Source organism: Nicotiana tomentosiformis, chromosome 8 (assembly GCF_000390325.3).
Source record: "Nicotiana tomentosiformis chromosome 8, ASM39032v3, whole genome shotgun sequence".
Taxonomy (NCBI): Eukaryota; Viridiplantae; Streptophyta; class Magnoliopsida; order Solanales; family Solanaceae; genus Nicotiana; species Nicotiana tomentosiformis.
In genome coordinates, this window is record NC_090819.1 from 10,505,903 (window position 1) to 10,577,991 (window position 72,089).

The 72,089-nt window shown below is 38.8% G+C and overlaps 2 protein-coding genes across 3 annotated transcripts; one reads left to right on the forward strand and one right to left on the reverse strand.

The window, feature by feature from the left end:
- The first annotated feature begins 22,731 nt into the window (after positions 1-22,731).
- Positions 22,732-26,254, forward strand: LOC104090426 (prohibitin-1, mitochondrial). The gene is made up of 6 exons (XM_033654604.2): positions 22,732-22,861; positions 23,691-23,877; positions 24,280-24,396; positions 24,728-24,898; positions 25,165-25,377; positions 25,829-26,254. Exons 2-6 carry the CDS (start codon positions 23,701-23,703, stop codon positions 26,018-26,020), a joined length of 870 nt encoding a protein of 289 aa, XP_033510495.1. The 5' UTR covers positions 22,732-22,861; positions 23,691-23,700; the 3' UTR covers positions 26,021-26,254.
- Positions 26,255-27,546: 1,292 nt separating this feature from the next.
- LOC104090425 (uncharacterized protein At4g17910-like) lies at positions 27,547-39,914 on the reverse strand. Of its 2 annotated transcripts, XM_018768866.3 has the most exons (17): positions 39,797-39,914; positions 39,656-39,719; positions 39,522-39,564; positions 38,020-38,189; positions 37,685-37,758; positions 37,493-37,568; positions 37,304-37,393; positions 36,141-36,214; positions 34,724-34,811; positions 33,776-33,902; positions 33,600-33,704; positions 32,289-32,408; positions 31,483-31,612; positions 31,319-31,370; positions 31,184-31,228; positions 27,932-28,030; positions 27,547-27,825 (listed from the first exon to the last, which is right to left on the reverse strand). In XM_018768866.3, exons 1-17 carry the CDS (start codon positions 39,850-39,852, stop codon positions 27,673-27,675), a joined length of 1,566 nt encoding a protein of 521 aa, XP_018624382.1. In that variant the 5' UTR covers positions 39,853-39,914; the 3' UTR covers positions 27,547-27,672. The 2 variants fall into 2 exon arrangements, with proteins under 2 accessions (XP_018624382.1, XP_009593812.1); XM_009595517.4 differs by lacking the exon at positions 32,289-32,408.
- Between the last annotated feature and the right edge of the window lie 32,175 nt (positions 39,915-72,089).

The window sequence follows — 72,089 nt, forward strand, 5'->3', positions numbered from 1 at the left end:
TATATTTTTATTTCTTACAGTATTTGGAGTTTTGTATAATCTACTAGATGCTCATACACTTGTGACATCGCATCTTGGCACACACATTGGTAGAATTTGGAATTGTATTGTTTTCTTGGATTTAAGTTAATCAGTATCTTTTCAAATTTCTTTAATATTTCTAAAAAAATAATAAAATTACGTAGAAAATTATTCTGGAAATAATTGATATATGTTTAATTTATTTATTGGCTTGCCTAGCTGTAGTGTTGGGCGTCATCACGACCTATAGGTGAAATTGGGTTGTGACAGCTATACTGCAATAGTATACTGTTATAGTATACAATATATTGCAACGGTATATTATAATAATCGAAGAAGAACACGGTTACCTAACAGTACATCGCTATAGTATACAATATACTGTAGGAGTATATAGCTATACTACAACAGTATACTATTATTGTATACAATATACTATAACGATATATTGTAATTATCACAACCCAAAACTGAGCTTGTCGTGATGGTGCCTAACGTGGTACTAGGTAAGCCGACACTTTAAAATATTTCCAACACTTTTAAATGAAAAATAAGAATAACACATGTATAAATCATCAAAACCCTCAAAAGTGGATAGAAAGTCAAAACTCAATACGAAAATTTCCAATCCAGCCCAGGGAAGATTGATCTCGTCCAAGTTCACACCTCAATTCGAGGTTATGAAAATGGTCGATGCAATAATAATACCTAACAAGAGTTGGGGTCGAATTCTGTAGGGAGCTAGTAGTATGTATCGTAGTGTGTGAGTTTGTATATCTAAATTTGCACTTCCACAAAATTGGGTTGTTTTAAAGTCTAATTTAAACTACGATTGCAAGTTGAGAAATAAAACTAGGAGATTGTTTTGTTGTTTTTCAAATATTGTAAAAAGGCCTAGGGCTATGACCTTCACCTAAGTGTTTGCCTAATGAGATATAAACTTTAAAGCTTGTTTTATTGGTCAGGGTGTATTATAGCCATCAACACCCAATTACCCACTCAATACCTCTCGGTCAGAGAGTGATTTTGTCCAATTTGGCTTTCTCAAGTCCAAATGGGTATTGAACAAAATATTTGATAAAAAACTCAAGTCGGGTTGTTACTATCTCTAGGTTCAACCCTTTAATTAGGATTGTCAATCTCTAGATTGACCCAATTTCTTGTTAGCCAAGTTTTCCTAGACTAAGTCTCTCTTTCTCAAGTAGAGACCAAGTCAAATAGGCATGAACTAATATTTGCAACCATTAATTCCACAAATAAAACCAAGAACAAGGCTGAATAATAAACACCCAACCATAAACAAACATTAAATTAAACACCCATTAAGTTTACACACTAAGGTTGTGTCACAACCCTAGTGAAAATCTAGCTACTCATGCTTGAAATGGAAGAAAAAGAAGAAGAAATGATAATTAAATTCATATTGCTAATTAAAATAATAAAATCTATGTTCAAATAGCTCAAAATATGAAAAACTACTAAAAAGAGTAAAAGGAAAAATCTACTGTAGCAGCTGATATCAAAAGTTGACCTAAAAATGTGAAACAGGCTGGAAATTTCGGACAAAAATGCCCTTTCGGAGGTTCTGCGGTCGTACAATTTCATGTATGGCCCGCACTTTACTTCAGCTTGACAGGATTGGAAAACTACGGCCGCATAATTCTGAACTGCGGCCGTAATGTACTCCTTCTGCAGTCCGTAGAATTGTAACTGCGGCCGCACCTTACTCTTCTACGGTCCGCACAATTGTATCTGCGACCGCATAGCCCTTCTTCTGCGGCCGCACAATTGTTGTGTGGTCCGCACTTCTGGGAGACTTGGAATGCATCTTCTCTAAACTTTGCTTTTGGCTCAGCTTTTACGGCCACACAATTCATGTGCAGACCGCACTTTGCCCCAATCTATAATGGAACTTCCTTTATAACCTGCGACCACAGATGGAATTCTGCGATCCGCACGTCTGAGTTTTTGTGTCTTTTATGTCTTTAAGTTTAGATTACTCCTTCTTGAGTTGGATTTCATCTCGGGAGTTCATCTTCCAATATTCCTGCAATTAAGCACATTTCATTAGTTTTCGGGAATACAATTAAATGCTTTTGGGCTAAAACGAAAGCTAAAAGGCGCTAATAAGTAGTCAAAATCTCCACTTTTCAACTCCCCCAAACTTAAGCTTGCTTGTCCTCAAGCAAATAAAGTGGTTCCCACCTTTACAAGTAAAGAGCCATTCCAGCAATTCAAAGTGAGTCACTCACACATCAATTGGGACCAACAATTACCCACACCACTTATGAATTATCAACAAGGCAACAAGTTAAAACTTTTAAGCACAAATAGTTCTAATGTGACACTTGAGCATCGAGAGTTAACTTTATTCATCAAGGAAGCTCGCTCTTTTATGTAGGTCATTGTGGATCCCAAACTCCTCCTCTTCTACTCTTCGTTTGCCTATCTCACTTAAGAATTTAACACTCAATCAGAAGATTTGCGAAAGGTTCACTCATCTCTCTCAAAAGAATGTCGCAAGTACGACTTTAAGTACCATAGGCTTGCCCCTCATGTAGATCACCACTAATGTAAGCTCACTCAGCTTGAAATCACGTAGGGCTTTTTATGAATGCAATGAAGGCTTTTAGACTAAGGTTGGATATGCTATGATAGAACGGGTTCATCTTTCCTTAAGTACTCCATTTTCTTTTCTTGGCCCATGCTTTGCCAATTCTTTGAGGCATTTTCTTTTTCTTAGGGGAACTAGAGAGACCTAACAACATTCTTTCTTGATTTCTCGATGTGTGAGAGACTTTTCTTGATTTCTCCTTAGGAAAAGCATCGAGAAATCAAAGAAGGAGAAATCAACTTAATGTTATCAAGAAGGAGAAATGGGTTAACTAGGGATAACAACACATTGGTGGGCAATGAAAAACTTCAAGCGGGTCAAGGAGAGCCTACAATCACTTCTCAAGCCAAGCAAAACTTTAAATTTCACCTAGAAACACATTCAGGGCAAGTTCTAGACCATTAGCACGGGTGCTTGGACTTGAAACAACAACATCTCACCTCTCACACAGCTGGAATGTTAAAGATGATAGAGTCGAGGGGCCACAACGACCATATTCAAGATTGAAAATCACTATGGTTCGATTGAACCACTTGATGATTGTCTAAGTCAACACAAGAGTCACAAGGTTACTAACTAGAGCTATTTCTTTCCAAAAACCTTGTTTTAAATCATAAGCACGTAGTTAAGTGTGTTGGTACCAAGTGAAGCATGTTTGACTCTTCGAGCATGACTCAATTAGGTCTTTTTATTCATTACCACTACTATTATTATCCAAACACCAAAAACAGACTCAATCCCTTAAGAAGGTTGTCACGCCATCCATCATTGGGAAGAGTCACCTGGTTCACGCAAAAACTACCTTTGGAAAGAACCATGGCATTATGAAAACCAAAGGCTCTTTATCCCCTAAAACATAGAAAGAAGTTATTAAATCAACAAGATGCTACTAATTCAAAAAGAAAACAAACATAAAGATAAAGAAGCTACAAAGCAAAAGAAAAACTATTGAAGGCTTAATGAATATATACATAATGAGAGATAAGAGAGAATATATATACTAATGAGAAAGAAGAATAAAATAGTAATAAGTTAATTACGTGCCAAATGTCTTATAGTTATCAAAATACATAATCATCAAAATGAGTCAAAGAAACTCCACCCCCTCCCCCCCAAATAAAACTAAGCATTATCCCCAATGCTTAACAACATTAGAGTAAAAGAGGGGTGAGAGTGAAGAAAACTCTCTATGGCTCTGTGGCCATCTGTATCCCCAGCAGTGGCACCGACCCCAGCCTCATCCAATTGGATCTCATCATCCTCAAGTTGGGGAGTGGCTGGGTTGGTGAACATCTGACGGACTGACTCAGTAATGTCTGGCTCCTCAGTCTGGCCAGCAAGTGTTGTAGGTGTTGTAGGATCAGGGTGGTGCGGGTCTATCAACATATCAAATGGAATGTCTCCGGTTGCTACAATCTTGGTAACCTCGCTCTGAAGCTCGTCCACTGACTTCTTAGAGGACTGTCGCTTTCTCATCTTCTTTACCTCTTTACCCAACTCTTAGATCACTGCCCCATGTTGTACCAGAGTGGCCATAATAGTGTTCTGATTTTCCAGAAGCTTCTTCAAGGTTTCTTCAATTGTGGGGGGAATCTAGAGTGTCAGAATAGATGACTATGCTGCAACAAGATCGGATATGTCAGACAACTTTGCAGTAGCTGTCTGCATCCAGTTGTTAAGGCTCACTAGTGTCTGGGAGACTCGCAGCACAGAGTGGAGCAGAGGGCATAGGCACCGGCTTCAAAACCGAGGTGGAAGGCACTGAGGCTGAAGGTGGAGGCATGGCAGTTGCACTGGCTGAAGGCTCTGTTAGAGTGGATGGAATATCGGTTATCTCTACAGCTACCATCGATGGCTTGCTAGCCTGGCCTATTATGGTAATCGGCTGACCCTTTCTCTTCGAGTTGTATGCATCCATCAGAGAATACCATGAGAAGGGCTTCTTAGCCCTAACCTTCGTGTAAAAATCTCAGGGCTCTACCCGTGCATCCGTAAGGTACTCAGTGATTGTGTTGGGATATGGGTAGGAGGTATCCGCTTGCCTGGCGACCACTGACATGTTGGCCGATATCACGACACCCATATTAATCGGGTACCCGGCCATAATAGAGGCGACTAGAATTGCCCATGGAATAGGTAGGTTGGTTTCATTCTGGCACGGGTCTAGTCTGTTGCATACGAAGGTTTGCCACCCCTTCGCCTTGAAGTTTAGGGTATTTCGCTGAATAGGAACCCCTACTGTGATCCATGGTGGAGATGGCCCCGGGGCTGCAAGAATCTCAACTAGCCATGGGCGAGCTGCATCACCCATCGCCAGCTTCTCCAAGTATTGTGCTGGCTCAACATCCTCAAACCCCAAATAGGTGTTCAATGTGTGTTGGTCAAATCTCACCTTCAGATTCCTCAATTTTGTCACTTTGGTCCCTTTCTTGATGTGTGCCATATTGTCATAGAACTCCCGGACCAAATACTCTTTGGCCTCCACAACTATCTGGGTGAACCACATCCATCCCTTCCTCTCTCAAACTGTCTCAACACGGCTGGATTATACTTCTCAAGAGTGAGTGATCTAACCGGCCACCACCCACGGAAGCTGGTGAAGGCAGCTAGACTCACAAAACGGTCCTCCCAGACCTCTTTCTTCTTCGACCTCTCAAGTCCATCAATAGTAGTATCACCCCCTCGGCCATCATCTAGACTATCATCATCAGTGGCTATTGGTGCCTCGGGGACAGGTGTAGAAGAGGGCTCCAAAGCCTGACTGGCACTCCGAATCCGCGGAGGTTCTATGCGAGGAGGAAGGTTTGTCCCGGAGTTGATACCATCCTTGTGGTTGTGCTTGGACAGTAGGCTGCTCTTGCATTGAGTCGCCCTCCGATGCTTCCCGACATGGGGCATATGAACTAGATTCTGAGGGCTCTGTATTTCTTCCTCGGCCAACTGTAGTTTTCTTAGTGATTATCTTTTGGAGGGTGAGGGGTAAAGTGCTTTTGCCTCGACCTCTGGAAGGTTCATCCCTCCCCTTTGAAGTATCATTGCGGCCAAGAGATCTAACCATTTTTTGTAATAAGCAACAGCAGCAGTCAGTTGTAATTCAAATGCACACAAACAGTATCACACAATGTAGAACATGAGTGTAGGGTGGGGAAGTGCGGCCACATGCTGTGTTGTGCGGACCACACAATTTGAACTTGCGAGTGCAAAAATGGAACTGCGGTCTACATAATTTTGAGTGCGACCGCAGATTTGAAGTGCGATTTGCACAATTATCATTGCGGCCGCATATTGGACATCCTAAAATATCAACTCTCTGAAGACAGATAATAGGCTGTTTTGCGGCCGCACACACTTTTCTGTGGCTGCGGTGGGATTTCTGCGATCCGCACAATTTTAAGTGCAGCCGCAGAATTTACTTGACGAAAGACCCTAAATCTCAACTTCTGCGGGTCACACAATTTCTTGTGCAAGCACAGATTTCATACCTAAATCGATCAGACTTCCTAGGGTTTTTAATTTTTGCACAAATTCAACATGGTATTAATAAGTAAGTATGCAAATCAGTATACCCAGTCCCTATAAAGCAATTAGCAATTGACCCATTACAGATTAAACCCCGCATGGTAGTAAAATTGAAATCTATTAACAAATGGCCTAAACTACCTAAAAATAATTGTAAATCAAACTAAAAAAATAAAGATATTCTATGTATAATTGAAGCATATGTGGATGTGGATGGAGTGTGGCAGATGATTGAACAGATGATTTCAAAGTGTTAGAGTTTAAAGTGCTCAGAGCGGGAAAAACAATGTACAGTAGCCCTAAGGCTACTATTTATACTGACGGGATGGCTTGAGGAACAAAGGAAGAGTGCAGCCGCAGAATTCTTTATGTGGTCCCCATTTTGTTACCTGGGGGCTCAAATGCCCACGATGATTTGCGGTTCGCACAATTTGGGGTGTGACCGCAGATTTTGGCTGCAGACTGCAGAATTTGATATGCGGCCGCAGATTGGCCATTTCTCTGACAGATCAAACTTCAGAGAGTTTGCATTTTCTATTTCCATGTTGTGCGGTCCGCGCGGAAATTGTGTTGCCGCAGTTGCCTTCTGCCGTAGCACTCACAATTGTGCGGTCCGCACAATACATGTGTTGTCCGCACTTTTTCTACAGTTAGCCAATTTTCTGAGCATAGTTCCTGTAAAGCATACCCATTCCTGCAACACACTTCAAATCCAGCTAGCACAAAAATAACACATATCTACAAAAGAAGAAAAGAAAAAGAAAAAGAAAAAAAACATGGGTTGCTTCCTAAGAAGCGCCTGATTTAACATCGCAGCACGACGCACATTACCATCACTTCAAATGAATAAGTGCCACCACGTGTCCAACATCAGCTTGACCCAAATAATACTTCACCTGGTGACCATTGACTCGGAATACCTCATCATTTTTGTTCTTCAAGTCCAATGCACCAAAAAGTGTCATACCCACAATTTTAAAGGGACCAATCCATTTAGATTTCAGCTTTCCAGGAAATATCTTCAATCATGAGTTGAACAACAATACAAGATCTCCTACCTTGAACTCCTTGTTTCGTATGTATTTGTCATGAAGGTACTTCATCTTCTCTTTTTACAAGGACGAACTTGCATATGCATGGTACCGGAACTTATCCAATTCATTTAAATGTGCAACCCGTAAGTTAGCGGCTGCATCCCAATCAAGATTTAATTTCTTTAAAGCCCACATGGCTTTGTGCTCAAGTTCCACCGGAAGATGACAAGCCTTTACAAAAACCATCGGTATGGAGACATCCCGATAGGAGTTTTGAACATTGTCCGATAATCCCATAGTGTATCATCAAGTTTCTTTGACCAATCCGTCCGGTTAGCATTCACTGTTTTGGACAAGATACTCTTTATCTCCCGGCTGGAGACTTCCACTTGACCGCTAGCTTGTGGATGATAGGGAGTCGTAACTTTATGAGTGACAACATACTTGCTAAGCAAAGTGTCAAAAGCCTTGTTGCAAAAATGCGACCCTCATCGCTTATGATAGCCCGCGGAGTACCAAATCTTGTGAAAATATTCATCTACAAGAACGCCACCACACTTCTCACTTCATTGTTGGGTAGAGTAACGGCCTCCACCCATTTAGACACAACCGCGACCAAGATGTAGGTGTTTCCACAAGAACTCACAAAAGGACCCATGAATTCAATACCCCACACATCAAAAACATCAATCTCCAAAATGGTAGTGAGAGGAATTCCATTCTTCTTCAAGATTCCACCGGCCCGTTGGCATTCATCATATCTTTTCACCATATCACTTGCATCTTTGTAGAGAGTGGGCCAAGAGAAATCACAACTTAGCACTTTGGTCGTTGTTCTTGCCCCACCATGGTGACCACCATAAAGTGAAGAATGGCAAGCCTCAAGAATAATATTTTGCTCTTCGTCCGGTACACATCTTCTAATTACCCCATCCATGCAAATCCGGAAAAGGTATGGCTCGTCCCAATAATAATCTTGACAATCCCGTTTGAGCTTCTTCCTTTGATTTGAAGAGAGCTCATCCGGGATGATTCCACATATAAGGAAGTTTCCTAGATCCGCGAACCATGTCACCTCCTTAATTGAAATAGCCAAGAGTTGCTCGTCGGGGAAGGAGTCATTGATTTCAAGGCCATCATGCGGCCTCCCCTCCTCTTCCAAACGAGACAAGCGGTCTGCTACTTGATTTTCACCCCCTTTTCGATCTTGGATGTCAATATCAAACTCTTGCAGCAATAGCACCCATATCATCAACCTAGATTTTGAATCTTTCTTGCTCATAAGATAGTGATGCCGCATGATCCGTATGAACAATAACCTTTGCACCCATTAAGTATGGGCGGAACTTCTCAATTGCAAACACAATGGCAAGAAGCTCTTTTTTGTAACGGTGTAATTAACTTGGGCATCATTCATGGTCTTACTAGCATAGTAGACCGAATGAAAAATCTTGTTGATGTGTTGCCCCAAAACTGCTCCAACTGCTACATCACTAGCATCGCACATGAGCTCAAAATGAATACTCCAATTATCAGTGGTGATAATGGGAGTGGTTGTCAACTTGAACTTTAGCAATTCAAAGGTTCTCATGCAATCATCATTGCAGTGAAACTTAGGATCTTTATCTAAGAGCTTGCACAACGGGTTCACCACATTAGAGAACTCCTTTATGAAACGCCGGTAGAACCCCGCATGACCCAAGAAACTTCTCACACCTTTCACTGAGGTTAGAGGTGGAAGTTTAGAAATCACCTCTATCTTTGCCTTGTCGACCTCTATGACCTTATTTGAAATTTTGTGGCCAAGGACAATGCCTTCCTCGACCATGAAATGGCATTTCTCCAAATTTAGCATCAAGTTTGTTTCTTCATACCTTGCCAATACTCTATCCAAATTTGCCAAGCAGTCATCAAAGGAATCTCCGACTGCCGAGAAATCATGGTAGAAGACTTCAAGGTGGTCTTCTACCATATTCGTAAAGAACGCAATCATACACCGTTAAAAAGTCATTGGCGCATTGCATAAGCCAAATGGCATTTGCTTGAAAGCGAAAGTGATAGTTGTTTTATCTTGATCTTTTGGGGCTATAAGAATTTGGTTGTAGCCCGAATATCCATCTAGAAAGCAATAGAAATCACGACCGGCCAATCTATCAAGCATTTGCTCAAGGAAGGGGAGTAAAAAATGGTCTTTCCTTGTGACTTTGTTTAGCTTCCGATAGTCCATACACACTCTCCACCCGATCACCGTTCTTGTGGGACTCAACTCGTTCTTATCATTGGTGACCACTGTTATGCCCCCCTTTTTCGGGACACATTGCACCAAAGAAGTCCACGAACTGTTTGAAATAGGGTAGACCACCCCAGCATCCAACCATTTGACAATATCCTTTTTGACCACGTCTTGCATGGCTTCATTGAGTCTCCTTTGATGTTCAACAGAGGGTTTGGCATCTTCCTCCAAGTTAATATTGTGCATGCAAAATGCGGGGATTATTCCCCGAATATCCGCCAAAGTCCACCCAATAGCTTTCTTCCTCTTGTGGAGCACCACCAATGTAGAGTCAACCTGCATGTTAGTCAAGCGAAAGAAAGAATAACCGGTAAAGTAGAACAATGGCCAAGGAATTCATACCTGAGATGTGGAGACAATGGCTTCAACTCCAAGATAGGAGGCTCTTCAATCGAAGGCTTTGTAGGAGGAGTTTTCCCATTCTCAAGATCCAAGGAAAGTTTCCGGGGTGCATAGTTGTACAACCCCATTCCTTGAAAAGAATTAACATATTCCATGAAGCCATCCATCTCATCATCATCAAAATTAAGCAAGACGGACTCCAGCATATCACCCACACTAATCATGGCACTTGTATCATCAATAATCACATTGGTCACTAAGTCCACGAATGAACACACTTCATTGCTATTCGGTTGCCTCATAGATTTATCATGTAGAATACCACATTTTCATCGCCCACTCGTAAAGTGAGTTCTCCGGCTTTCACATCAATAAGAGCCCTCCCCGTAGCAAGGAAAGGACTTCCAAGAATAATCGGCGCCTCATAGTCCACTTCACAATCAAGAATAACAAAATCCGCTGAGAGAATGAACTTATCGACACAAACCAATACATCTTCAATCACCCCTAACGGACTCCTCATTGTACGATCGGCCATTTATAATATAATAGATGTGGGTCTTGGTTGCCCAATTCCCAAGGTCTTGAAAACCAAATAAGGCATCAAATTAATACTCACCCCAATATCACAAAGTGCTTTGGCAAACTCGTCACTTCCAATGGTGCAAGGGATTGTGAAAGCACCGGGATCATCTAAGTTAGGAGCCATTGAATGCACAATTTCACTCACTTGGTGAGTGACTTTGATTGTTTCAAAATTCATCGACTGCTTCTTTTTCACCAAGTCCTTCATAAACTTTGCGTATCCGGGCATTTTCTCCAAGGCTTCAACTAATGGCACATTTATCGAGATACTCTTCATCATATCAATGAACTTTTTGAATTGATTCTCGCCATTTTGCTTGGCGAGCCTTTGAGGATATGGAGGAGGTGGCTTAGGCAATGGTGCCTTAGCCTTTTGCACTACCGATTTCGGTATGTTAATCACATGATCCCTAGATGGGTTCACTTCCTCTTGAGTCTCTTCCATCGTGTCATCAATATCAATCCGCACTTCATAATTTTCTTGCACTACATTGGATGGGATCTCCTCTTCTTCTACCACATGCTCATCATCCACAAGTTGTATTTGACTTGAGGTGGGTGCATTCCCACCTCTTCCACTTCTTGTAGTAACGGCCATGGCATGCCCCGTATTGTTCCCACCCTTCGGGTTCACCACCGTATCACTTGGTAGTGCCCCCTTAGGACGAGAATTTAAAGCTTGAGAGATTTGAACCATTTGGTATTGTGTGAAGCAAGTTGAGCATCGGAATCGGTGTTCTTCTCCATCATTTGCTTGAACATGTTCTCAATACATCCCATGTCATTGTTGGAAGAACTAGGACCATGTGAAGGATAAGGAGGTGGGTTGCTCGGTTGTTGATACATTGGGGGCCTTTGAAAACCCGACCCCTGATTTCCTTGATTGTTATTCCACCCGCCTTGATTGTTACCTCCCTCACTGCCTTGGTTATTGTTGTTATGCCAATTCCCTTGATTATTGCTTCCACTCCAATTGCCTTGACTGTTGTTTTTATTCCAATTGTTTTGATTGTTTTCACCACTCCAATTACCTTGGTTGTGAGAATTCCAATTGCCTTGATTATTTTGAGGTCTCCATTGTTGTTGACTAGGGCCTTGGTAGTTGTTTCTTTTCCCTTGAAAGTTGTTCACATATTGGATCTCCTCTTCTTGGTCATTGTAAGATTCATCTTGATCAAATCCACTATCATCTTGCACAAAATTGTCCATTGTTTGTTACACTTGTGGACTTCTTATTCTTCACTTCTTCACCATCATATTTACTCCCTCTATTGCATTGACTTGCCTCAGATTTTGCACTTGTTGAAGTTGAGCCTTTGCCAATTGGTTCATGGTAGTAGTCAACTCGGCTATGGCTTGTCTATGATCATGCAACTCTTTATGAAGGTGAATCACATTAGGGTCACCTTGTGGAACATTAGCCCGAGATTTCCACGCCGAAAAAGTATCTGCCATCTCATCCAAGATATCGCACGCCTCCGCATAAGGCATAGTCATGAAGTTCCCACTGGCAAGTTGATTCACTACACATTAGTTATTAGTATTGATCCCCCGATAGAAAGCTTGTTAAATCATGTTCTCCGTCATATCGTTGTTAGGGCACTCTTTCACCATTGTTCTATACCTTTCCCATATCTCGTGTAGTGGTTCATTGGGCTCTTGCTTGAATGCTAGAATTTCATCCCGAAGAATAGCCATGTTCCTGGGAGAGAAGTACTTAAAAATAAATTTCTCCACTGGTTCATCCCAAGTATGAATGGAATAATTTGGCAAACATTCCAACCAATCTTAAGCTTTCCCCCGTAAAGAGAAGGGAAAAAGCCTTAGCCTCAAAGCATTCTCGAAGACATTAGTTTGTTTACTCCCCCAACATGTATCTATGAACCCCTTCAAGTGTTTATATGCATTTTGACACGGTGCACCGGTGAAGTGAGCATCACGTTGGTTATTTGGAAGTTGCCCGCCCTAATACGGTGAGGGATTATAGTACTTGCATACTCTTCATTTGGAAACACCCGATGTAGAGCCGCTCGTGGTGGAGGTGGGGGTGGAACGAGCGCATTTTCATGAGGCGGTCAGCCTCGTCTATTAGTTTAAGGTTCAAGAGGGACCTCATCCATTTGATCATCCTCAACGTCCACATCCCCAAAGGTAAGTTTCCGAGCTCATTGTTTGCCATGATTGCACCTACAATTTCTGAACACGTTAGTAACAAGGAAAGAAAAAAAGATATCCCCAAAACACACCTAAATATATAGATAACATCGTTTTTAGATCCCCGACAACGGGGCCAAAAATTGATCTCGTCCAAGTTCACATCTCAATTCGAGGTTATGAAAATAGTCGATGCAATTATAATACCCAACAAGAGTCGGGGTCGAATTTTGCATGGAGCTATATGTATGGGAGTTAGTAGTATGTATCGTAGCCCGTGAATTTGTATATATAAATTTGCACTTCCACAAAATTGGGTTGTTTTAAAGTCTAATTTAAACTACGATTGCAAGTTGAGAAATAAAACTAGGAGATTGTTTTTGTAGTTTTTCAAATGTTGTAAAAAGGCCTAGAGCTATGACCTTCACCTAGGTGTTTGCCTAATGGGATATAAATTTTAAAGCTTGTTTTATTGGTCGAGGTGTATTATATCCATCAACACTCAATTACCAACTCAATACCTCTCGGTCAGAGAGTGATTTTGCCCAATTTTGCTTTCTCAAGTCCAAATGGGCATTGAACAAAATGGTCGATAAAAAGCTCAAGTCGGGTTGTTACTATCTCTAGGTTCAACCATTTAATTGGGATTGTCAATCTACCGATTGACCCAATTTCTTGTTAGCCAAGTTTTCCTAGACTAAGTTTCTCTTTCTCAAGTAGATACCAAGTCAAATAGGCATGAACTAATATTTGCAACCATTAATTCCACAAATAAAAGTAAGAACAAGGCTAAATAATAAATACCCAACCATAAACTAGCATTAAATTAAACACCCATTAAGTTTACACACTAGGGTTTGGGTCACAACCCTAGTGAAAATCTAGCTACTCATGCTTGAAATAGAAGAAAAGGAAGATGAAATGATAATTAAACTCATATTGCTAATTAAAATGATAAAATCTATGTTCAAATAGCTCAAAATATGAAAAACTACTAAAAAGAGTAAAGGGAAACGTCTACTGTAGTAGCTTATGTCAAAAGTTGACCTAAAAATGTGAAACTTATTTATTTATACAAGGCTAGAAATTTCGGACAAAAATGCCCTTTCGGAAGTTCTGCTGCCGCACAATATCATGTGCGGTCCGCACTTTACTTCAGCTTGACAGGATTGGAAAACTGCAGCCGCATAATCCTAAACCGCGGCCGCAATGCACTTCTTCTGGGTCCGCAGAATTGTAATTGCGGCCGCACCTTGCTCTTCTGCGGTCCGCACAATTGTATATGCGGCCGCATAGCTCTTCTTCTGCGGCCGTACAATTGTTGTGCGGTCCGCACTTCTGGGAGACTTGGAATGCATCTTCTATGAACTTTGCTTCTGGCTCAGCTTTTGCGGCCGCACGATTCATGTGCGGACCGCACTTTGCACCAATCTCTGATGGAATTTCCTTTATAACCTGCGACCGAAGATGGAATTTTACGGTCCGCACTTATGAGTTTTTGTGCCTTTTATGTCTTTAAGTTCATATTACTCCTTCTTGAGTTGGATTTCATCTCTAGAGTTCATCTTCCAATATTCCTGCAATTAAGCACATTTCATTAGTTTTCGGGAACACAATTAAATGCTTTTGGACTAAAACGAAAGCTAAAAGGTGCTAATAAGTAGTCAAAATACCCACTTATCAAAGATCCATCCCATATATATCGACTGACATTAAGGCCAATTCAGCCCAGAGAAAATCTATCCCTAAATATAAATGATTCGGGCAAGATCCATGCCTAGGAAAGATCATATATATATATATATATATATATATATATATATATATCGACTGACATTAAGGCCAATTCAGCCCAGGGAAAATCTATCCCTAAATATAAATGATTCGGGCAAGATCCATGCCTAGGAAAGATCCATCCCTCATTATAAATCAATTGCACTCACTGTGGGTGTGCAGACTCCGGAGGAAATCCTTTAACCCAAGAGCTATAACAAGCCAATCATGGCATAAATCAATAAAATATGTATGTGGCGTGTAGCCCGATCCCACAAATATCCTCACAATCAAGCCCTCGATCTCACTCAGTCATCAACATCTCCAGTCTATCGGCCTCTCAGTAATCACGATAATCATCCCAAACAGCAATGATATAATGTATCAATAATGAACAATAGAGATTGAGATGTAATATACAAGTAAAAATATGACTGAGTACAAAACAACAATTAACAGATAATTCAACGTGTACACAACCTTTGTGGGTCCCTACAATGCCAACACATAGTCTAAACATGATTTCTAACATGATTTGTAGTTTAATTTCTATAACACATGGAGAATATACAGATAACAATATTTTTTTTTTCAACTATTTAGTTCCATGGAATTCACCAAGTCATAATTCCTACGGTGCACGCCCACACGCTAGTCACCTAGCATGTGCGTCACCTCAAAATCAATCACATGACACATATTACAGGGTTTTATACCCTCGGGACCAATTTTAGAACTGTTACTTACCTTAAACCGTGCAAATCTCCAACACGCTATTGCCTCGTGAATCGGCCTCCAAATGCCTCGAATCTAGCCACAAAAAGTTCGATACAATCAACACGAGCTAAAGGATTTAATTCCATAAGAAAAATACTAAGTTATTGATCAAAAGTCAAAAGTCGACTCAAAAGACCCCCACCCCCCGGACCCCGGGCTCACATCTTGAAATCCGATTAAAGTCACAAAACCCGAAAGCCCATCCAACCACGAGTCCAATTATACCAATTTTATCGAAATCCAACACTTAATCCCCACTCAAAACTCCAAATCAAACTCTCCAAATTTCTAGCCTCAAATTCCCAAATTTCACCTTAAATACATATAATCTAGGTGGAAATTCAATAGGGAAATAAGATTATTGATTAAAAATGAACACAAGTGACTTACCTTAAGAAACCTCTCAAAAATCCTCTCAAAAATCACCTTAGACCGAGTTTGAAATGTCCAAAATAAAGAAACATCGCGAACCCTTGAATTTAAATGTTCTGTCCAGCCTTTTCACTCCTATGGACACTTAACCGCATATGCAATTCCGCTTTTGCGGAAAACCCACCGTTTCTGTGATTTTTCCAAGGTTGCACTACCTCTGCTTCTGCTATCGTTCTTCCACTTCTGCGAGTAACAGTCCACTTTTGCGGACACCAGTGTATTTGCGACCCCTGTCCGCATCTGCGATCATGCAGCTGCGGAATTTCTCTCGCGCATGCGGCCACTGCCCCACTCTCCCTTTTTCCGCTTCTACACTGCCATGCTCATTTCTGTAAGCTCGCACCTAGGACTGTGCATGGATCGAATTAGATCAGATCACATATAGCATATTTCGAATTCGGATTTCGGATTTTATATTCTGGAAAAGGCAATCCGAATCCAATCCAAATTAACATTGGATTGGATCGGATAATATTTCGAATTGTCGGATTGGATTGTCACTCAATTAAGTCATACTCACCATTCACCAAAGACATTTTAAAAGTTGTTGAATTAAGTCATACTCACAAAGTCATACCCAGATTACTGGTTAGGACTTAAGTTCGGAGAAAACATCTTGTTTCTGAACCATTTTGATTAAGTTAGGAGAAAACACCTTGTTGCTGAACCATTCAATCGTAATAATAAAAATTGAGTGAATATAATGAAAACACCATTCTTCTCCTAAAAAAGTTCAACGGCTTCTTCTTGGAATAAACAAACCACAATCTGAAATATTACATAATGCAACAATTGTCTTTCAAACCAAACCAAACTAAAGTCCCCAAACAAAACACAGTCTCCATACTGTCATAGCAAAATAAAACAAACCAAACTACTAAAGTTCCCAACAGTTACCAAATAAACTGAATTCTTTAACAGATTACACAAAAGAGTTCCAAGTTCCAACCTTTGGGAAGCCGTAGATATATTGTTAATACAACAGTCAACACAACCAGCAACCAGGCCTAATATAGCTCTCAATCTCAGATTCTACTTATCATCATATTTTTCTCGCAATCAGATTATGTTCGACCTCGCTCGAACTAATGCCCACCGGCCTTCAGCCATAATTAAATTCAGGTTATGTTCGACCCTACTCGAACTAACACCTACCGTTCCTCGGCCATAATTAAACTTAGGTTATGTTTGACCTCACTCGAACTAACACCCACCGGCCCTCAGCCATAATTAAACTCAGGTTATGTTCGACCTCGCTCGAACTAACACCTACCGGCCCTCGGCCGCAACATTATGTTTGACCTTGCTCGAACTAAAACCTAACGTACCTCGGCCGCATCATTATATTCGACCTTGATCGAACTAACAGCTACCGGCCCTCAGCCACAATATTATGTTCGACCTCGCTCGAACAAAAACATATCGGCCATCGGCTTAATATAACGAAAAGTCACGACCAAACAAGTCGACGACCTCGGCCATATTTCAACGCACAAAGAAAGATCAAAGGAAACTAAGCAAATGAATCAAAAACATACAAGTTCAGAAAATAAACAACAGGAAAAGAAGCAGATGCAGAGAACAACTTTGGCGTTTCATACTTAAAACATATTTTACAAAGGCTCGTGGAGACGCCGCCAAAAATACACAAGAGTTTACAAAAATGGAAGAAGAAAAACTACTGATCACGGCCATCATGATCTTTTGCGCCTTTACCGCCTTGATCATAAATATCCTCATCACCTTGATTACCCCCACCTTCGTTGTCCTCACCCTTAGGATAAGCAGTGTCGTACCAAGCGTCCTCTTCAAGTCGATTTACGCCTTCATCATCGCCCTCATCGCCCTTAGGTGTGGAGGGATCATACCCGCAAGCAACTCGAGCTTCACGAGCCTTGACCTGAACTTCCTCGAGGGAAACCTCAAAAATGAACCTCGCCTTATGAAAATCTCGATACACATCCAACTGAGCCTCGACATGAATCCATTCCTCATACAATTCTCAAGGAACGCTGGGAAAGTAAGAAGTATGAGAAGTAGAGGGCTGCAGGAGCAGTTGATCCTTCTCAGCTTCCAATGCGATCATACGATCATGAAGGAGGGCTTATCCTTCTCCATCCCTTCGACCCTCCCATCTAGTCTATCCTACTTAGTTTTTCGCCGTGGACTGGTCATTCTCCCGCTCGGCTCGGAGGGTGCTATTCGCTAGCTCAAGCATCTCCAACCTCCTCTAAGCGTCGAATTAGAAAGATTCTGCCTTCTCAAGCTCGCTCTTCTTCTTAACAACTTCACCATTGAGGCTCTCCAGTTGAACCCGACTTTCTTCTAATTGCCTCCGTAGTTCGACCACTTGCGCTTGAAGGTCACTACATTAGGCCTCCACGCTCCTACTAACCTCAAGCTCCTCTTCACGACACCTCAATGTCCCTTCGAGGATGCTGCGCTTATTAATGGCCTTTACCAGCTTGTCATCGTTCTCCTTCAACTCGTCCCGAAGGGCCTGCATGTCGCCACCCTCCTCAAGCCGCCGACAAAATTCCCGGTACTTGCGTCGATATTCAAAGTACTTATTTTTCAACCTTACAAAAAAATTTCGACGCCTCTCCTCCCTTCAGGCGCTCTCGATCTGCAAAATCACCATATGCGACCAGAAAAAGAAAAGAAGTAAGTAAGAAACAAAAACACCTCGAAACACAAAGGCAAAAGGAAGAGAAGAACAAAACATTAAACACTCACTCTAAGGTCAAGACCAGCAATGCTCCTCGACAGAGTAACGTGCCCAACTCTTTAAGGGTCTTACCCTCTATCTTGGAACAAAGGGGGCCGAGGATGGGGACAACGTCCTCCGTATTCTTCAGAAAATCACGATTCACAGGGATCGCAATGGTCCTTGTAGACCCATCCAGCCTTACCTCGAGTTGGGTAAACCCTTCCTCCATCATCTTCAGGTTGCCAGCATCAAGTTCTCACAAAGTCTCTAAATCCATCTTTTTCAACATAAATAAAGGGAAGTTCATCTTTAATAATCATACGAGCTAAGCCCTCCTTCATGCCTCTTGATTAAATTTCCAAGGGATAAGTGAAACATCGCTTGTTTGACCTTTCTGTTAAAAAGCTAATGTTGTCTGGCTTGTTTCCGCCTTGTTGGGATTGCTCGAATATTTAGGAATATGTGATAACAAATTGCTTGTGCTTCTATTCTTGGTATTAACTACGTATTCTTTTGAACAATACTTGCATTTCGCTTTTTTCACACCCTCGGCATCAGTGAACTTGGTGAAGTAGTGCCAAGCAACTGATCTTTCTTTAACCATTGTTCTTTTCTTTGAACCAGATTGAGATTCACTGTTGTTGGTTGTGGAATCATTTGAAGCATCACTTTCACCAAAATTTTCAATAATTTGAAGTTCATTCGGTGTCTCTGCCTCATTTTTCATCTACCAAAACAAAAAAAATCAAAGTAAAATCAGAAGTAGAAGAATAGAACATGAAAGAGACATAAAAGACAGAACATAAAGCCAAATCGATACATACATACAAAAATTGGAAAAAGACAACATGAAAATTCAAAAAAAAGATCCTGTAATCTCTCTCTAACTCACACAACAAAAAGACACAAAACACACACACAAAAATACCTCTATTTGATTTCTACCGTAAAATAAAAGGTGAAAAACACCACCTTTGAGCTCTAAGAAAGAGGGGAAAAGCAACCATGAAACCAATAATAACTAATAGTTAGAGAGAGATGCCAGTCTTACCGTCGATTAGGATTTTGCGTCGTTTGCTCTTGATCAGATTGAAAATCGAACAGGGATTTGGAGTTTTGGACTCTTCTGGTTGAGACTTGAGAGGATATAGATTTGGAGTTCTGGTTCAGACTCTTCACTGAAGAGTGAAGACTGAAGAGAGGCGGAAGTTGGAGAGAAAAATATGTGAGAGAGAATTAGATTTCGATATAACCTAAGTGAGGGGCTCGCTTAAAAATGAATAGGCCTAACCCTAAAATTTTAGTGTAGTATTTATATGGGTCCGTATAATTTCGAATTTCGGATAGGATCGGATTAAAATCATACCAATCTGAATCAAATCCGAATATCCGAAATTTTATAAAACATAATCTGTATCCAATCCAACTATCCGAAATCCGAAATATAGTGGATCGGTTCGGATTTCGGATATCCGATCCAAATGCATAGACCTACTCGCATCTGCAATCAAAAATCCGCAGGTGTAATTGCACTAGCACTCTACTTCCTTTAGCAATACACTAAGTCTCGTTTTTTATCCGTTAACCATCCGAAATTAACCCAAGGCCCACAGGACCTCAATCAAACATACATACAAGTCCTAAAATATGATACGAACTTAGTCGAGCCCTCAAATTATCTCAAACAATATCAAAAATACAAATCGCGCCCCAATTCAAGCCTATTGAAACTAAGAAAATTCCAACTTCTACAAACGACACTTAAACCTATCAAATCACGTCCGATTGACCCCAAATTTTGCACACAAGTCTCAAATGACACCACGGACCTACTTCAACTCCCGAAACTCTAAGCCGAGCCCATTAACCACAAAGTCCACTCTCGGTCAAGCTTTCAAATTTTTAACTTTCGCAATTTCAAGCCTAATTCAACTATAGACCTCCAAATCACAATCCGGACACGCTACTAAGTCCAAAATCACCCAACGGAGCTAACGAAATGATCAAAACTCCATTCCGGAGTCCTTTACACATAAGTCAACATGAGGTCAACTTTTTCAACTTAAGCTTCCAACCTTGAGACTGCATGTCTCATTTCATTCTGAAATCCCTCCAGACCTGAACCAACTACCCCTGCAAGTCACATAACAACTGTAAAGCATAAAATGAGCAGTAAATGAGGGAACATGACTACAACTCTCGAAACAACTGGTCTGGTCGTTACAGTAATAATATGCAATATACTGCAACAACTGTAATAGTATACAATATACCATAATAGTACACTTTGACTGCTATTTATTGAATCATCTAGGTGCTATTGTGCAAAGCTAAAGTGATGGTTATAGTAATATTATATTGTTATAGTAAACAATATAATATAACAGTATACTGTAATAAATAAGTCATTTTTAATATTTTTAATTTTTCCAATTAGATCCTTACAAATATTTTCTTAAATGAATTTTTTGATGGAGTTCCATGAAAATAATATTCATTGTACAAAATAGTAATATGGGGAAAAAAGGAAATTAATAAAAAGTTGAATGAAATTAGGAAAGGAACGCGAAATTAAAAAAATAAACAAAAGGAAAGAAAAATAAAAATAAAGAAATGAAAAGAAACGGGCCAAATTGAGTATAAAAAGATATTATGGTGAATAACATATATATATATATATATATATATAAGGAAATTAATAAAAATTTGAATGAAATTAGGAAAGGAACGCGAAATTAAAAAAATAAACCAAAGGAAAGAAAAATAAAAATAAAAAAATGAAAAGAAACGGGCCAAATTGTGTGTGTGTGTGTATGTATATGATTCTGGAAAAAATATATGAACAAAAAAAAGAAATAAAAGAAATAAAAACAAGAAAAAATAAAAGGAGAAAAGAAAGAAAAGAAAAAAAAACAGAGAAATAAAAAAAACATAAGAAAAAAAAGAAACAATTATCCAGAAAAGCTACAATGGGTAGGAAGGGTAATTAGTTTGGTGGGTAGAAAAATCAATAGGTAGGCAAAGGTAATTAGTTTAATTTTTGTGGGTAAAGCTATAAAACTCCGTCCCAGAGATAGTGGGCTTTTGAAAGGCCAATTACAAGATAATAGCCCAAAGTCAAAAGCCCATAACATTTGAATTAAGAAAGAGTACTATGGAAACTAGTCAACACAAAAACAAAAAATATAGGGTGTGCTTGGTATGAATGGAAAATATATTTTCCATGAAAAATATTTTTCTATAAAATATTTTCGTGGAAAATGAGTGGTTTTATAACTTATTTTTCCTTATTTGGTTGGTGAGTGAAAAACTTTTTCCGGAAAATATTTTCTAGTGTTTGGTTAGAGAGTATAAAATATATTTTAGAAAAATAATTTTTTATGTTACTTTCCTCACTCATCCCCTTCCCCCAAGTCCCCATGTTTTTATATGCTCTCCCCCTCCCCCCCTCAATACCCAACGTTTTCACGGCTCTATTTTCTTCAAAAATTTAATTATTCTTCTAAAAATTCACACAAACCAAATGAACTAATGTACTACATTACTTTTTTAAGCAAAAATAACGTTGAAATTTGTGCTCTATAACTTTAAAAAAAATACTATTTTTTTGTTTTAAAAAAGTACTCTTTCTACAACATGAAAATAAAGTACTTATTTTGTTGAAATGAAAGAAAATACTTTTTCTATACCATAAAAAAAAATACTCATTTTGTTGAAATGAAAGAAAATACTTTTTTTACATCATGGAAAAAAAATACTTTTTTGTTGAAATAAAATAAATATTTTTTACTACATCATTTTGTTGAAATGAAAGAAAATACTTTTTTACATTTTGAAAAGAAAATATTTTTTTGTTAAAATGAATAAAAGATACTTTTTTTAAATCATGAAAAGAAAAATACTGGAAAAAAAGTACTCTAAGTATAACATGAAAAGAGTGTAACACTAATAATATTTCTATTTAGGGTGAGGTTGGGGCTCGGAGGGGTTGGGGTGGTGGGGGGGTGGGGGTGAGGGTAGGGTGGTTTTTAGTAGGGTGGGAGTGATTGGTGGAGATGGGATTGGATATGGAAGGTTAAAATAGAGTTTTGAAAAATATTCCTTGATAGAAAATATTTTTTTTAAATCATGAAAAGAAAAATACTAGAAAAGAAGTACTCTAAGTATAACATGAAAAAAGAGTATCATTAATAATATTTCTATTTAAGGTGGGGGTTGGGGCGAGGAGGAGTTGGGTTGGGTGGGGGTGGATGGGTGGGGGAGCAGAGTGGGGTGAGGGTAGGTTGGTGGGGGTAGGGTGGGAGTGATTGGTGGAGATGAAATTGGATAGGTAAGGTTAAAATAGAGTTTTAAAAAATATTTTAAAAATACTTTTTTAAATTAAAATAAATAAAATATTTTTTTCCAATTGAAGGAAAATAAGTTAACAAGAAAAAAAAAAATTAAAACATTTAAGCCAACAAAAAATTTGGAAAAACAATTTTGCTTACCAAACACACCCATAGTATTAAAATATTAACCAAAGATCCTAAAGCCCTAAATCATTAAACCCCTTCCTCAAGCTCCCGTTAACCTTTTTCATTTCTCCTCTCCTTCAGTTCGATCAGGTAACAGATCTTCCTTTCGTAATTCCATTTTCTTTATGTATGATTTGTTTCTGTTTTTATTGTTTACATTTCTTCGTTAGGGTTTTATTTTTTACCCTTTTGTTGCTCTTTAAATTAACGGACGACCTTTGCACCAGATTTTCTTTTATACTATTTTTTATGCTTGATTTATCTTAAATGACAAATTATATTGTGTGTGTTGAAATACGATGAGCTCGAATAGTGCAGAAAGGATATAAAGGGTTTAATACAGTCAAACCTCTTTATTGTTTTGACATTTTTTGGCTGCGATAATGAAGTGTTGTTATAGGGAAAATACATTATAAACATAGCGTGAAAAATTGGTTCCAAAGAAAACTTGACCGTTATAGTGAAGTGCTCTTATAGAGCATGATTGTAGTAGAGAGGTATGACTGTAGTAGTTGTTATTGATGGATTTTGGGAATGCAGGTGCATTAATAACTCAGATACATGTTTAGGATTTAGGTTTCAAGTGTTTGTAAGATTTTGTGCTGTGCATTAAACATTTATGATTTACCTCTGCATAGTTTGTAAGAAATTTGACATTGAGTTGAACCTCCTGTTTGCTAATTCAACTTTATCAAGAATTTTTAGTGCTTCATTGTATCATAGTGTACTTAAAAAAGGGTAAATTGTTACATCAAAGTTTTAATAGTAAGTGAAGAAAAATGTGAATGGCAATGGAGTGTCAAATATATGGGACTTCGGGAAGGGGGTTCAACTGAAAGAAATTATACTGTGCAAACAAGATAAAAATGAGCTTTTTTGGTTATATATAAGCGGTTGAATCCCCATGAGGAAATTTCAGGATTGGCAAGATGAATCTCAACAATGTTAAGGTTCCCAAGATGCCAGGTGGTGGTGCAGCCTCTGCTTTGATCAAATTGGGAGTTGTTGCTGGTCTTGGTGTGTATGGAGTTGCCAACAGTCTATACAATGTTGAGGGCGGGCATCGTGCCATTGTTTTCAACCGTATTCTTGGTGTTAAAGATAAGGTAATCTTGTCTTTTGTTTTTCTTTTGGACCAAGATGACTTTTTCTCAGTACTACTAAGATTATATTTTGGTTAGCAACTGTCACTCCAAAATTATGTCCATGTTATCCATGTCAAGCTAAGATACTTATTAAGGGAGATGAATTTTGGAGCCTTTTGCAGGCAATGCTCGTATAGTATTTGTTTTAATATATGAAAAGATATTGTTAGCTCTTCTTGATTTTTTGCTATATACTCAAATGCTTGTGTTAGATGGTTGTGGGGTTGTATGACCCTAAGAGATGATTTTCCTCTGTTTTCTGTGTGCAAATTCTTTTTATTGGGTTTTTTATTTTGTTTTGCTTTGCTCTTTTTGTTTTTGCCTTTCCTTTTTGATAATCTTTGCTGACTTATTTATGAACAGGTTTATCCAGAAGGGACACACTTCATGATTCCTTGGTTTGAAAGGCCAGTCATTTATGATGTTCGTGCACGACCCCACCTTGTGGAAAGCACATCGGGAAGTCGTGACCTTCAGATGGTAATTTTTTTTTCTGAACACTTGTTTTACCCTCATCTCTTAGGATGAAAACAAAACAAAACTAGATATAGGGTAAAAAAAGGGGGGCATTTGTAACAATGAAGAACAAAGGTTGGTGATAGACTAATAATTGAGGTTTTGCTTAATCTTAGATAGAGAAAGTTTTTAGACTTTTAGAAGTATGGGATTTGCAGGGTAAGGCTGCGTACGATAGACCCTTGTGGTCCGGCCCTTTCCGGGACCCCGCGCATAGCGGGAGTTTAGTGCACCAGGTTGCCCTTTAGAAGTATGGCATTTAATATAATGATCTTTTCCCTGATTTATTGCACAGGTGAAAATTGGGCTTAGAGTTCTCACTCGTCCAGTTCCAGACGAACTACCCACTGTTTACCGAACTCTTGGTGAAAACTACAATGAAAGGGTCCTGCCTTCAATTATTCATGAAACGTTGAAAGCTGTGGTTGCCCAGTACAATGCTAGTCAGCTCATCACCCAGAGAGAGGTATGTGCAAAATGCTAAAACTACTTGGCTGATGTCGCTCTAGGTGGAAATAATTTACTCTATAACTGGCAATATCTCTCATATGCACTATTTGTTTAAGTGTGATTAGGCCATTGTGTTAAAGCCTATTGCATAATCACTACTTCCCTCTCTGAAGTAGGGAAAATAGACTGCAAATCTTCTATTTGCAACAGATATGAAATTTTTAAAATGTTTTTGTTAATAGATACCATCCAAGTGTTGCCAATATTGTGCACTTTCTACAGAACGTTAGCAGAGAAATACGGAAGATCTTGACAGAAAGGGCAGCCAACTTCAACATTGCTCTAGATGATGTGTCCATAACAACCCTGACCTTTGGAAAGGAATTTACAGCTGCAATTGAAGCAAAACAAGTGGCTGCTCAAGAAGCTGAGAGAGCAAAGTTTGTTGTGGAAAAAGCTGAGCAAGATAAGCGAAGTGCTGTTATCAGAGCTCAGGTCAATATAAGTTCCCCGCTTCACATCTCTAGTTTAATTTAAACTTTAGTCACTCCACTGCCTATCATTTATCTGCTGGACTCCAGGCTGTTCGAGTTTGGCATTTGCTGCTTGAATAGTATTATTCATACAGTAACAGCATATCACATATATATTATAGCTATCAATAAACAAGAAAAGAAAACTATACTATAGAAAATCGTTTTAGGCTAAATTCTCCATTCTGTTTTATTCATTACTCCCTCAATCCCAATTAACGTGATATTCTTTCCTTTTTAGTCAGTCCATTCAACTTTAAACTTCCTATTTTACCCTTAAAGAGATATTTATAGCCACACAAATTTCTTTGGTTTGTTTTAGACCACAAGTTTCAGAAGTTTTTATCCGTGTCACAGTCAAACACCCTCGCATTATGTGCAGTAGTATTGAATTCCTATTTGTTGTTCTGCAGGGTGAGGCTAAGAGTGCCCAACTGATTGGTCAAGCGATTGCCAACAATCCGGCATTTATCACACTCAGGAAAATCGAAGCAGCAAGAGAGATTGCCCAGACTATTTCACATGCAGCGAACAAGGTGTACTTGAGTGCCGATGATCTGTTGCTTAACCTTCAGGACTTTAACTTGGAGACTGCAAGAAAATGATTTGGATAGAGGAACTGTTTACATTTCCAGCTTTCAACATTTAATTTTCCTCAGAGCAATTTAACTTGTGGGACGACTCTCTGTGTTTACATAGTGACGGGATAGATGGTAATTCTCAGTTAGTTGAATTCTTGAATAGGGAAATATTTTGCACGAGAAATTATTGTGAAATTAATATAATTTGGTGGTTGTCGAATTGGTTATTGATATAAAGTTCTTCCAGTTATAGTCTGATCTGACATGACCAAGCTTTATCAGTTTTTTAATCAATGTATGCTTAATATGTAAAGAATCTTGTATGATCTATCTGTTCAAGGGTTGCTAGACTTTCGAATGGGAAGAAGTGAACAAGGCAAAGGTTATTTGGCAAAATGGTAAACTGGCTGAGGCTCCCTATGTTCCTGTTACTTTTGTCAAAACTAAGGACCTGTTTGCTCATAGATTTTTTTTTTCATAAACATGTTTGTCCATGAAATTTTGTAAGTTTTTGGAAATGAGTTTTTGTCAAAATTTTCAGAATTTTTTGTTTCCTCACTCAAAACTATAACATTTTTTTCAAGTGAAATGCATGTACTATTCCAAATGCATGTAATCATGTACAAACATAATTACAAATATCATTTTTCAACTTAACTCCAAATACTATTTTTTTTCAAAATTATAATTTTTATGTCTCAATGCGTACTAAGATTCTTGCAATAAGCTAATAATGAATATATTCTGCGAATTTCTCGCAGATTGCATGACAATATGTAACTTGGTATTTTCTTTTACTTGCCAAAAACTGAGATTGTAGCACGAGTTTAATATTTCTTTTAGTTTTCTTTTTCCTTTTGGAGGAGGCGGTAAGGGAGGACACACTTCGGGAATTGTATCTATTGGTTTGGGATAGGTAGTGCAAAAGGCTAAGGCATATTTGCCAAAGCCTCCCCCTTCTTATCCTCAAAGGTTAGCTATGCAAAAATGGTGAAACCCAATCAAAGTTTCAATGAAATATTGAAGGGTTTATCTATTAATTACCGTTGGTGAAAGCTTTGGAGCAAATGTCCGATTAAGCCAAATTTATTGATGACCTTGTAACCAAGAAGCGGTGGATGAACTTTCAAACTATGAAGGTTACTAACCAAGATAGTTCGACATAGTCAGAATCTTGAGAAGCAAAAAGTATCATAAAATGGGACGGAAGTAAATATTATTAACACTAGTAATTTCTCAAACGGAAATGGGTTAAAAATGTCCCTAAACTATTGGAAAAGGTTTAAAAATACCCTTCATCCACCTATTGGGCTAAAAATATTTTAAAACATTTTCCAATAGTTTAGGGGCATTTTTAACCCTTTTCCGTTTCTCAAATGGGGATTGAGCTTGGCTTCCTTTTCTTGCCCAAGTATTTGATATTTATGCACAAAGAATGCTAAAAAGGGCTTGAGGTCTCACTCTCTCTGCTGCTTCCTGTCACACATGCTCCCCTTTTGGCTGTTGCAGCACAGCAAGAGCATATGATTTAGGCTGCGATAACATGCTCATGAGCAGAAATAGAGTGTATGTATTTCTAATGTAGACACACAGGATCTATTACAATAAGAAAGAGTAATGTAATGGAGGATGGGTTAAAGAATGAATGAAACTAGAGTACACTAGACTAAGCTCCCCTACCAAAACTTCAATCGAATACCACAAACATGTGCAACTGCTGCAGCAATAGATAAAATGTATGCATATCCAACCAAGATAGCAAGTGCAGTGAATGGTGAGACAAAGAGGGTATCAATGGACAGGTTAACCAATCCGGTTAGCACGTTAGCCTGCATGATCAAATGACGATTTTGTGACTGATCTGATCATCCAGAGATCAAAGGATGAACAGAAAGCATTATAGAATGATGATGTCAGCAAGAAAAATTTTCTCACCAGAAGAAAAGAGCCCAGTAAGTTTCGGTCAAAAACTTCTATCAACGCAGCAACTTTATATCCAGGTACATAATCAGCTAGAGTTAAAACTGCAAAAACCTGAAAAAGAGAAACGTTGAGCCATGCCTAAATCAAAAAAGAAATGAAACATTATACTGAATCAGAATTGCATTATGAAATTATGCATCATTGCATTCAAGAGAAATTTACTCAAGTAATCCAGAAGTTCTTTCTTGGGAAGTGACTCTACTTTTTACCAAACTTTTTGGAAATGCGTTCGCAACATTTCGAAAAACAACACTTAGAGGGTGTTTGGATTGGCTTTTTAAAAATTAGCTTATAAGCTAAAAGCCAAAAGCCATAAGTTGGTAATACCGAACTTTTGGCTTTTGGCTTATTTTTGTACTTTTCATGCCTAGTAAGTGCTTTTAAGCACTTTTAATCATTGTCAAACACCACAAAAAACTAGAAAAGTGCTTAAAAGCCAATAAGCACTTAAAATAAGCCAATGCAAACACCCTCTTAGTTTGTATAAGTGTATATTAAGTTCAATCTTAGAAGAAAAATTAAAAGCGCCCTACTTAACTCAAGAATGTGGTCAATCTACCACAAAAAGTGAAATAAAATTAGCATTTCCGAACAGACAAGAAGTAACCATCTATCCTCCAGTCCTGAGCTCAATGACATCCATTTTGTCGTATTACTCAAAAGACGTCCTTTCACTAAACTGCACAAATGACCTCAAACTAATTAAGTTGTTGGAGAAATTTAGAGTTTAGACTTCCTTACAAGTCACAGTTTGGTCCATGCTATTCTAGTAAGTAGTGATGAAACTCTTTGTGTGAATAGTTATTATTTTCACAGAGCTCAAAGCTACTTTTGTTTCTCTATCTCTTATTATCTCTTGGATTTCCACTTTCAATTGATTTATCAAGTTCTGAAATAAGTGATGAGTGATCAATTAATCAATAATCCTTCAATTCCATACTAGTTGGGGGGTCAAACATATGATCTATATCCATTCTGATCAGCTAAATGAATCCTTTAAATCCACTCCTCTCTTTGTATCCATTTCATTCCTATACTGGTACATACATAGTTGTCTTTAAAGCAATTAAGAATTCTCTAAAAAAAAAAAAGAGGTTCTTTAAATCCTACACTTATTTCGACACTGACATACAAGTTTCTAACCAAAACATAAATATTCCCGACAAATCCTGTGTTTTTAGGACAACTTCCTTTCATGTGATTCTATGTCTACCTTATACTCCTTTAGCACCTTCAATCATCATAGTCCACACATACAAACCAACTTATTTGAGGTACATAGAACATGATCAAACCATCTACAAATGACATTCTTTCATTTATCCTTTATGTGCTACTTGCACCCTCTATCCGATGTAATTGTTTTGAATTCAACTACGTATCCATATTAACTCGTGCATTTCTAGGGCATTCATCTTGTGGATATATTGCATCCCTGAGACACTACACATACTCGTGTATAACGTTGGTCCCATAACCAATGTGTAGACTTTGCTTTCACTTTGTTAGGTATCGGGTTCAAGGAAGATCTTTTGTGTAAACCAGGGTTAACGGAAATCTCTCTGCATCTCTTCCCACTGTTCTCATACTTGTAACTGCTCTTTCGTAAATATCTTTAATACCACTTATATTTGATATGGATCCTTTGGAAAGGACTTTCATTCGCACTCTATCATATGCTTTCCGTAGTTCACTGCATCTCATGTAGATATCTTTCTTCCTCTAAAATTTCTACCAATCTTTGCTGTTATCAAGCTACCAAGAATAAACTCACTCAGCCACGTTTATGTCCCTAAATCCATGCTCCATCACTCTTTTCGCAAAGTTGTACTGTATAATCATAAGTTTAATACCACAACCGTTCACACATCTTTATCTCCTTTGTTCTCATATATTAGAACCAATCTACTCTTTCTCCACTCATTTTGCATCTTTCTTTCCTTAATATAGCATTGAATTGCTTGGCTAGCCATCACTCTAACTTCACCAAGGCACTTCAAAACCTCTATAAGGATACCAATTGGACCACAAACCTTTCTACCCTTAAATAATCCACGATATACTTTACTTCAACATACGTTATCTATGAATTTAGCTAAGCATTCCATCTGTCACACGTTTATGAAGATCATTTAAGTCATCCGTGTAATTTGTATTGAGCATTTCATCGACATACTCTCCATCTAGTCTCACTATCTCCGATCAAAACTTGTTGGAAATCGTTCTTAATACACTTGGTCCAAGTTTTTCCCCACTTTGCACTCTATCGTGGCATAAATGATGAGAGAAGGCATCAGAAAACCTATGAATTATAAGAGAGAAAACTCCATCATCCAATAAGAGTCACATGTATGTGTGCAAGCACAAACTCCTTTCACATGTCTAGAACTGGAAACAACTCCAACTACACCTTGGAACATAAAACATTGCGTAGATGAATGAGTAGCTACAACAACGAAGCAAACAAAATCTGCATACACAACTTTGAACCATAGTGGTCAGCTGGCTGGATTGTGGCTTTGGCAACACATCTGGCAGGTGAAAATACCATACAAAGTTGAATGTTTTGTTTGGCTGGTTGTGAAGAATACTCGTCTAACACAAGAGAATTTGAAGAGAAGGGGAATGCGGCTTTGCTCTAGATGCTACTTATGTGGAAGGGAAGCTGAGAGCAACAGCCATTTTTTTTTTTTGCATTGTCGGATCACAGATTAACTTTGGCAAATCTTTTTGAATATAAAAGGGTTGAAATGGATAATGCCTAAATCAACTGGAACTCTCCTGGCTTGCTTGTGAAGGAGTGGTCAGACAAAAGAAATGGTGGAGTGCTGTTCCGGCTTGTGTTTGATAGACCATCTGGAAGGAAAGAAACTCAAGATTTTTTGAGGATATAGGCAACAATATCGAGAAGATTAAGATGAATTGTTTGTTTTTATTTCACTTTTGGTGTAAAGAGGAATTAGTAGAATTAGTAGAATCAATGATGAACTAGGGAACTTTTTGTGCTCTTTTTGTGAATTGTAAATATGGCTCTTAGTACTGCCTTTGTGCTAATGGAGTATAATTTGTTACCTTCCTCACAAAAAAAATGAAGCAAGCAAAAGGAGCCTCCGGGAAGAGAGCGCTCCACATTCTCACTATGAAAAAGAAACTTCAATTGCATCTAAATAGATACAATAAAGAATGAATTTATATGAATCTTACCTGAAGGTTCATAGCCAATACTACAGTAACATACGCCAGGTTGCACTGTTAAAAGAGTTTATTAGTCATCTTGCCATAAGATTACACTGAAAACTAAGATATTTTCTACTGAAAACAAAAAGAGGAATACACTACCATTCTGCGAGAAACCCTCTCGACGTGCATGTCTAGAAAAACTGTCAACAACCTGGCAACGTGAAGAGAAAGCAACAAGCTTAGAAATATCAGCAATTATATATCAAGGCAGCAAACATTCACAGAAGCAGACAAAAAAGATACTCCATAGAGGAAACTCAAACCAGAGTAGAAGACAAAGAATCCAGACTCTAATCCTTGCCCAATCGTTTGTTCTCAACAGAGCGTCTCCAGGTTTTCCAAAGAAAAGATAGTTGCCTAGTTGGACGCAGACAAGGTATAACCCCCAATAACCTGATATCAAAAGAAATAATCTTCTAAACCAGAATTTACAATCATAACGTAAAAAAGCAAGGAAATTATGACAAGAAATGCTGAAAATATTATGATATAACCAGCTTCAACCCACCTAAAGTCGATACTCAACAACAACAACAACATATCCAGTATTATCCCACACTGTGGGGTCTGGGGAGGGTAGTGTGTACGTATACCTTACCCCTACATTGTGAGGATAGAGAGGTTGTTTCCAATAGACCCTCGGCTCAGGCAAACATAAGCACCACATTAATGAAAATATAGACAAGAAGGGACAGTACCAAAAAGTCATATAAAAGCAGAATAAAAACAAAAAGATAGTAAGGTGATCAACAATGAAGGAAACAACGGTTAATCATAAAAACCTACTACCAACAGAAACCGAGACTGCGTGCCAATACTACTGTTATGAACACTGTAGACTACCTACTCTACTATCCTAATCCTCGACCTCCATACCTTCCTATCAAGGGTCATGTCCTCGGTCAACTGAAGCTGCGCCATGTCTTGCCTAATCACCTTTCCCCACCTCTTCTTTGGCCTACCTCTGCCTCTCCGTAGGCCCTCCAATGTCAACCTCTCACACCTCTAAAGTCGATACTCATATAATAAATTAAACATCACATTTGGTTAAAGACGACTCATTTCAAACCTGCTTTGAAATGCTTTTCTTGAGCCGAGGGTCTATCGGAAAAAACCTCTCTACCTCCACAAGGTACGGCTAAGGTCTGCATACATACTACCCTCCCCAAACCCCACCTGTGGGAATACACTGGGTATGTTGTTATTTGATTAAAGACGACTCGCGAATACCTTCTCAGAAAGGATGTGTGTTAACAAAATAGAAATAGCTAACGTAATGCTTCATTAACCATGTTTTATTCTGCCTTGAAAAGAAAAGTTATGGTCGGAGTTTTGACATCCTCTAGGAAAGGGTTCCCAAATAAACAATTCTTGCCTTATGCTGGAAATTTGAGAAAGAAATTCAACCCTTGGCACAGGAATAAAAATTTAACCAAAAAAGAATCAAAAGAAATATTTTTCTTCAGAGTGGCAAGTGTGTGTGCGTGTGTGTTGATCTGGATGTTCATTTGTCTCAAAATCTACAAACTTACCTGACACCTTTGTATTCGACCATAGGAAACAGTTAACATGTGTGCAAGATTCAACAAAGGAAGAACCATAAAAGAAAATGAATCCCTAGTTCTTACTACAATAAAGTTACATTACATGGACCAACTTGCAAGATGTGAATATGTGATTACTGCGATATTCATTACAGTAATATCCAGAATGTACTGAATTTACCTCTAGCTTAATTTTTTTTTTATTCTTTTGATTTTGGAAACAAAATGTTCATAGTTGTTTCTACATTTAGGTACCTTTTCTTCAGTTCTCCTGGCCTGCATCCCAAAATTCATTCAAATAAGTCCACACATTATTCACATAATAATTCCGCTCAAACAAATTAGTATTAGGAAGCAGTTTACACGTGTATGCTTACACTTACCAAAGAAAAACCCCCAGAAAAAAACTAAACAAAAGCCCCAGGTCTTGCTAGAATAAAGTTACAATTCGCGAATCGCCTTAGTCCAAATACTACTATGTTAGGAACTTATCATGGTTAGTTATATCGGGAAGTTTAGTTTGATTTACAAGCATTGCGACCCAGATCTTTAAAAAAAGAGAGACATATATTGGTACCTTTTCTGAACGCTACCTATGTGAGCTAGTCCCAAGTCTAGATAAAGGAGGAATTTGTGATTCCAAGTTAAAAACTTAAAGGGGCAACCAGCCAGTCTCTCAAAGCATTTCCAAATAGACACAAAGAGACCATAAAACTGAACAAAAGAGTAAGCAAACGCATGGCGAGAGACCATGAGAGAGAGAGAGAGTGCTCTAATTTCATTTCACAAATTTATTTTATGTTTTTATGAAGATTTTACTTCACAATAATACTTACCAAAAATGCTAAAAATTCCCTCTTTGTTTTGGCTGATGATGTCAGGTCCTCTTTCGCTTGAAAGAAGATATTCATTTAGCCCAAGCAACAAGAAGACCTCATATCCTAAAACGACAAAGAACGTTACAGGCTTACAAAGCATAGGTACCCAATTTTTTGAGATGTTGCAACAATACCTAATAGAATAAACCAGCCCAGAATTCCACAATTACTTGGCGAAAGATTAATCATCGATGTCAAAATTGCCACGGCAGCAAGAGTGAAAAAGAAATTCCAGTGCACACCATATTCACCAACGTGAACCTACGATGAGGAAGGGAGTGACTTCTAACAGCTATAATGCATAGAAAGTGAAATAGACTGAAGAAATGCCTACCAAATGCAGATGAAGAAAGGATGATAGTAACTTTGCAGGTATATTTCATGAGAAGCATCTGTAACCATTAGTACAGACATATGATGCATTTAATTCAACATACAAACAGAATCATACATAGGTAAGTTAATGTCAGAGAGAAAGTTCAAAACTAGAAGACTATGAAGCTTATGGACCCTTCTAAAATTACCATTTTGATAGAACAATATGATGAGAAAAGTTAATGATGATCGCTGTAGCTAAACATAGGAAAATAAAAAGAATATCTTGTGAAATAGAACTGTAAAGCATTAAACCAAAGGTCTCGTTTCTCTGAGATGATTGTTGATTTTAATTTTGACATGACTATTGTTCTGGCTTCACTATTCAATGGAAGGGGCTACACCATGCAAGTAAAACATTGGGCAATCCTGTTGCCAAATTTGACAGTACACTAATTAAGAAGGTGACATGTCATTTTTGAGAACATAATGTGCAACTAAAATATAAGAAATAAAAAAATTAAACACTAGGATTATTACTAGTCATTTAGCATGCTATCCACACTGCAAAGGATGACGACAACCAAAGGAAGGGGATCACCAGTAAACAACATAATTTCAAAGTTGAGACATTCTTGAAAGCTTCTTTGAAATTTGTTCATGTATCCATATAGGGTGGGGTTGGATACACTTTACTTTCAAGTTATTAATTCACCATTACCACGGGCTGAAATGGCCCAACAAAAAGGAATTAGGATTCCATTTACCTGATAATCCACAGTTGATGTGAAAAAGATTCGAGCAAAGCCCAGAACTATAAGTGGACAAGTTGAAGAAATTGCATTTCTCAAATTCCTGGAAAATATAAGAGATTATTAAGAAACTGCCTATTAAAGGAGTAAAAGAAGAGAATCAATCAGATATTACAGACCAGAAATTAAATAACAGTTATAAACTTCTGAATGAAACAACATGATCTGATTGTACCAAATATGTCTTTAACTATCATTAGAAAAAAAAAAAAAAAAAACTATGATAAAGAAAGGATCGAGAATTGGCAGAACAAGGGAACAAAGAATTGGAGTTAAAGCAATTAGAATTGGAGTTAAAATCACATTAGGAGAAAAAACGGAACAAAAAGAAGGCAAAACCTAAACCTTTTACGTTGGAGTTAGAAGAAGTAGAAGTTATGGAAAAAAAGGGGACTAAGACAAACTAGGTTATAGGTTGGAGATTTGGAGTTAAAATAAAAAAAAAGGTAAAGGGTAAAATAGAATTATGGAGTAATAAGTTAAGGCATAATTCCCCACTTGTGGGATTATACTGGGTGGTTGTTGTTGTTATTGTAAGTTAAGGCACAATTGGAAAGAAAAATAGGAAACAATCCCACCACACCAAATCGGTTGTTTCAAAAAATGGGACTTTTCATTGTTCTTGAACAATGGAGTTAACAATACAATACAACCAATTTTAATGAAACAATCAAAACAAACATTGTTTTAGAATAACAATACAATACGATACAATGGATAACAACCATCCAAACAAGTTGTTAGTGAGGATGAACATGTCGAGGTTTTATTGCATTACTTAATTAAAAGAAAAAAAATTCATTAGCCATCCACATTCTTTATTAAGGGCATAATTATTGAGTTACCATTGAAACTTTCTAGGTGCAAACTTAACTATAAAAATTCGACCTACTTGCGTGATTGAGTGGTGCTATTTTCAACTCTTATCTTCTTCTTTTTTTGATGAAGTAAGTTGTGTATTAATTAAAAGGCATCCAGAAGATGCAATGATTACAAAAGAAAAGGAGATATCAGCTCCAAGGAAGGACAAAAAGCTATTACAATACTATAAAGCTGATAAAGTCCAAGAATTTTCAACTCTTATCAGTTAGCCATAAACTGAGCGTGCAACAAATAAACTAGGGGAAAACATCGAAGCATGGCAAGGGAAAAGTCAGTTCAAGTAACAATTCATTCGGCGCTGTATTTATTTTTCTTTTGCTTTCCACCAGCAATCTTGACATGGTTCATTTACAGGCACAAGTAGCTAGTTTGGTTGCTACAGAGAGAATATAGGAGTAATAGCCTGAATACTCTTAAGAGAAACAGGCCAAACTATATAGCACCACCTACAAGTTCATGATAAAAATTCAAATCGAGAATCATCACTTACATTTTTGCAATTCCACGTGCCTGCCGTGAAACCAAAGCATTTGCCACAATAAACGAACCTACTCCAATGTCCATCTGACATAAGAAGGTAAACATAAGGTGCCTATTTTCAGCTCCATTTTACATTACGTAAAAGTTTCATGACAAAGTATTAAGTTGCCAACCAGTATGAAGAACTTAAACAGAAACAATGAATCAATGATGTTGAGCTCAATACTGTGAAACTGATTAAAGTAGGAAGAGATAAAAAACAAAGGAAGAATCGAGAAAAGAACTTTCATTATGACAACTTCAAATAAGCCATTTTTGTGAAAAGCTACCCCGGATTCGTTTAGCATGTCAATGTCTAATATGAGACAGAAGAATCAAAATTTAGAACCATACGAGGTAACTTGCTATATTTGGAACATCATGAGTGTATATAGAGTAACACTAGCAATGACATTGAACACTCCTTGTTTATTCTAGAAACAATAGCACCAAATCATCCATTCTGTTCCTTCCAGAAATAACCCTTAATCTTACAATGGTTTAACTGTCAAACACAGATTTGCTAAGGATAGCTCAATCCTACTTTTGTAGATTCTTAAAGAAACTTGATGCAATGAAAATAATAAACTGATGAAATCTAAAACCTAGCTCCAATTTAGTTAAAAGATCACTAGAACTGCGTTTAATAGCTTGTTTGGCCAAGCTTTTTTTGGGGCCAAAAGTGCTTTTTTGGCCAAAAGTGCTTTTGGCCAAAAATTGAGGTGTTTGGCCAAGCTTTTAGAAGGAAAAAAAGTGTTTTTGAGGAGAAGCAGAAGCAGTTTTTGAGAAGCAGAAAAAAGTAGTTTCTCTCCAAAAGCACTTTTCTAAAAAGCACTTTTGAGAAAAATATACTTAGAAGCAGTTTTCAAAAGCTTGGCCAAACACTAATTACTACTCAAAAGTACTTTTCAAATTAATTAGCCAAACACAAATTGCTTCTCACCAAAAGCACTTTTTAAAAAAATACTTTTGAGAAAAGCACTTCTCAAAATAAGCTGATTTTAGAAGCTTGGCCAAACAGGCTATAAGTCTTATAACTAAGCAAACTGTAGGTTGGGGTGCTCCGCATCACTCAGGCGGCACTTCAGTGCATGCACGCAAAAGTATGGCAATAGAATCCAGATAGTAGTTTACCAAGCCAGTACCATAGGTCTCTGTTTTAGCATATCTTCTAGGAAATATCTTGAAGTCGACAGCCAGAATACATACGCATGTCAGAAGATTCTGCAGCAATCATCCCTAAAGACATAAATAGTAACTCCAGAAATGAAAGGTGATTAAAGTAGATGAAAGCATTATGTAAATAATGATTTTTCTGCATACCATAGAAACCCTATATGCAGATATATTTGTCCTGAGAGATCGGACCCCCTCTTCCTGAGAAACAGAAAATCCAGATCTGCATTGAACATGAAGTACCTTTACATACAAGAAACCACATGAAATACATGTAAACAGGTTAATGGAATGGCGATAGAATTCTGGATATCAGATATGAATTACGTGATTGATCACCTTCTAGCTACAATGAAGAAAGCCACCAACAAGGTCATCACAACTGCATTAATATATGTCCAATCTGCCAGAATCTGAGATCGAATGGTTATTTTATCTATTATGTATATCAGGTATTTAATGAAGTTGTCAAAACTTAAGATCATTTAGCACGTAGGAAACAACTACTACATCAACAAATGACTAGAAATAAAATAACAAGTCAACAACTAAATCTTTTTTCATATTCATTCAGATGTCAAAACAAATAGAGAACTTAATGCTTCACTAATTTGACTTGATAAAAATGAAACATAACCACTGTTAGTATTAAAGCACAGACGGAGAACACTTACAGTTAAACATAAAATGGCTGGAAAAACAATCCAGATGACATCAAGAGTCACCGCAGCAAGATATGATCCCATGTTCTTATTACAAGCAACTACCTTAATGTTATCATCTTTCTTTTTTGATGACGTAATGTTATCATCTTTTTTCAACAAGGCCTCTGCAGAATTAGGACCTGAATTGAGAAATGGAGACAATAACACTATGTTAGCTTCATATAACTAAAACTGCCTAATCAATGCAAACTCCTTATAGAGGATTAGATGCCTAACAAGGGGGTGTAGTGATATAGCAATGGACCTAGAAACAAATGAATAAAGAAAAGGAAATGGAAATAAATAGAAACTAAAGTCACAAACTCAGTGTTAGGATTTCTTAAGTGAAACAGTATAACTAATCAAGCACTTGTCAGTTTCAGCAACAATGATCACCCTAAAGGGTACAGGTCTTCAGGAAATTCATAGACCACTACAGGATCAACATATTAGTAAAAGATTTTAGTTGTTGTAAAATTGATAAAGACTTAATGTATTTGTTGTTTTCTCCAACAAGACATTTTTCTTTTCACTTAACAGCGTTACGAGATTGCACCCAAGGGTGTGCTCTAGACGTCAATGAAGTAAGAGGAGAATCATGAGGTCTCGGATTCAAATTTGCCTAAGCCTCGGTAGTCAGAGTTACCTGATACTTGTGCTAGTGGGAGCTGGCAGGTACCCGATGGAATAGCCGAGGCGCACGCAAGTTGGCCCGACCTTCACCGTCATTAAAAAAAGAAAAGCATTACGAGATTCACTCACAACTTCATAACTCAGAGCTTGTTTTGGCCAAGTGAAACTGGTAGGCAATTACTCATTTGTTCTGGTTTTTGGAATTCTTGCATTAGGATTTTTTCGTTTCATCCTCTTGTTTCAACTATGTTGTTCGGACTCTCAAAAAATATTGTCGCACCCATGTCGGATCCTTAGTACATTATTTTTGGAGGATTCGACACGCGCGACATTTTTGAAGAGTTCAAGCATCATAGGTTTCAATGGCTTTTTTGGTCTAGAAAGCTTCCGCATCCACTTTCTCCACAATGAAAGAGAAGTACATACACTCAGAACTTGTCTTACTATGTCAAATATGTCCATCTCCTTTCTGTAATTCCTTTTCACATTTGTCATATCTATCAGGTAACTCAACATTTTTTTTGGGGGGGGGGGGGAGACTTTACCAATGTTAGGTGCAATTAGTAATCAAATTTCCACTGCAAGTACAATATCACAATATTAGATTGTTCTCTTTTTTTTTTTAAGAATTCATACTCTTCCCAACCAATCATTAGTCCAAGAGAGTGTCCACAGCTTTTACCATCTAAAGTAGAAAAGCCGAAAAAAAACATAAAACATAAAAATAATTAACCAAAACTTAATACTAAGAAGCTAAGATAATTCGTATATTCGTAAAATAGAAATGAATTAAATGTTATGACATGACAAAAATGATACAATGTTGTGCTATTTCTCACCTTTTTTGGTGCTGGAGTATACTGAACGTAGAAAGAGAATCATCTGAATCACAAAACAAAAAACAAAATAAAAATATAACCATACAATACAAGAATAAAAAAATTAAATCAAACATTAAGGAACGGCTTCCTACAGAGAGTGTAGTGATGAGAAGAAATAGTTCCAGCATTGAAGTTCCTGATAAATTGCTTACAAACCTGAAAACGAAAATTCAAATCAATATTGCAATTTATAGATTTGTTGTTTGAAATAATTGAAAAAAGAAGATCCGTACTCTTCCTTGAGATGCTTATTTGGATTAAAGGACTTCATATTCAATGGAGGATCCATGGCCGGTCAAGGTAAGGCAGCAAGTGAAGCCCCAAAAATATGAAGCAGATATTATATTATTATATAATATATGTATAATTTATATTTATACAATTATTGATAAAAGATTTCAAATTTTAATATTTTTAAAATTTTGGTAGAGTTAAGATTGAGTGAATTAACAGGATACATTGTTTCTCTTACTAAATTAAATAAAATATTTATCTTTTCGTCAATTCTATTTTTCTTTCTTTTTGTATACTTATTTTTGCATATTTTTTGCGATTTTACTTTCTAATTTTAACTCAAATTTTCCAAATTAACCATTTATTTTTGTCACACTTGATTGATCCACACCTCATAAAGCAAGTTCTTGTGCGTATCATTTTTTATAACTAAGAAATTCAGATCTTGTAAGGTTCATAACACTATGGATAATGGACTCACCCCTTTACTATTTTCACTTAAGGGGAGAGTTCAATACCATGACGTGCACCTACCCACACGTGATGGCATGCTCTCAATATGAGGTCAAAGAAAATAATAGGAATCAATATATATATATATATATATATATATAAACTAATTTTTGGCAAAGAGGTGTCAGTGGACACCCTTTAGCATAAGGTGGTTCTGCCACTACTTGCGTTAGCTGATTGTGAATATATAGCTGGAAAGTATTTTTAATAGTTGATACTGATTTTATAAATAAATAGTTACTCCATCCGTTTCAAAAAGATTGACACTACTTTTTTTATTAATTTGTTTCAAAAAGATTGTCATCGTTTAATATTTTCTTAATAAGAAGTATTTATAACCAAAGCTCTAATGTCACGACCCAAAATCCCACCACAAGCGTCGTGATGACACCTAGTCTCTAAGACTAAGTAAGCCGATTTCTATTACATTTCGAAGCCATTTTTTTTATAAACGAAACCAACAACGGAAATAATTATAACAACCTCCCAAGACTGGTAGTACTGAGTTACGAACTCTAACATAATACATGAAATGATCTCAATGATCGAACACTCAATACTGTTTGATTAAAAATTAACAGTACAATAGAATAAACAGACTCCAAGGGACTGCGACGACCAAGCAGCTCTACCTTGAATCTTTGCGATCACACTCTAACTCTGTCCAGGTCCGATACCTCCAATACCTGGCTCTGCACAAAAATGTGCAGAAGTGTAGTATGAGTACACCACGGTAGATACCCAGTAAGTATCAAGACTAACCTCAGTGGAGTAGAGACGAGGTACAGTCAAGACACTCACTAGTCAAATAACCTGTACAATATAGCAGTATACAATAGTACTGGAAAAACTAGCAATGATAACAACAAACTCAACCAGTGACATAACAACAAGGCAATAAGAATATCATAATTATTACTCACGCGAATAAGGAACACAAGTACAATCAACAAGTCAAGTCCTTCAAATATAAATCCTTCACATATTATTCTTTAAGATAAATATCTTTCGAATATACTTCTTTCGAATAATTATCTTTCAAATATAATTCTTTTCAATAAATATATTTTCAAGTAAAAGTCACCATGTGACACCTCATTTCACAATCATAAAAATTACGGGTCTCAGCCCACTTTCATATTTTCCACGGCACCTCATGCCCATATTTCTATCACCATCACACCGACAACTCACGTGTCAATAATAAAATTATCATATTTTTCTCCGGCACCTCATGCCCATATTATTTTCATAACTGCACGGACAACTCACGTACTAAAATATCAATGTATATAAGATCCGCATAATCAATTTATTTTCAATAAAGTAAGGTTAAAAATCTTTAAATCAAGTAAGAAATCAACAAAAAGATAAGTTTATTTTAGAAATCGTTTGAGTGAGGAAAAATGACATTTCCATTAAAATAAAGCATCAGCTAAACTACTGATTTGGATATAAAATTTATTAAATTAAACATACTAGAATTTTTTCTTTTATTTAAAACAACTCAATCATCAAAAAGAAGTACAACCGAAAAATACAAATCCTCAAAGTCTTGTACGAAAAAGTCAAGGTCAACACAATACACCAAGAAATATAAAACACTTAATATTAAGTCAAATAATACATCACGAAAAATACAAGAATTTATAAATTACGATAAAATAAAATAACCAAAGGCAAGTGCATCCATAAAAAATATCAACAAAAGGGCACTCCCGAAGTACCGCCTCGTAGTCCCAAAAGTAAATATGCAAGACAGGGGGAATCTTCCGAGGTACGGCCTCGTAGTCCCAAAAGTAAATATGCAAGGGAATCTCCCGGAATACCGTTCTGTAGTCCCAAAGTAAATGTACAGGGAAATCTCCCAGAATACCGTTATGTAGTCCCAAAGTAAACGTGCAGGGGAATCTCCCGGAATACCGTTCAGTAGTCCCAAAGGAATCTCCCGGAATACCGTTCCGTAGTCCCAAAGTAAATGTGCAGGGGAATCTCCCGGAATACCGTTCCGTAGTCCCAAAGTAAATCAGGGGAATCTCCCGGAATACCGTTCTGTAGTCCCAAAGTAAATGTGCAGGGGAATCTCCTGGAATACCGTTCCATAGTCCCAAAGTAAATGTGCAGGGCAGGGGGATCTCCCGAAATACCGTTCCGTAGTCCCAAAGTAAATATGATTTCAAGAACTGCACATCAAGTGCTCACATATCACAACTTGCCACAGAAATCAACAATACATTATTTTCCACAATAAGGAGCCCATGGCTCGACCATAATGTGTACAAAATCTTAACAAAATATATTTCACCTAAATTAAAGTGTCAATCACACCAAATCATCATATAGAAACAATTTCAACAAACAAGGATCAAGGCATGACAAATAGAGGATTTAATAAGTGCCAATAATTTTCAATTTAATACATAAGGGCATCTAAGGATTTTTAATCAATGAAATTCGCACATATAAACCAAGTATGTACTCATCACCTCGCGTACATGGTTTTCAATTACACAATTTGCACATAAAACTCAATGCCTAAGGAAAAATTCCCCCACTCGAGGTTAAGCAAGACACTTACCTTTTTGAAGTTAGGCCGATATTCCAAAATCGCCTTCTTTCTTGAGCCTTCCTTACATTACTACGAGGTTCCGAAAATTCTAGCAACTTCAATCTATTTAGAAGCATAACAAAAGAGAACCATAATTAGGAAGATTTTCATGGTTTCAGCTCATTTGAGCATTTTATCAAATACTAGATGTGTAAATTTGGTTACAAGGTTCTTCTACAAGATTTCTTTCATTCCACAACTTAATCTTTACTTATTTGATGTAAACAATATTCCTACAAATCTTATTGGTATAATCATATATACATAATACTATTACACCCAAGAATTATACTCCCAATCACCAATCTTTTACCCCAAACTCGAAATTGAAGACTAGGGGTTGAATCTTACCTCTTTGATGAAGATCTTGTGATTAGCTTCCTTGATTCTTGAAGATTGGATGATTAGAATGTTAGGTTCCCTCCTTCTCTCTCTAAAATTCTCTTACCTCTCTCCAAAACCCTCGGAACAATACCCCAAAATAAGCCCCCAAGCCTATTTATCAAAATGAGGTCGGGTTATGAAAATAGAAAAATTAACCCTCCGAAAGCAGGTCTGCGATCGCATAATGGACCGCAGAATGGGTATGCGGGCCGCAAAACTGATCGCAAAATTGGTGCCCAGAACTGGGCTCTTCTGGTCCATTCTGCGACCAGTTTGTGGTCGTAGAAGTAGTTTTGCGATCGCATTACTATTTTGCGATCGCATAATTGGTCGCAAAATTGCATTTTTCCAGCCTTTGGTAATTTGGTCATAACTTCTTGTAGAATTGTACGAATGATAAACGGTTTGAAGCGTTGGAAACTAGACACATAGACCTTTCTTTTGATAGTAAATACACTATATAAATCTTCATAGCAAGAGAGGTATGCTCGTTTGAAGTTAGGTCTTGTGCGAACTCACTTGAAACTTAGTCTATTATGAAATTTCCAACTTCAACATTCGATGCCGAAACCTATCGAATCAAGTCTGATTGATCTCAAATTTTGCACATAAGTCATAAGTGATATAACGGACCTATTCTAATTTCCAGAACTGGATTCCGACCTCGTTATAAAAAATTCAACCTTCGATCAAACTTTGAGAAAATCGTCTATTTTCCAACTTTCGCCAAAATGCGTCGAATTGTCCTATGGACTTCCAAATCCAAATCCGAACACGCGCCTAAGTCAAAAATCACCATACAAATATATTGACATCATCAAAATTCTATTCTGAGGTCGTTTGCTCAAAATTCAACTCTTTGGTCAACTCTTTCCATTTAAGCTTCAAAATGAGAATTTCTCTTTCAATTAAATTCTAAATCTTCCGAAAATCAAACTCGAGCACACCCGCGGGTCATAATACATATTATGAAGTTGCCCGGGACCTTAAGTCATTGAACGGGACATTAATTCTTAAAATGACAAGTCAGATCGTTACATCTAATTAATTTTATCTTCTTATTTTCTGTTCTTGGTACTATTGCGCCTGGAGGCTTCACTATCAAAGTCTTTATTTCTGTTATTTCGTCTTTCTATCAAGGCTAAGTATTACATATTTCTTAAATTATCTTGTTATTTCAGGATCGAAATAATTCACATGTCTAGAAACCACGTATAAATTCAATTGTACCATTTTACGGGTAAACAGTTTGGCGCCCACCGTGGGGCCTAGACTGTAGTGCAATTAAGTTGATCTTTGACTTTTTTAATAACGTATTTTGATTATTTTGTCTTAGAAGAAATCATAAGAAATAACAGATAACAGTGTTAATAACATGCACAATCTGGAGGTTCAAGGGAATCAACCTCATTTCGAGGACTCAATCAGTGACACCCATAATGAGAGAAATGACGCCACGCCGGTGCATGACATGCAATATCCTTGACATGTTCGGGAGACGACTGCCGATGATGTTGAGGAGGAACATGTCATTGACGCAGTAAGGGTCCTTCATGAACAACATGCAATCATTCTAGGCCACCTCACACGACAAGATAAGGTTATGATGGAGTTGAAGTAGGCGATGTCGGGGGCTTTGAATGATGCGAATAGATGAGATCTGGTTCCTCCTGGTGCTCCCGCAAATCAAACAATGCATAGGGTCGACAACAACACCCCGAGGGGCGAAGTTGGCTCTGATAAGGCTGGGAGGAGCGGATCCGGCCCCATAATAAAAATAATCCCTTCAAGAATGAATTTTTATGGTTTATAAGGGAAGTGAACGCCTGTATGGACCAAATCCCGGACGCACCCCCGGTGCTGAAAGGTCCGGACTCAAAGAAGTATACTCAATTGCCAAACAAGTCAAGTGTGGCACCAGAATTAATCCCAAAGCGGTTTGAAATGCCTGATGTGCCAAAGTATGACGGAACTTCAGACCCTCAGGAGCATATTACCACCTATACAACAACGGTGAAGTGAAATGATTTAGCTGCTCACGAAATTGAATTTGTTTTGCTGAAGAAATTTAGAGAGACTCTCACGAGGGGAGCCTTGACGTGGTATTCACCGTTACCCGAGTATTCCATAGACTCTTTTGAGATGCTCGTGGACTCTTTCATCAAGGCTCAGGCCGGGGCCAGAAAAGTAAAGGCCTGAAAGGCCGACATATTTAGGATTGCGCAAGGAAAGTCCTAATTGCTACGAGAGTTCGTTACCCGATTCCAGAAGGAGAGAATGTTACTCTCGGCTGTCCCGGATGAATGGGAGATTGAAGCATTCGTCAAGGGACTAAATTCGAGAAGTTCAGATGCTTCCCGAAAATTGAAGGAAAGCCTGCTTGAGTTTTAAGCAACGACTTGGGCGGATGTCCACAACCGGTACGAATCAAAGATAAGGATCAAAGATGATCAGGCTACTTTACATCGTCGATAAGAGGACGGGAAAAGAATAGAGAAAAATCAAAAGACGATTTTGACATGGACAGACGGTCTTCGAGGGGCCGATTTTTGCCCTACTAACGTACAAAATGTCGCGGCAGAGGCTTCCAGTCAGCGGACAGGTTCACCATCGACAGAAGGACTGATCGCGGTCGGAACAAAAGATCATTGCAGGATAAAGAAGCGCCAGGGGCGCGGGATCCTTCCTACCCCAAGCTGTCAGAATACAATTTCAACGTCAGTATAGTGGAGTTGGTATCAGCCATGAGAAACATCAAAGAAGCACGGTTACCGAAACTAATGAGATCTAATCCCAGCCAGAGGGATCCTAACTTGTGGTGTGGATACCATGGTACGAATGGCCACCGGACAAGGGACTGCCGACACCTCCGGGAAGAAGTGGCAACACTGTTGAAGAATGGTCATCTCAGAGAATTCTTGAGTGACCGAGATAAGAACAATTATGGTCGTAACTAGGACAACGTGGAACCCTTGAAAGCAGGAGAGGATCCCCCGCTCCAAATGATCAACATGATCTTTTCGGCAGCAAAAAGACAAAAGTATCAATAACCCATAACAAAAGGCTCCGGGAAGTCACCGAAAATGATATCACTTTCACGGAGGAGGATGCAGACAGATTGTTGCTACCATACAATGACGCAATGGTAATTTCTTTAAATATACTAGATTTTAAGATTAAACGTGTTCTAGTGGATCCAGGAAGTTCGACCAATATCATACAATGGAGAGTATTGGAGCAAGATAAACTCACCGGAAGCATCTTTCAGGCCACAAAATTCATCGCTGGATTCAACCTCGCGAACGTGACAATCCGAGTAGAGATTTTGTTACCTACAAATGCCAAAGGAGTAATGAAAACAACTCTTTCTAAGTGGTATATGGTGATATGGTTATAACATTATTCTAGGAAGGTCGTGGTTGCACGAAATGAAAGTTGTATCATCAACATATCATCAATTGCTAAAGTTTCCAACACCCGAAGGAGTTAAGCAGATAAGGGGTGACCAACCGGCGGCAAGGGAGATGAATTCAATTTCGATCTCCAGTAGCAAAGGAAAGGAACATGCGACATTGTAGGAATCGGCGCCCGCTCCCGAACTAGATGAAGTCAGCCCGGGGGCAGAAACATCGGAATTTTATCAGGTGTCGAGGTATTTCCAGGTTCCAAAAAAGACGAATGCAACGAAATCCACAGCGAAAGAGCTTGAGCAAGTTGCGTTGTTTGAAGAATTTTTATAAAGGAAATTCCACTTGGGGACGGGACTGCATCCCGAGCTCAGGTCTGGATTTATTAAATTTCTTAAATATAATGTCGATTGGTTTGCATGGTCGTATGCGGATATGACAGGTATCCTGACGGAGGTAGCAATACACAAGTTAAGTTTGGATCCCAACGTACTTCCGGTAAGACAAAAGAAATGCCTTATTGCCGAAGACATGAATAAATTTGTCAAGGAAGAGGTAACTCGCTTACGTAATATCGGTTCGATCCGAGAGGTAAAGTATTTAGACTGGCTAACTAATGTAGTAGTAAGTCCTAAGAAGAACAATAAAATTCGCATGTGTGTAGATTATAAAGATTTGAATAAGGCGTGCACGAAAGACTCGTTCCCACTGCCAAACATCGAACAAATGATTGTGCTACGGCTGGGCACGAGTTAATGAGTTTCTTTGATGCTTATTCTGGGTATAATCAAATTAAGATGAATCCGGAGGATCAGGAAAAGACTTCGTTTATAATGAATTTCGGTACATATTGCTATAATGTGATGCCCTTCGGGTTGAAAAACGTCGGAGCCACTTATCAACGGCTCGTGAATAATATGTTTGAAAAACAAATAGGAAAAACTATGAAAGTTTATATAGACGATATGCTCGTTAAGTCTTTAAATGAAGGTGATAACCTTAAACAACTGCAAGAAACTTTTGACATCCTAAGGAAGCACAATATGAAACTTAACCCCGAGAAATACGCGTTCGGGGTCAGCTCTGGTAAGTTTCTGGTATTTCTGGTATGACAAAGGGGAATTGACGTAAACCACGATAAGATCAAGTCCATCAAAGATATTCCGGACCAACTGTCAAGCGTGAAGGAAGTCCAAAGGCTCACGGGGAGATTGATAGCTTTGAGCATGTTCATTTCCCCGACTTCAGAAAAATGTCACAGTTTCTTCGCACTGCTCAAAAAGAAAAATAATTTCGAATGGACCCTCAAGTGCCATCAGGTTTTGAGAGATTTGAAAATGTCAAGCCCTCCGTTTCTTTCGAAACCAAAAGAAGGTGAAACATTGTTAGTCTACCTCGCAGTCTCGGAAGTCGCAGTAAGTGCAATTTTAGTCCGCGAGGATAAAGGTACACAATCTCCCATTTATTACGTTAGTAAAATTTTAACGGGTGCAGAAACTCGCTACCCCCATTTGAAGAAACTGGCCTTAGCTCTCGCAGTCACCGCTCGGACGCTGAGGCCTTACTTCCAATGTCACCCGATAACTGTGGTGACCACTTTCCCTTTGCGGAACATCCTTCACAAACCCGAGCTCTCAGGTAGATTGGCCAAATGGGCCATCGAAATGAGTGAGTTCGATATAGAATATAAACCAAGGACTGCAATTAAGTCACAAGTCTTGGCTGACTTTGTGGCTGATTTCAGTTCGGGATTGTTGCCTCTGGCAACCAAAGAGGCAGTAATGGTGTCGGAATCGACATCGTGGGTTTGGACCTTATTTACGGATGAAGCTTCCAACGTAAAAGGGTCCGGCTTCGTATAGTATTAATCATGCCTTCGGGGAAAACCCTAAGGCAAGACATTAGAACGATCCCTTTAACTAACAATGAAGCAGAGTATGAGGCTTTGTATGCAGGGCTCGAACTGGCCCGAGGACTTGATTCTGAGGTCATCGAAATCAAATATGACTCACAGCTGGTGGTAAATCAGGTCTACGGGATCTTCGAAACCAAAAAGGAGCACATGCAACAATTTGTGATAAAGGTCAAGGCTCTATTGGCGTAATTTCGGGAGCGGTCGATTACTCATATCTCGAAGGAAGATAACGCAGAAGCGGACGCATTGGCTAACCTTGGATCATTGACAGAAATAAAAAGATCAGAGTCTGGGACGGTAGTACAACTGATGAATTCGGTCCTGCATAACTACTATGAGGTTAATGCAACTAATTTGGTCTAGGACTGGAGGAATGAAATCATTGATTATCTCGAGCGCGGGAAGTTGCCCGAAGACTCCAAAGCGTCCCGGGCATTGTGCACCAAAGCAACGTTATATAGCTTCAAGAGAGGCCAACTGTATAGAAAATCTTTCCAAGGCCCACTGGCCCAATGCTTGGGGTATTCCGAAGCTAACTATGTTATGCGAGAAGTCCACGAAGGGATAGGCGGCAATCATTCGGGCGCAGATTCCTTAGTGCTGAAATTGGTAAGGGCAGGATATTATTGGTCCCGCATGAAACAAGATGCCAAAGATTTCGTACGAAAGTGTGATAAGTGCCAACGCTACGCACCACTAGTACATCACCGGCAGAACCGTTGCATTCAGTTCTGTCCCTGTGGTCGTTCATGAAATGGGGGATGGACATCGTCGGGCCATTGCCGCCGGCCCCGAAAAGGTAAGATTTCTTTTGATTTTGACTGACTATTTTTCTAAGTGGGTGGAAGTAGGTCCTTATCAGAAGATCGGCGAGTGGTGGATTTCTTCTTGAAAAATATAATTTGCAGGTTCGGAATACCAAAAGAGATAGCATGCGATAATGGGCCATAATTTATAGGTGCAAAAATCACATAGTTCCTTGAAGATTTAAAAATAAAGATGATCATATCTTCTCCCTACCATCCGAGCGCAAATGGTCAAGCGGAGTCAACGAATAAAGTGATTATACAAAACCTCAAGAAAAGGTTGGAAGCGGCTAAAGGTAATTGGCCCGAGGAATTACTCGGAGTTTTATGGGCATACCAAACAACGACCAAATCGAGCACAGGAGAAACTCATTTTTCCCTTGTGTACAAGACAGAAGCTTTAATCACGATGGAAGTAGGGGAGTCCACCTTGATATATTTCCAAGCAGATGAAGAATCAAACAATGAAGCAATATTAGTCAACTTGGAGCTACTCGATGAGCGCAAGGACTTGGCGCATGTAAGAATGGAAGTCCAAAAACATAGAATGGAGCAGTATTATAATCGAAGATCCAACCTCCGTTATTTCAAAGTAGGAGACTTGGTCCTAAGGAAAGTAACTCAAAGCACCCGGGAACTCAACATAGGGAAGCTAGGTCCAACATGGGAAGGCCCCTACCGGGGTTTCAGCTTTCACCGGGAAAGGTTCATATGAATTAGAAAACCAAGATAGAGAAAAGTTGCCTAGCAACTGGAACGTGGCATACCTCAAAAGATATTATTGCTGATGAACATCACCTGAACTGAAAGTATGTGCTGCACTCTTTTTCCCTTCATCCAGGTTTTGTCCCAGTTGGATTTTTCTTACAAGGTTTTTAACGAGGCAGCAACAGAAAGCATACTATGAAGAAAGCTCCAACATCAACAATAAGACCTTTAATAGCAAGGCACACAAGAAAAGATCCACTCTGGGACGGTTGGATAATCTTTCGCTCTATAGCAAAATTTCTACCGGGAAGCTAAGTTTGCTATCGAGCAAAGGTTACCCGACCGTTCACAAGTATAAACCACTAGAGGGTTGTTAGATAGAACTTCGCTCGATAGCATGAATTCCTGAGGGGAAGTAAAGTGTGTTACCGAGTTAAGGATTATCTAGCAATTCATTAGTGCGATCCTCGAAGGTACAAGGCTTCCAGTGTTCCAATTCGCATTCTTCGCATTTGAACACTGGGGGGGGGGAACGATATGAGGATACGACAACAATGACCGCCACGTCGACCGGGAAGCAAAAACCGGAAACATAGTTGTATCATCGAGCCCGGGGACTGCGCGACCAGCCCTGTAGAAACAAGTTGTACAAGTTAGCCACAAGTAATGGCAATTTCTTTTTTCAGCATAACAAATGCTTATGTACTTTTTGAAATAGAAGGAATAAAATGAAGTCCTTTTGTTTTTATCTTGTTTCTTGTCTGATCGATGAATTAACTTTGTCATTTGAAAGTTAAACAAGTACTTTAAATGCTAGTGCTGTAATGAACATGAGACGTCCTCTTCAAGAGCACCGTAAACATAAAAGGAACCTCTTTTATAAAAACCCTCACGTTAAAAGGTTGATTTCGGAAGAACTCATGCCCGGAATCAAAATGCTTTCGGGAAAAATACACCCAAGGCTTCACATAATAAGACGCAAACAATAAAACTTGCGCAAAACTCTTAAGAAAACAAAAGAGAATGCAAAGATTAAAACTTGCATAAATATTCAAATGAAGGAAAGAATCAAACAATACTTGAGCATAAAGAAATTTTTTATTTACAATAACATGCCAAAATGGCACAGATACAAGAATTGGAAAAAAAAAGAAGCTAAACTGCAGCATCTCCAGAACCCAGAGGAAGAGAAGTGTCCGCGTCCCCAGGGGAAGTGAATAGATCCGCTGATAGCTCAACATTTTGGTTTTCGTTAGTTCGACCTTCAACATCTTCGTCTTCCGTTTCCTCTTCCGTTCCTGAATTTTTGGAATCGGAACCGGAAGAACCGAAAGTAGCAGGCTCTACCGGGAGACCGTTTTTAGCAGCCAACTCAAGCTCACAGGCCTTAGGAATTTCATCATCAAAGTCAATGATACCAGCTTTGGCCTCTTCTATGGTTTTTCTCATCATGTTATACATAGCGTAAGTTTTCTCAACGACAAGGGAAGCCGCTCGGCGCTTAAGTTCTTCTTTGGGTTGGGTTACCTCGGCAGAAAGGCTTTCCCGGGCAGATCTAACAGATCTGAGGCTAATATCAAGGTCGCGGACAATTGAACCAAAGAGCCTATTATGCTCGATGGGTTTCCTATACTTCTCCTCCAGTTAGGTATGTTTCGCCCCCGCAGCAGCAAGTTCTTCAGTTTTGAAGTTCAAGGCTGCCTCTAAGTTAGTCAATCTTTCAACGGAGGCAACCTCACGGTCGGATGCAGCAAGAGCACCGTTATGAACTTCAATCCATTTGGCCTTAGCCTCTTCAAATTGAACCCTCAACGGGGCAATATCTTGGCTAAGGGTCTCCACTTCTTGCTCGCTTTGCTGCAAACGAGCCTCCAATATAACGGCCTTAGTGGCTTTGGCTTCTAGTTCTGAGAGGCGAGCGACACTTTGCTCCCGCTCTGCCAAAAGCTGGTCCCGTGCGGAGGTAATTTCTTCCTTCTCACGAATCAACCTCTGAACTTCCGTTGAAGCAAGAAAGTTTGCCTACAAAGCAAGAAAGGCAAAACTCAGGATATGTTCAGGCAAAAATAGAAAAAATAACAAATGAAGAAAGGAATTTACCGCTGCGGCATTGTGCATGGCGTTGTTCAACAAACACTCTCCCGAGAGTACCTGAATCTTTTTCCAATCATTCTATGAATCCAAAGGCTTCAAATAATTAGCAAGTTGCATCCGGTAGAGACCGAAAGAGTAACATTCCTCCTCCTCTGTGGATCTTCAGAAGGGGCAGCATAATTTTGCCCTAAATTCCCATGAACTCACCTCCTTCGTGGTTAGGTGCGACCGGTGGAAATGATGTAGCAGTTCCTGGTGGAAGAGTGGATGAAGGTGGAAATGATATAGCAGTTGATGATGTTGGTGAAGATGGAGATGAAGCTGATGCAGTTGAAGAGTGAGAAATAGCTGCATCAAACGAAGTGCTGCTTGTTGGTTGCTCATCAGCTGAGGACGGAAGGGACCCGGTACTCAGCCCTAAAATACCGGGCACAACGACTGGGACACGAAAGCGGGAGTTGGCATTTTCCATCATATCATATTCCCCCTAGAGTGCCGAGACATCGTCTTCGGATTGTGTAACTAACTCGACAAGTCGAGCATTTTGTTGAGTTGATGAGGATCGTCGCCTTCTATGTAGAGAAACTCCCCCATCACTAACTTCTTCATCATCGTCGATCATCATAGTGTATATGACTAGCCCGGGATGAGGGCTAGTCATCGCAACTACCAGAGACGACTCGGGGGCAACAGTTTTTGCCCTTTTATTCTTTTCCCCAGCCGCGGATGAGCATCATTGTTTTGGTTGTTTGCCCTCCGGCCGGGGACTCCGTAAAGAAACACTTGTGCCCGAAGCAGGCCCGAAGACACCTATTCGAGTAAGCGCCTCCTAAAGCAGCCTCACTGCGTCAGTAGGATCAACCAAAATGCCCTCCTCGGGGACAACAACAGAGCCCACGGGTAGACCTGATTTCAGAGAAAAGATAGAAGGGGTCAATCAATTTCTTCACATAAAAAACTGAAACAAGGTGAGTCTAAGTTACCATGGTTTTTGGTCTTCCACTCGTATTTAAGGGATAGTTCTTTCCACGTACGTGTTTCAAGCGTAGTGGCATCCAAGTTCTTCTGGACCTACTGGTCCAAGCCTTCAACCATTTGTGGGACCCATCGAGTTGTTGAAACAGGCGAAAGATGAAGGATCAATATGGGTATAAAAGAATACCTAAATAATAAACAAGGAGCTTACGAATGCAGTTCCATGCTTTCGGAAAGGATGATTCCGTTGATGGAATGATGTCGTTGGTGGCAATTGCAACAAACCGTTCCATCCACCCACGATGTTGTCATCATCCATGTTAGATAACAGAGTATGGTGGCCACGTTTGCTGAAATTTTTCATTCCCCCGCAGAAGACTTTGGGGAAATAAAGATTCATCATATGAGCTAAAGATAGCCCATCTCCCGTCTCTTGGTACAAGCGCCGAAGACAAGCAATCGTCCTCCACACAGAAGGACTTACTTGTGCCAAACATACCTGATAGCGGAGGCAGAACTCCGCAGTAATGGAGTCAAGCTCTTCACTCAAAGAGAATGCACCCAAAGTAAATGGATACATGTAAAAATATGTAAATCTCTCCTTAGGAAGGGTCACTTGCTCCGATAAATCATGAGCAACAATATCCAAATCATGGCAGCGGCAGTCTTCCTTCACAACTGGAATACTGGAAGAACGAATGGAAGAAGGATATCTACTAGAAACCCATGTGAGAAGGAGAGCCGAAGGGACTTTCTCTTCGAAGTCTTTTGTTGTAACAAGACTTCTAGGAATGATGGAATCCACTGTTGGAGGAGAAACATCCTCGGCTTTGTTCTTGCCCTTTGAAGATCTAACGTTCTTTGAAGAAGAAGCCATTTTCGATGAAAGAAAAGCTTTTTTATTTGAAGGGAGTTAAAGAAAGTTTATTCACAGCAAGAAAGGTTTTAGAAAACTTGGAAGATTATGGAGTATAAGGGGGAGAATATTTGTCACACCCCTTTTCTACCCCCAAAAGATATTTTTGTTTGGATTGTGGGTTAAAGAGTTTTTCCAATTAAAGTGACAATTTTTGAAATAGGGATTATTTTATTTACAGAGTCGCCACTTGGAATTGATTTTTTGTCGGTGTTCCAAGTCACCTTTTATTTGAATCCCTAGTCAAAGGAAGGTTTGACTCCTTTATTATTGGTCTGTGAAAACAAAGTCCGGGTAAAGAATTTTGTTGACCGAGGAGAAGGTGTAAGGCATTCCCCGAGTCCTGTGGTTCTAGCACAGTCGCTTTATTGACTAGAATTTGGCTTGAATAAATTTTGGATAAACTGTGTTTTATTGATTTTCATGTTTTACCTATGTCCGATTTTATTTATTAAAATATGGAATTATTTTGGATAAACTGTGTTTATTTTTTTTTTATTATTTGAAGTTATGGTCAAGTCGCATGAAACGCGCACTCGAATTGAGAATTATGTATCATGACTATGCCACGGAAATCGTATCCATAGTCACGATATTTTATTATTAACGTGCCTAGAAGCAAACTACGAGTGTTTATAAGAATTATTTTCTAAACTAGCGATTATTGCAAGGACAATAGTTTATGGATGTGGAGTTATCGAAATGATTTTTTACATCTATTACTAAGTCGTTTGATCTAACAAAATTGACATTCTCTTTATTTTATTTTCACATGACTCAAGTCTTATACCATACAGTTCCTACATATATCTATGCCCCATTTAAACTCTAAATAACCAAGTTCTTACCACCCCATGACCCAAATATCTTAGCTTAGGAACCTGTGGTGTCGTTTTGGAAACAGTAATGAGGGTCGTTTTTGGCTGGGTTTGGGACTGGTTTCAAGACAGTTTTGTAGCTGTTTGTTAGAGGAAAAGGAGCTGGTTGGAGATGGTATAATTATGACGGAGACAAGGCTATTTTTGAGGTGTTTCGAGACTGTTTTCGGAGCTATTTGGTGGAGGTTTTCAGCTCGTTTTGGGGGGCTATTTTTGATGCTTTTTGAGCAGATTTTGTGATTTAACTTCTGTTTTGAACTGATTTTTTGCTGGGGTTTTGATGTGAAAACAGAGCTGGTTTATGGACTGTTTTTGGATTGGATTTTGAGTGAGAAAGCAGTGCGTTTCAGCTGCATTTTTGGGTGGATTTGGACTGATTTTAAGAGCTGGTTAGGAGGTGTTTTTGTTGGTTCAATTGCTAGAATTTTTCATGCTTGTTGTTAGAGGAAGAAAAGGATTCAGCTCTCCCCTTTTTTATGTGTTATGTGTGTATTTTATAGCTGAAAATGGGGTATGGAGTTTGTGATAGGAGACAAGCATGGGGGGACAAGGAGTGGGGAACAATGGAGAGAGTAGGGAGAAAAGTGTGGGGGGACAAGCATGGGGGACAAACATGGGGGACAAAGAAAAGTTGAGTGGGGACACGCCTGGGAAGCGGGAAATATTCAAGCACGGTCAAAAATTAGGTGCTCACAGTATGCCCTTCTTTGCTTGGAAATATTAAAAGTTTTAAGGAAAAGATAAAGTGAGTCGTGTGACTAAGTTTTGACCTTATCGTTATTCAAAAGAGGAAGAAAATAAAAGAAAATGGTGCAACCGAGTCTTGATTTTGGATAGCCTACATATCCCCGGGTTATAAGGGAATCAGGATGCGTGTAGTTCAAGGAAATGATGGAATGATGAGTTGGAGAGTCGAGCTAGATTCCGTCGAGGCTCCGGTCCGTGGCCCTGTTATTACATCAAAATCTAAAGGAACTAAACAAGCCTATCAGTTATAAGTTACAAGATTCCTATTTATAAATCTTTTGAACCTTGATCTTGAGTCTTGACTGGTTGTTCATGCAGACTCTGATCTGAACCTTGATGCTTGCTAGCTGTAGGTCCTAGTTCATTCTTCTACGGCTTCTTCTGAGCAAAACGGGAAATGTGAAGCTCATAACTTCAGTCATGTTTTGAGCAGTCCATATCATTTCTATCTGCTTCTGCATTTGGATTCACTTTTTTTTCTTTTCTTTATTGTGGATTCAAAACTTCTTCTTTTGTTCATCTCGAACCTTGTGCCTCGAGGTGAAACCTGCTCAGACATCACAACAAACAAACGAACGAAATTTTTCTGCCCTAGTTTTCACTAGGAAAATTTCATGAGTTATTGTAACCAAGTTCTAAACTACTACTTTATTGAAAGAAAATTAAAAAAAAAAAGTAATGGTGTACCCTGAAAAGGTCATGATGATTTTGTTTTTTTTATTGTCCCAAAAGAATGTCTCAAGTAAGGATTTGTGTACCTTATGTTGGGAAATTGTGGTTAGAGAATGGGATACCCTATATTGGCAATGATACCAGGGAGTGGTGTATCCTGCATTTAAAATCAAATCAACTAGGGAGTGGTGTACCCTATGTTGGAGAACACAACAAGGGATTGGTGTACCCTATACTGGTAAGGAGATCAGGGATTGGTGTACCCTATACTGGTAAGGAAATGTAATCAGGGGATGACGCCCTGTATTACTAAAAAATAAATATAACCAGGGGTTGACACCCTGTATTACTGTAAAGGAAAGGTAATCAGGGGTTGGTGCCCTGTATTAAAATGTAATCAGGGGTTGTCGCCCTGTATTACTGAAAAGGATAATATAACCAAGGTTTGGCGCCCTGTATTACTGAAAAGGATAATGTAACCAGTGGTTGGCGCCCTATATTACTGGGAAAAAGAATGTTGAATCCCCTTGGCGAAAAAGTTCTACCAGGGTTAAACTATGAAAATCAAGACTGGACAAAGAGTACTTCCACCCAGATTAAACCAAATTAAGCAAACCTGGGCGAAGAGTACTTCTACCTGGAAATATGAGCTGGATCCCCCAGGCAAAAAAGTTCTACCTGGGTTAAGCTACGTAAAATATCCTGAGCGAAGAGTACTTCTACCCGGAACTATGAACTGGATCCCCTAGGCGAAAAGGTTCTACCTGGGTTAAGCTACGGAAAGCAACCTGAGCGAAGAGTATTCTACCCGGAACTATGAGCTGGATCCCCCTAGGCAAAAAGGTTCTACCTGGGTTAAGCTACGAAAAACAACCTGGGAGAAGAGTACTTCTACCCGGAACTATGAACCGAATCCCCCTAGGCAAAAAAGATCTACCTGGGTTAAACTATGAAAAGCAACCTGAGTGAAGAGTACTTCTACCCGGAACTATGAACTGGATCCCCCTAGGCGAAAAGGTTCTATCTGGGTTAAGCTACGAAAAGCAACCTGAGCGAAGAGTACTTCTACCCAAAACTATGATATGAATCCCCCAAGGCGAAATGGTTCTACCTGGGTTAAGCTACGAAAAGTAACCTGAGCGAAGAGTACTTCTACCCGGAACTATGAGCTGGATCCCCCTAGGCGAAATGGTACTACCTGAGTTAAGCTACGTAAAACATCCTGAGCGAAGAGTACTTCTACTAGAAACTATGAACTGGATCCCCCTAGGCGAAAAAGGTTCTACCTGGGTTAAAAACTATGTAAAATATCTTGAGCGAAGAGTACTTCTACCCGGAACTATGAGCTGGATCCCCCTAGGCGAAATGGTTCTACCTGAGTTAAGCTACGTAAAACATCCTGAGCGAAGAGTACTTCTACCCGGAACTATGAACTGGATCCCCCTAGGCGAAAAAGGTTCTACCTGGGTTAAAAGCTATGTAAAATATCCTGAGCGAAGAGTACTTCTACCCGGAACTATGAGCTGGATCCCCCTAGGCGAAATGGTTCTACCTGAGTTAAGCTACGTAAAACATCCTGAGCGAAAAGTATTCTACCCGAAAATATGAGCTGGATCCCCCTAGGCAAAAAGGTTCTACCTGGGTTAAGCTACGAAAAATAACCTGGGAGAAGAGTACTTCTACCTGGAACTATGAACTGGATCCCCCTAGGCAAAAAGGTTCTACCTGGGTTAAACTATGAAAAGCAACCTGAGCGAAGAGTACTTCTACCCGGAACTATGAACTGGATCCCCCTAGGCGAAAAGGTTCTACCGGGGTTAATCTACGAAAAATAACATGAGCGAAGAGTACTTCTACCCAGAAACTATGAGCCGGATCCCCCTAGGCAAAAAGGTTCTACCTGTGTTATGCTATGAAAAACAGCATGGTCGAAGAGTACTTCTACCCAGAACTGTGAACTGGATCTCCTAGGCGAAAAAGGTTCTACCTGGGTTAAAAGCTACGTAAAACATCCTGAGCGAAGAGTACTTCTACCCGGAACTATGAACTGGATCCCCCTAGGCGAAAAGGTTCTACATGGGTTAAGCTACAAAAAGTAACCTGAGCAAAGAGTACTTCTACCCGGAACTATGAGCTGGATACCCCTAGGCGAAATGGTTCTACCTGAGTTAAGCTACGTAAAACATCCTGAACGAAGAGTACTTCTACCCGGAACTATGAACTGGATCCCCTAGGCGAAAAAGGTTCTACATGGGTTAAAAGCTATGTAAAATATCCTGAGCGAAGAGTACTTCTACCCGGAACTATGAGTTGGATCCCCCTAGGCGAAATGGTTCTACCTGAGTTAAACTACGTAAAACATCCTGAGCGGAGAGTACTTCTACCCGAAAATATGAGTTGGATCCCCCTAGGCGAAAAGGTTCTACCCAGGTTAAGCTACGAAAAAAACAAAAGCTTGGGTGAAGAGTACTTCTACCCGACAATATGAGCAAGATCCCCCTAGGAAAAAAAGGTTCTACTTGGGTTAAGCTACGTAAAACAACCTGAGCAAAGAGTACTTCTAGTTGGAACTATGAGCTGGATCCCCCTAGGCAAAAGGGTTCTACTTAGGTTAAGCTACGTAAAACAATCTGGGCGAAGGGTACTTCTACCCGGAACTATGAGCTGGATCCGCCTAGGCGAAAAGGTTATACCTGGGTTAAGCTACGTAAAACATCCTGAGCAAGAGTACTTCTACCCGGAAACTATGAGCTGGATCCCTCTAGGCGAAAAGGTTCTACCTAGGTTAAGATACTAAAAACAACCTGGGCGAAGAGTACTTTTACCCGGAACTATGAGCTAGATCCCCCTAGGCGAAAAGGTTATACCTGGGTTAAGCTACGTAAAATATCCTGAGCGAAGAGTACTTCTACCTGGAAACTATGAGCTAGATCCCTCTAGGCGAAAAGGTTCTACCTAGGTTAAGCTACTAAAAACAACCTGGGCGAAGAGTACTTCTACCCGGAACTATGAGCTAGATCCCCTTAGGCGAAAAGGTTTTACCTGGGTTTGCGCAATTATCTACAAGAATATGGATGTTCGGCAAAGAAAAATTATCCTTCAGACTTGCTTTGTTCAGGTCTCTGTAGTCAACACAGACTCTAGTTTTTCCATCTTTCTTTGGCACGGGCACAACATTTGCCACCCAGGTGGTGTATCGTACGACTCTGACAACATTGGCACTCAATTGCTTTATTATTTCCTCTTTGATTTTATCACTCATGTCCGTTTTATATTTACGTTGCTTCTGTTGGACTAGTGGAAAATCAGAATACGTAGGAAGCTTATGAATAACTAAATCGGCCCTTAAACCCGGCATATCATTATAAGACCAAGCAAACACATCTCTATACTCAAATAAAAGTTGAATCAAGGCATCTCTGGTTTTTTGTTTAGTGTGAATGCTTATCTTTGTTTCTCTGACTTCTTCATGACCTCCGATATTAATTGGCTCAGTTTCATTGAGGTTGGGCTTAGACTTGTTTGCAAATTGTTCCAACTCTCTTTTGATTTCATCAAAAACCTTATCTTCATCATATTCGACCTCTTGACGTATTATTTTGAAATTAGATAGCTTTTTGAGATCTGGGCGTGAATTTCGCATGCATGTCATGTTATTAAAGCCGGCATTAACAAAACTAAAATGGAAATAAAATGGCAGGAATTAGGAAAAGGAAAAGATACAAAATTTAATACGAAACTGAACTGCATTTCATTGAATTTGAAAGGATAAAAGGTTTAACGTCAAAATAAAACAATCATACTAAAATATTTGGATTACAACCCTGAAAGGAACCCAAAGTACAAAAGAAAGAAGCTGCAAAAGGTCAACTACCAAGACTCCTTCCTTGTGGGGAGAGGAGTTGCTTCCCAGTTATTGAGCAAGGTTTCTGGGCCAATTAGTTGCATATAGGCACGACTAGTGCCTTCACCGGCCTGGATCATATTCACTTCAGAAAACATCTGGCTGAGGCCATGGCAAATTTCATCAATGTTTGCATGCGCCGAGGAATTTTGACCATGTTTGAATCGTGGCTTGACAAAAGTGTAGAAAATGTAAGGGATAGGTTGCTGCAGGACCTACACATACTTTTTGCAGTGCTTGGCTTTGTCTTCGTCTGCTTGTGTTGGCCTGAAGCCTAAACCAAAAGTACCTCTGTTACTAAACAGAGAAATGGGTTTTGAAATTCCTTGCAATGATGCCCCCAAACCTTTTCCTGGCTCATAACCTTGTCTCATCATAAGTGCAACCACCATTACAGATGTGGAAAAGAGACACGGATGTAGAATGGGTTTTCCTTCCTCAACATGGTCCACAACAACCACTTCTAAAGCCTGATAGACAATAGACTCACATCCTTCCTTGGCCTCAATACATGGGATTAACGGGTCTTTATAAATGGATGACTCGTCTTCTCCGTGAACAATAATTTCTTGCATGTCGTGCTCGAATTTGAGCATCTGATGCAAGTTGGATGGCACAGCTTGGGCCGTATGGATCCATGGACTTCTAAGAAGAAAGTTATAAGAAGTTTCCATGTCCACTACTTGGAAGACAATTTCAAAATCAACAGGCCTAATCGTCATGGTGAGGTTGATCTCCCCAATGGTATCTCTCGTTGAGCCATCAAAAGCCCGGATGCGAACATTGCTGGGTCGGATCCTGTCTGTATTGATCTTCATACTTTGCAAGGTATAGAGAGGGCATACATCTACACTCGAGCCTCCATCAACCATGACTCGCTTCATATAATGCCCCTCGCATTTGACAGTCAAGTGCAAAGCCCTATTGTGACCGGATCCCTCCTCAAGAAGTTCATCATCAGTAAAGGAAATTCTGTTTACCTCAAAATATCTATTGGCCATCTTCTCTAATTGATTCACGGTGGTATTCTCTGAGACATGTGCCTCGTTCAGGATTTTGATTAGTACACGTCATGCTCTCCTGAGTGTATGAGCAAAGATAATAGAGAGATTTGGGCAGGAGTCTTTCTCAACTGGTCAATGATTGAGTAATCCTGAACTTTCATCTTTTTCAAAAACTCCTCCGCCTCTTCTTCAATGACCGATTTCTTTATTGGCATTTGGCCCTCTCTGATTTGCTTAGCCTTCCTCAACTCTTCTGGAGAGTAACACCTCCCTGATCGAGTCAAACCTCCAGTTTCCCCCACTTCTTCTATGATTTCCTTGCCTTTGTAGGTTACTACAGTTTTGTTGTAGTTCCAAGGGATGGTTTTCGTATTTGTTACACGGGGTTGTGTGGCAGGCTTGATTATGATCGGCTCTATTATACCCGTCGTACCGCCCTGATTCTCCTTTGTGATGGGGTGACCTCCAAGGACGTATAATTTTGGGCTTGGAACATTGGAGTGAACTTCCAACCTCAAGATTTTTGGGACAAATAAAGCTGCCCTTTCTGAGCTCTGGGCGCCTTTTACAATCAACGGTGCATCTAGGCTTGGACTTACTTCTAGTTTGGTTCCCTCTTGAATCGTTATCACTGTCATTTCTGCTCGACCAACCGGCTTGTATTTATGATCTCGGCCAATCATTCCCACAAAATGAACATCATTGTGTACTGGCAATGGGTTATTGGTCACATTAGGAGGGTCCTCGCCATTCGTGACTACAATCAATTTTTCAAAAATGAGTCTTTCTATGGCTATTTTCAGGGTCCAAAAGTCATCAGTGCTATGCCCCGGAGCACCTGAATGTCTAGCATTTGCTTTAAATCCATGTGAATCGGGATGCATATGGTGGGGTGCGATGGGTCCAATCATGCCTATCTGCTTCAACTTCTGGAACAGACTAGAGTATGATTTCGCCAATGGAGTAAATGTTTCCACCGACCTCTACTCTCGACCATAATACTGCCTGGGACGAGTATTGTAGGGTGCCCGAAAATTTTGCTGCTGAGATCGAGGTAATCTTGGAGCTGGTGCCCGTACCTGTTGATTGGGAGGGCGAGCATATGATTGAGCATTAAATACTGTATATTGTGGAGGTCCCACAGAGTACTGAGGAATTGGCGGGGGATAGTAATGTTGAGGGTAGCTGGATTGCCCCTGCTGAACTTGCACATAAGGGTGCGATGCCCCTCTTTGAACTTCCCTGGATCCCGAAGTCATCATGGACCCTTCATCTCTCTTCTTTCTATTTTCCAAACTTCCCGACCCATTTTGGATAGCTTGTATGGTGGCTTTGAGAGCAGCTTAAGTTACAATTCTGCCAGTCTTGAGGCCATTTTCGACCATTTCTCCTATTTTGATTGCTTCCGCAAAAGGTCTACCCATTGCGGACATCATGTTCTGAAAGTAATCAGGTTCTTGGGCCTCCAAAAAAACAGTGATCAACTCATGGTTATCCATGGGTGGCTTAACTCTAACTGCTTGCTCCCTCCACTTGATCGCATACTCCCTAAAGCTTTCAGTCGGCTTTTTCTTCATATTGGACAGGGAATTGCGATCCGGCGCAATATCTATGTTGTATTGAAATTGTTTGACGAAGGCTTGGGCCATGTCGTCCCAAACATGCCAGTGAGAGATATCTTGGTCAATGAACCATTCGGAGGCTACCCCCACAAGACTTTCTCCAAAATAAGCCATCAGCAATTCTTCTTTTCCACCTGCACCCCTCAGTTGGTTGCAATACCTTTTCAAATGGGCGATAGGGTCGCCGTGTCCATCATATTTCTCGAATTTCGGGGTCTTGAACCCTGGTGGCAAATGGATGTAAGGGAACATGCATAAATCACTGAACGAAATACTTTTATGACCTCCTAGTCCCTGTATGTTCTTTATGTTCTGTTCAAGACTTTTCATTTTCCTGGCCATCTCATCCGGCTCAACCATCTTGGCAGGCTTTTCATTTTCCACTGGTGACTCGTATTGAGGAGTCTGATTATATGGAGCCGAGACCCCAAAAGCCATGTTTAGAGAGTAGTATTAGGCATCATAAGCATGAGATGATGGATCGTTTATTGGCCTTGTCACAGGAGGTGGAGGCGGGATTGTGTATGCCGGTGCGCCAGACACGACTAGAGGAGTGTTCCTGACCGGTGCGACTGGAGGTCGCACATTAGAGGTACCGGGAGCAACGTGGAGGCTGTAGTTTGGCACATACCCTGGTGGTAGGATGTGGTCGCTCGTTGCATGGAGCGGTGGTTGAGTAGCCAGGGGTACAGTGGAAGTTCCCTCTGAGGGACCACGGGGTGGAGGCTGACCAGACACCCAAGCTTGATATACATCAGACAATTGCTGTCTCAATTTTCTTATTTCCTCCGACTCTTGTTCAACTGATTGACCCTGGGGGTCGTTAGTGATCAGCTCAATCTCATCATCGTTGGCCATTACTACTGCTCCCTTAGATATAGTGAAGTACTAGTGTGTTGCCAGTTTTACCACAAACCAACCACCTTAAGCTTACTATGTAAGAGACAACAAATGTGTTAGGGTTAAGCATTTTATAGATATGAATCACACATAATGTGCCATGCTCCTATCATTGTCACTATTTCTAGCATGCTTTTGGAGGCTTCATGTTTCATTCCGGCTTATGAGGTTGCTTCTTATTGACGTTCTTATTTTCTTCATTTTGATCCCTCATCTTAGAATCATTGAAAAATATTTTGATCAAACCATTTGTGGGTTGCCTACGTATCATGTCGCCGCATGAATCAGATCATTACGTAGTTTAGGGGGAAATAATAACAATATTGATTTTTTATTTTTTATTTTTTATTATTCAAATTGACTCTAAAGACATAAGTATGACTGAAAATGCGACAAATATAAAATTAAAAATACGACAAATGAAAAATGAAAGTAAAAACTAATTGACTGCACTAAAACTTTAATCTTTAATGGCATTCTTTCTTAAACTGATATCATCAATGGTCTGCATTCCTTGGCCTCCACTCTCCCCCCAACATCTCGTATAAATTCTGAAACACTCCCGGCAATTGTGGAATGAGGGCACGTGCCTGTTGACCAACTTCCTCATTGTTTAGATGACGATGATCGTCATGAATATATGCTGCTTTCTCTGCCAATTGAAGTACTTGCTCTCTAGCTTGCCCCATATTCACGTGACAATTCTGCAACTATATCTGGGTAGTGTTGAGGGCGTTACCCATCTCAGTCTCGCGTCCCTCGTATTCTTCAATACGGCGGTTTAGCACAGCTCTCTCAATCATGCACTGATGCCGCTCTACCTCAAAATCTGCATGTTGATGACCTCCCTTATGCCTTTTTATTTCTTCCAATTGTGCAAGAAACTGACCCTTTGAGCGTATCCAATTGGCCCTTTCTCTTTCAAACTTCTCTCTCTGCCGATCAAACTCCAATTGCTGTTGGTGCGCATCCTCTTCAATGATACTCAAGTCTTCTTGCAGCTTATGTATTTCACCATTTTTATTTGCCTCAACTCTTCTAATTAAATCAATAGTGCTTGCCAATTCTTCTTCTAAGCGGGCCGCCTCATTTTTAGCATGCTTTAGATCTTCATCCATGCCCCGTAAGTATGATTGATAATCTTTCTCAATATTTAAATGAATCTGAGCGACTCCGGCTTGCAGTTGGGCTTGTTATTTAGATATGGTCAACCGGGAATGCTCCAATTGCTCTTTTAACCTTTCTATAGCTCTTTGATCATTTCTTCTCCTATTGGATCCTTCAAGCCTATCTCTAAGCGACGAAGGGTCGTGGAACCAGGTAATATATTCAGGGATCACCTCTTCATGATCTCGGTCTTCTACCATATCATTCAACTCTGAGACTTTACTTGCATACCAAATTTTCATAATTTCTTCTTCGTAATGAGGTTGATCTTTACCAAAATCATAACAGAACTTGCTCATATCTCATGTTGGTGGCACCTCCTATAGTCGTGCAAATTGGCGCATTACCCGAAGTGGAGCATAAGACTGAACACCATCCAATCCTATAAGTACCAAATAAGAATGATATGCAGACTCACAAATGACCTCTTTAGAGGAGAACCAATCGTAGTTCCAAGTGATCCGTTTAGCAGACAGAGTAAGAAGTAGTTCTTTTCAGGCGCCAATCCCCTCTGGTAAGTCACATTCGTCAATTCTTTTCTGGTGATCATAAGTATGATTGGGCTATAGCTCACTAAAATTAGTGATCGTAGGATGACAATATAAATGCTCCAAAAACCATATCTGTAACAAAATGTTGCAACCATCAAAGTTTCGCGCGCCCATTTTACATATAGTTAAAGCACGGAAAATGCAAGAAAGAATCATAGGGACCAAAGTGTAATCACCACCTTCTGAGGTCAGAGCCTTAACTACACCTGCCAAGCGGATGTCAATGCGTCCCTCTCTTTTCGGGAAAACTACACGCCCCAAAAAAGTGACCATAAATTCAAACCTTCTATGTACCTTCCATGTTTCCTTATCTTCCTTTGATTTCAATTTTCCCACATTACTTTCGAAATTGCATTCTAGGCCATACAACTGAAACAAAAAGCCCAACTTAACCCATTTGCCTCCTAGACCTTCATATTGTCCATAATTTATGTTCAAAAGCTTCAGAAACCTACCCTCGTTCATATTTTTTGGTACTATGGGCCTTTGGCGGCGAAGATTGCGGCCTCACCCCTAGAAATGGGCGATTTCCTCCAAAGTCGGAGTCATTTCACAGTCGGTAAAATGGAACACATTGTTTTCAGGATCCCAGTGCGGAATCAAAGCTTCAATCACATCCCTCCTAGGATTTATCGTAATCATGTGAACCAAATGTCCCAAGTATTTCTTTATCTGGTTTCGCTCATATTCCTTAAAGTCTCTCCACCAATCCCACAACAACTGTGGTATCTGATCGACAATCAGAAAATCTGGTATCCCTTCTAATCTTGGCCTCTTTTCAGACTTACCTCTTTCCCCACTGATGGTATACCTGTCTACCCAGATACGGGGTTAGGTTTTGATCAAACATATTATTGACACACAAAAATTCTGATTTCTCGGGTTTTGACTCTATAAAAGAATATAAATGAATAAATAAATAAAAGCTAAACTCTAGGACTATAAAAAAAAAATATTTTTGGATTTAGTTTTTTTATTTTTTTGAAAATTGGGGCCGGAACCGATGAGGTTTCCCTACGTATCTCACATCTTGGTGAGAATCAAACCCGCGTAGTTTGGTGGATCAGAAATAAATAAACTAACTCTTTTTCATGTACAATTAATCCGACAAAATTTCCTAGCAAAGAAAAATATTTTTAATTTTTTTTTCATTTTTTTTAATTGGTGGAAAGAGAAACTTCTAAAGAAGAAAAAAAAATATTTTTGAATTTTGATTTTTTTTAAATTTCAAAAGAAAGAAAATATTTTTTTTGGATTTTGGGAGAAAGACTTTTTTTTTAAAAAAGGAAGAAAATATTTTTGGATTTTTGGTCTCAAAAAAAGAAACTTCTAAAGAAATAATTAAAGGAAAATATCTTTTTGGATTTTCTAAGGAAAGAATTCTAGAGAGGGAATCAAGGAAAGGGAAACTATTTTTGAATTTTTCCTTTTTTAAAAATTGGGGCCGGAACCGACGAGGTTTGCCTACGTATCTGATATTCGGTGAGAATCAGACCTGCGTAGTTCGGTTAAAATCGACTATGTTCTTTTTTTTTTAATGAAAATTAATCTTTAAAAATCATATGCACTAAACCACATCATTTTTTCTCTCTTCATTCAACTGATATATGCTAAAGCCAGTCGACATGCAAGCCTCCCAAATAATGCAACAAGTAGCACGTAACATGACATAATGGTCTCAACAAAGCCTGTCCTAAAACAGAACTCGACCTCTGTGTCGAGCGCTGCTAAGTCAAATACACATGATGCAAATAAAGCGTTGCCTACTAGGGATATTCATTGCTTGTCGCTTGTTCTTCTAAGTTTGTAAATCCTAAAGGAGATGGTATCTAGACCTGGCTTACCCGGGCGGACAACCCGAGCCGAGGAGCGTCAAGCATCACCAGTAGTAGAACAACACTGGCTAGCTAACGGCTGTCCCGCCTAAACACGTGTGACTAAATCCTTCACCGGAAGCTGGTAGGCTAACTGGATTTATCTTAAGACAGAAATTTTGTGATGCTGGTAGGCAAACACAACATAACTAATTATCAGAAGACTCAGAGGGATGCAAGAGAAGAAATAATTTATATGTACAATTCAACAATATCAAAACGGAAAAAACTCGACAAGTAACACATTAGGCCCAAATAAATCACAATATATACAAAAAATAATAAAGCTAAATAAAGTCAATGTACAAGCTCGAATTCTTGAAGTTCCCCAGCAGAGTCGCCAGAGCTGTCACACCTCCTTTTCTACCCATGAAAGATATTTGTGTTTGGATAGTGGGTTAAAGAGTTTTTCCAATTAAAGTGACAATTTTTGATATAGGGATTATTTTATTTACAGAGTCGCCACTTGGAATTGATTTTTTGCCGGTGTTCCAAGTCACCTTTTATTTGAATCCCTACTCAAAGGAAGGTTTGACTCCTTTATTATTGGTCTGCGAAAACAAAGTCCGGGTAAGGAATTCTGTTGACCGGGGAGAAGGTGTAAGGCATTCCCCGAGTCCCGTGGTTCTAGCACGGTCACTTTATTGACTAGAATTTGGCTTGAATAAATTTTGGATAAACTGTGTTTTATTGATTTTCATGTTTTGCCTATGTACGATTTTATTTATTAAAATATGGAATTATTTTGGATAAACTGTGTTTATTATTATTATTATTATTTTTTTTATTATTTGAAGTTATGGTCAAGTCGCATGAAACGCGCACTCGAATTGAGGATTATGTATCATGACTATGCCATGAAAATCATATCCATAGTCACGATATTTTATTATTAATGTGCCTAGAAGCAAACTACGAGTATTTATAAGAATTATTTTCTAAACTAGCGATTATTGCAAGGACAATAGTTTATGGATGTGGAGTTATCGAAATAATTTTTTACATCTATTACTAAGTCGTTTGATCTAACAAAATTGACATTCTCTTCATTTTATTTTCACATGACTCAAGTCTTATACCATATAGTTCCTACATATATCTATGCCCCATTTAAACTCTAAATAACCAAGTTCTTACCACCCCATGACCCAAATATCTTAGCTAATAGTCCATTTTGTAATCCAGCCCATTAGACCCAGGTCCAAACTACCAATAAAGCTCTTAAGCAAAAAAGAAAATAACTGAAGCAAGTTCAATGCTAACACAGTAGGGAATGAAATGAAAAATAACAAAGTATCCAACAGTCAATGCACTCAAGAAAAATCAAGATGCATTCATAGTTTGTCTAAAAAAAATAAACGAAACATAAATTTTTATATCTCCAACACAAAACAAAAATAGAAAGTAGACCTCCAATATTTATTCATTAAATGAGATCTACAGCAGTTGAAAATGAGCACAACAACAATGCTTTCATTGTACCTTAAAAGCAAACCACGAGCGGCGGTAGCCGAAGGAACCTCAGTTGCGACATGTACGTCTTCGTGTCATTTGTTTTAGGAACCTGTGGTGTCGTTTTGGAAACAGTAATGAGGGTCGTTTTTGGCTGGGTTTGGGATTGGTTTCAAGACAGTTTTGCAGCTGTTTGTTAGAGGAAAAGGAGCTGGTTGGAGATGGTATAATTATGACGGAGACAAGGCTATTTCTGAGGTGTTTCGAGACTGTTTTCGGAGCTGTTTGGTGGAGGTTTTCAGCTCGTTTTGGGGGGCTGTTTTTGATGCTTTTTGAGCAGATTTTGTGGCTTTTTAGCTTCTGTTTTGAACTGATTTTTTGCTGGGATTTTGATGTGGAAACAGAGCTGGTTTATGGACTATTTTTGGATTGGATTTTGAGTGAGAAAGCAGTGCGTTTTAGCTGCGTTTTTGGGTAGATTTGGACTGATTTTAAGAGCTGGTTAGGAGGTGTTTTTGTTGGTTCAATTACTGAAATTTTTCATGCTTGTTGTTAGAGGAAGAAAAGGATTCAGCTCTCCCCTTTTGTGTGTGTTATATGTGTGTTTTATAACTGAAAATGGGGTATGAGGTTTGTGATAGGAGACAAGCATGAGGGACAAGGAGTGGGGAACAATGGAGAGAGTAGGGAGCAAAGTGTGGGGGGACAAGCATGTGGGACAAAAAAAAGTTGAGTGGGGACACGCCTGGGAAGCGGGAAATATTCAAGCACGGTCAAAAATTAGGTGCTCATAATATTGATACGTATAAGTAAAAGTTTTGGCGGCTAAATTCATGGCCATAATTACCTCGATAATCGGCAAAAGTTGTACTGAATCATGATATGACGCGTGTTCGGGGCATTAAATGTCAACCGTCAATAACCTTCAGAGGGGATCATAGTAATTTCCGCCAAAAGAGTGTTTCTACCAACTGCCCGACGACACAAAGTTATGTCACCGGAAAGTAGGCGGACTATCTGTATAGGGTAAAATATGCTATGTTACATGGCCGTCCAAAAGAGAGACACGAGGAACCTAAGACGGGGATAACCAAAACCGAAGGCAACGATGCCGTCTGTCACCGGAAAGAATAACGCTCATAAAGATGCAATAAATACTCTTCGTCCGGTAGCATTTAATGGAGAATATTCCACAACATTAAGTACGTTGCCCGTTACAAGGAATTTGACATTTATGCTCACCTTTACATCTTCATCAATGGCCCTCGTAATTAACATTAAAGAAGAGCACGATCCTAAGACCTCCTTTCCTAGACATAACTATAAATAGTGAACTATGTTATCATCGTAAGGGGAGAAATTTTCTGGCAATCCAATACTATAATCTATTCAAAGCTCTAATCAATTTTATCTTCTTATTTTCTGTTCTTGTTACTATTGCGCCCGGAGGCTTCACTACCGGAGTCTTTATTTCTGTCATTTCGTCTTCCTATCAAGGTTAGATATTATATATTTCTTTAATCATTTTATTATTTCAGGATCAAATTAATTCACTTGTATAAAAACCACGTATAAATTCAACTGTACCGTTTTACGGGTAAACAATAACAACACAAGGAACCACAAAAATACAATAAGCTTTGCCATTGATTTTCCTCTGAAGTGTTTTTTATTCTGTTTGCTTATGCCAAGAAATGAGAAGTTGTATCAGTTAAATAGCATGGTCATCTGTTTGAATTTAGTGCCTAGAAACAGAAATGTAATTCTATTTATTCTTATTTTCCATGTAATTAATTATTTTATGGAAAAAATAATTTAATGAAATGTTTGGATTTTATTTGTTAGAAAATCAGTAATCTCCACGAGCTAAGCTCCCGTTTGGTCATAAATTTTGGCTTTATTTTTTCAAAAAAAAAATTAAAAACATTGTTTGTTTATGAAATATAATCATGTTTTGGAAAAAAAAAATCAAAATTTTTCAAATTCCCAAAAACTGATTTAGGGCAGTTTTTGGATGAGATGTTTTCTTCCACTCATAAAACTTCAACTTTTGGTCAAATAAAATGCATGTCCAAATTTAACTTCAACTTTTCTTCAAATAAAATGCATGTCTAAAATCAACTTTCAAAAATTATTTTTCAACACAATTTTAATTTTTTTTTTTCAAATTTCAATTAAATTTATATCCAAACGCTAGCTAAGTCACGAGAAAAAAAATGAAGGGAAACAAAAGGTGAGACGCACGTCATGCTAAATGCATAATCAAATAACTATTAAAATTCCCCTCCCCTCCCAACCCCACCCCCAAAAAAATAAAAATTATAGTAATAATGTACGAAAATACGAAATTATAAAAGAAAGTGCTTCATATATAAAATCCTACATATGTAATTCGGATAAAGATGCAGCTGCATTATCTCAAATATATTCCTTAAAGAGACAAAAGGAGGAGGCATCTATTACACATTTGCCTAAATGATTGACATATGGACTATTAAAATTATTAGTAGAAGTACAAATCGCTTGCATCCCTCTAATTGAAAGAATTCTCTTGTTGATCAGCAACACCATTTATGGATATATGCATTGTCCATAAGCTGCAAGATCACAAAATAGACATAAACTAGATAAGTACACTTGTTTAAAGGTTTAAAACACATCGCTACAAATTCTGAGGCGTATCCAGAATTTGAAGGACCTGTTTGGTCATAAATTTTATCAAAATAAACTTGGATTTTATTTGGCAAACACATGTTTGACCATAAATTTTGCCTACATTTTGGCCAAATTCCAAATCCGAAATAATATTACTATTATATTTTTTAAAAATTGCCCCAAACTTTTATATTTTATAAAATAGCCCACAATTTATTATTTTGTAACGATGTTGCTTCGTCTTCTCGCTCATCTGATAGTGTATCATGTAGTTCATTAAAAATGATAATTTTGTATCAAATTTATTTATGTTTAGGACTATGGTTTGCGATAATATAATGAATATTATTGATAATGGTACTGTTGGGTATTTGTGATAGTTTTTAGAACTTGTGGGTATAAGTCATGCTTCATATTTTTTCAAACCAAACTTCACCCAAAACAGATGTCCAAACACATTTTCATCTTCAAACCAAACTTCATCCAAATCAGATTTTTCAGAATAAATTTGGGAATCTATGGCCAAACACTAGCGAAGTT

Excerpts from the sequence above, each read along its gene's own strand:
- LOC104090426 (XM_033654604.2), top strand. The coding sequence starts at position 23,701 with ATGAATCTCAACAATGTTAAGGTTCCCAAGATGCCAGGTGGTGGTGCA. Across the intron at positions 23,878-24,279 it reads TTCTTGGTGTTAAAGATAAG|GTTTATCCAGAAGGGACACA; the intron begins GTAATCTTGTCT and ends ATTTATGAACAG. Across the intron at positions 24,397-24,727 it reads GAAGTCGTGACCTTCAGATG|GTGAAAATTGGGCTTAGAGT; the intron begins GTAATTTTTTTT and ends TTTATTGCACAG.
- LOC104090425 (XM_018768866.3), bottom strand. The coding sequence starts at position 39,852 with ATGGATCCTCCATTGAATATGAAGTCCTTTAATCCAAATAAGCATCTC. Across the intron at positions 37,569-37,684 it reads TTCTTCATTGTAGCTAGAAG|ATCTGGATTTTCTGTTTCTC; the intron begins GTGATCAATCAC and ends TGTTCAATGCAG. Across the intron at positions 27,826-27,931 it reads TACTGGGCTCTTTTCTTCTG|GCTAACGTGCTAACCGGATT; the intron begins GTGAGAAAATTT and ends TTGATCATGCAG.